Source organism: Miscanthus floridulus, unplaced genomic scaffold, assembly GCF_019320115.1.
Source record: "Miscanthus floridulus cultivar M001 unplaced genomic scaffold, ASM1932011v1 os_2653_1_2, whole genome shotgun sequence".
In the NCBI taxonomy this organism is placed as follows: Eukaryota; Viridiplantae; Streptophyta; class Magnoliopsida; order Poales; family Poaceae; genus Miscanthus; species Miscanthus floridulus.
Genome location: NW_027098433.1, coordinates 1 through 60,000, shown reverse-complemented (window position 1 = coordinate 60,000; position 60,000 = coordinate 1). Strand labels below are relative to the sequence as shown.

The 60,000-nt window shown below is 44.1% G+C and overlaps 2 protein-coding genes and 1 pseudogene across 2 annotated transcripts; 1 reads left to right on the top strand and 2 right to left on the bottom strand.

Annotated features, from left to right (window-relative positions):
* The first annotated feature begins 11,532 nt into the window (after positions 1-11,532).
* On the top strand, positions 11,533-18,838 carry LOC136535291 (aldehyde dehydrogenase family 7 member A1-like). The gene is made up of 14 exons (XM_066527589.1): positions 11,533-11,859; positions 11,984-12,070; positions 12,597-12,728; positions 13,228-13,300; positions 13,962-13,984; positions 14,074-14,137; positions 14,514-14,559; positions 15,413-15,593; positions 15,832-16,008; positions 16,090-16,254; positions 16,874-17,014; positions 17,110-17,207; positions 17,738-17,887; positions 18,445-18,838. The coding sequence occupies exons 1-14, from the start codon at positions 11,722-11,724 to the stop codon at positions 18,497-18,499; spliced, it is 1,530 nt and encodes a 509-aa protein (XP_066383686.1). The 5' UTR covers positions 11,533-11,721; the 3' UTR covers positions 18,500-18,838.
* A 106-nt stretch (positions 18,839-18,944) lies between these two features.
* On the bottom strand, positions 18,945-23,488 carry LOC136535290 (uncharacterized). The gene is made up of 10 exons (XM_066527588.1): positions 23,178-23,488; positions 22,101-22,192; positions 21,873-21,975; positions 21,510-21,772; positions 21,123-21,254; positions 20,902-21,018; positions 20,210-20,362; positions 19,580-19,797; positions 19,349-19,502; positions 18,945-19,239 (listed from the first exon to the last, which is right to left on the bottom strand). The coding sequence occupies exons 1-10, from the start codon at positions 23,407-23,409 to the stop codon at positions 19,021-19,023; spliced, it is 1,683 nt and encodes a 560-aa protein (XP_066383685.1). The 5' UTR covers positions 23,410-23,488; the 3' UTR covers positions 18,945-19,020.
* A 24,144-nt stretch (positions 23,489-47,632) lies between these two features.
* On the bottom strand, positions 47,633-48,455 carry LOC136535292 (uncharacterized; annotated as a pseudogene).
* Positions 48,456-60,000: the final 11,545 nt, after the last annotated feature.

Sequence of the window (60,000 nt, the reverse complement as noted above, 5' to 3'; positions counted from 1 at the left end):
ACAGCTGAAAGGTCCTAATATGGCTAGAGGGGGGTGAATAGCCTATTTAAAAATCTACAAATCAACTAGAGCAATTTGATTAGTATGACAAATAGCGTAATGCAAACTTGCTCTAGCTCTACAAGGGTTGCAAGCCACCTATCCAACAATTCTAGTTGCAATGATTACTTAAGCACACAAACTTGCTAAGCTAGAGAGCTCAACTAGATGAATGTAAATAATAAAGCAAGCTCTCAATTCTAATTACACTAAAGAGCTTGTATCAACTAGTTTGCAAGAATGTAAATAAGTGAGTAGGGTGATTATACCATCGTGTAAGGGATGAACCAATCATAAGATGAATATATAGCCAATCACCGGGAGAATGCCAAAAAAAAGAGACAATCGATTTTCTCCTGAGGTTCACGTGCTTGCCAACACGCTACGTCCCCGTTGTGTCGACCAACACTTGGTGGTTCAGCGGCTAAGAGGTGTTTCACAAACCTTGTCCACACGATAGGACACTGCAAGAACCGACCCACAAGTGAGGTAACTCAATGACATGAGCAATTTACTAGAGTTACCTTTTGGCACTCCGCCGGGGAAGGTACAACTCCCCTTACAATCACCGAAGATGGCCACGAACAATCATCAACTCGTGCTAATCCTCCACCGCTGCTCCAACCATCTAGGTGGTGGCAACCACCAAGAGAAACAAGTGAAATCCGCAGCGCAACACGAATACCAAGTGCCTCTAGATGCAATCACTCAAGTAATGCACTTGGATTATCTCCCAATCTCACAATGATGATGGATCAATGATGGAGATGAGTGGGAGGGCTTTGGCTAAGCTCATAAGGTTGCTATGTCAATGAAAATGTGCAAGAGTTGTTGCTTGAGCCGGCCATGGGGCTTTAAATAGAAGCCCCATCAAATAGAGCCGTTGGCTCAAAAAACAGGCTGACTACGCGTCGACTGGATGCTCCGGTCACACTGCACCGGACGCAGCACCGGATGCTCCGGTCAGGAATACCGGACATGTCTAGTAGCTTCTAGACTGCCATGTGTCCTATTCAAACCAGCCTAGCCGTTGCTGCTCATTTTGCCGATGATTGGACGCTGAAACACAAATGACCAGATGCTCAGCCGCTGCGTCTGGTCGAGTCCAGTAAGCCTCCTTGCTCGACCGGACACGTCTGGTGATACCGAACCAGATGCTGCTAGCATCCGATCGGCTGTCCTTCGTATACTGTTGTTTCTGATTCACACCAGACGCGTCCGGTGTGGCGACCAGACATGTCTTATCGCTGAGTCTGTCGCCAAAATACCAGACGTGTTCGGTCACCATACCGGACGCATCCGGTCACTCTATAACCAGCGCGACTAACTCCTCTTCGACTCTATCTTCTACACCCTTGCTCAAATGTGCCAACCACCAAGTGTATCACCTTGTGCACATGTGTTAACATATTTTCACAAACATTTTCAAGGGTGTTAGTACTCCATTAGATCCTAAATGCATATGCAATGAATTAGAGCATCTAGTGGCACTTTGATAACTGCATTTTGATACGAGTTTTACTCCTCTTAATAGTATGTCTATCTATCCTAAATGTGATCACACTCGCTAAGTGTCTTGATCACCGAAATAAAATGGCTCCTACAATTTTACCTTTGTCTTGAGCCTTTTGTTTTTCTCTTTCTTCTTTTCCAAGTTTAAGCATTTGATCATCACCATGCCCTCACCATTGTCATGATCTTCGTCATTGCTTCATCACTTGGAGTAGTGCTACCTATCTCATAATTACTTTGATAAACTAGGTTAACACTTAGGGTTTCATCAATTAACCAAAACCAAACTAGAGCTTTCAATCTCCCCCTTTTTGATAATTGATGACAACCCTTTCACAAAGATATGAATTGAGATTTAATTGAATCCATGTTGCTTGCCCAAGCATATTTACCATGTATAAAAGAATATGGACAAGTTTCATGAACTCCAAATGATAGTAATTGCTCCCCCTACATATGTGCTAAGAGTTTGGATTGTAGCTTACACATATGCTTAGATAGGAAATATAAGAGTCAATTTCTACCAAATGATGCTAAGGTATAAGAGATGGACCTTTGAAGCGTGATACCAATCAGAGTGCACCAATATACCATCCTTAGCATCATTAGTGACTAGACATAAACAAAAACTAGAGTACCCTAGGAGATCAACATTACATGCAAGGGTCTAGTTTCCATAGAATGAGCATAAGTCTAGTTACTTAGCTTATGCATACTAGTTTTTCATTTCATCATTCAAACCTATAACTAGCATACACCACACAAGCATGGATATTGAAATTAAGAACTTGTACCATGCAAGCAAATATATGAAATGTTCATTCAAATGCATCATATATGAAATGTCTCTCATACCATGCTCTAGGTGCTTGTTTCAATCCATACAAAGCCTTTCTCAACTTGAACACATGGTTGGGTTTCTTTTCATCTTCAAAACCAGGAGGTTGCTCAACATACACAAGCTCATTGATGTACCCATTGAGAAATGCACTTTTCACATCCATTTAGTACAATTTGATGTTGTGGGCACAAGCATAAGCTAGCAAGATTCTAATTGCTTCTAATCTTGCAACCGGGGCATATGTTTCTCCAAAGTCAAGACCTTCAACTTGAGTGTAACCTTGAGCCACTAATCTTGCTTTGTTCCTTATCACTATCCCATCTTGATCTTGCTTGTTCCAAAAGACCCACTTAGTTCCAATCACATTATGATTCTTAGGCCTCTCAACTAAATCCCATACATGGTTTCTTGTGAAGTTGTTTAGCTCTTTATGCATAGCATTGATCCAATCAACATCCCTCAAAGCTTCATCTATCTTCTTAAGTTCAATGGATGACACAAATGAGAAATGCTCACAAAATGAGGCCAATCTTGATCTTGTTTGCACACCTCTTAAAATATCCCAATGATAGTGTCTAATGGATGATCTCTTGCAACATTGGTTGGTTGAAGTACTTGCACTTGATTGCTAGTATTTGATTGATCACTTGGTTGAGATGATGAACTAGCCATTTGTTGATCTTACACATTGCCATCACTAGTGCTTGCTTGGATTTGATCATGAGAACCACTAGCTTGTACATTTGAGTTAGAGAGTACTTGATTCTTGTCATCTTCAATATCAATCACCACTCTAGGCCTTAACTCACCAATATCCATGTTCTTCATTGCATTGACCAATTGAGTGCCTCTTACATCATCTAGATTCTCATCTTTCTCTTGGGAACCATTTGTTTCATCAAACTCCACATCATGAACCTCCTCAAGAGTACCACTAGCCAAATTCCAAACTCTATAAGCCTTGCTAGTAGTGGAGTAACCAAGCAAGAAACCTTCATCACATTTCTTTTTAAACTTGCTCAATCTAGTGCCTTTTTTCAATATATATCATTTACAACCAAAGACCCAGAAGTATGCTATGTTGGGCTTTCTTCCATTCAATAGCTCATAAGGTGTTTTCTTTATCATGGGGTGACAATAGAGTCGGTTGCTATAGTAGCAAGCCATGTTGATTGCTTCGGCCCAAAATGAATGACTCACATTATACTCACTCAACATTGATCTTGCCATATCAATCAAGGTTCTATTCTTTCTTTCAACTATCCCATTTGATTAAGGAGTATACTTGGCCGAGAATTGATGTCTAATTCCAAATTTATCACATAGCTCATCAACTCTAGTGTTCTTGAATTCACTACCATTGTCACTTCTAAATTTCTTGATTGTTGTTTCAAACTCATTGTGAATGCCTTTGATAAATGATTTGAATGTTGAAAACACATCACTCTTATCACCAAGAAAGAACACCCATGTGTATCTAGTGAAATCATCCATAATGACAAATCCATATTTGTTTCCACCAATGCTAGTGTATGTGGTTGGTCCAAACAAGTCTATGTGCATCAACTCAAATGCCTTAGATGTGCTCATCATGCTCTTCTTAGGATGTGTATTACCAACTTGTTTTCCAGCTTGACATGCACTACATAGCTTATCCTTCTCAAATGTGACATCTTTCAAGCCTCTAAGTCATGCTTGATCAATTTATTCAATTGTTTCATTCCAACATGAACAAGCCTTCTATGCCATAACCAACCCATGCTAGACTTAGTGATCAAACATGTTGACAATTGAGCTTCTCTAGCATTGAAATCAACTAAGTATAGATTCTCATATCTAAATCCTTTGAATATCAAGTTAGAGCCATCTACACTTATGATCTCTACATCATCCACACCAAATATGCACTTGAAACCAAGATCACACAATTGAGCTACCGATAATAGGTTGAAGTTCAAGCTCTCTACTAGTAGCACATTGGAAATGCTCAAGTCATTGGATATTGCAATCTTACTAGGCCCTTTGACTTTGCCTTTGCCATTGTCACCAAATGTGATACTATCAATCCCATTGCTCTTGCTTTCATTGATTAAACTGAACATTCTTGGATCACCGGTCATGTGTTGTGTGCACCCACTATCAAGCACCCAATGCCTTCCTCTGGTTTTATAATTTACCTACAAAAGAAGATCAATTCTTTTTAGGTACTCAAACTTGCTTGGATCCTTGTAGGTTAGTCACCAAGGTCTTTGGTACCCAAATGGCCTTCTTCTTTGGGCCCATAATTGGTGTACCAATGAACTTAGCCTTCACACCATTGGCACCCTTATAAAGCATGTAACAAGAATCAAATTTGATTGAAGATACATTAGGTAGCTTATTCTTGTTAGTCTTGCAATTTTGCTCTATATGCCCAACTTGTTTGCATCTATTGCAAAACTGACCATTATCCTTCACAAAGCTAGCTTTGTGAGTGACAAAGGCTGCCTTGCCTTTCGTGGGGGTATAGCCTAATCCCTCTTTGTTGAGAGAAAACCTTTGGCTACCCAAGCACTTTAGCAAGCGAGCATCTCCACCATAGGCATTGCCTAAAGCATGAGTGAGCTCATTAACCTCCTTCTTGAGGGTTTCATTTTCCACCATTAGTGATGTATCATTCATAGGTGGAGTAGAAGTGATAGTGCTACAAAAAGAGTTAGTGGGAGCAACTATAGTGGGCATAAAAGAATTATCAATAATATCACATGTTAGTCCCACATCACATGTATTTATCACTTGCTCCTTCTTGGCCTCCTCCTTCTTGACTTGCTCAATGAGAGAGAAGTGAGCTTTTTCAAGCTTAGAGTGAGTTTTGCCAAGCTTTTCATGGGCTTCCATTAGCCTATTATGAGTGGCATTTAGCTCATCAAAGGATTACTCAAGAGATTTTAATTTCTTGTGCAATTCTTTGCACTCCTTTCTCTTCATCTCATTGCAAGTGTGCACTTGCTCACACATGTCCAAGAGCTCCTCCTTGGAGTACTCCTCCTCATCATCATCATCATTCCTACAAGAGTCACTTTCACATTCATCATCATCACTCTCATCATATTTTACCTTGGTAGGCTTTGCCATGAAGCATATTGATGGAGTGTCGAAGATGGAGGGCTTGTCGTTGATGGCCATAGCCTTATCATCAATATCACTTATATCTTCATCATCACTTGATTCTTTCTTGAACTTGCCCTTGTTTTTGTATGATGATGAACTAGCCTTGAATGCTATGCTTTTCTTCTTCTTATCCTCTTCTTCCTTCTTGTCCTTCTTGTCATCCCCCTCCCTTTCCACACGGTATGTCTCTTGTGTCATGACATCACCTAGTACTTGGTTGGGGGTAATGTCCTTCAATCCTCCTCTTATGATGAGCAATCTTAACATCTCAAATCTTGGAGGTAAGCACATCAAGAATCGATGGGAGACATCATCATCCTTGATCTTCTCTCCCAATACCTTCAAGTCATTGACAATGACTTACAATCGATGGAACATCTCCAGAATGCTTTCATCTTCCTTCATCTTGAAGCTTGTTAATTTATCCTTGAGGATATACAACTTGGCACTCTTCACCGCTGGTGTGCCCTCATATGTTTCCTCCAATCTCTTCCACACCTCATTTGCTCTATCACAATCCTTGATTTGCTCAAATACCTTGGAATCAATGGCATTATATATGGTGTTGAGAGCCATTGTGTTGCATTGCTTATTGATCTTATCTTGATTGGTTGGATCATCGGGATCAATGATAGCATAGTCATTCTTGATCACTTCCCATACTTGATCATTGATTAAACCAAGATACATCCTCATCTTTCTTTTCCAATAACCATAGCATGTGCCATCAAAGATGGTGGTTTGCCCCCCACATGGTTGAACACAACTTGAGCCATAATTTGACACCGAGATTGTTAAGCCTTTAATCAAACGGTGACCACGGCTCTGATACCACTTGAAAGGTCCTAATATGGCTAGAGGAGGGGTGAATAGCCTATTTAAAAATCTATAAATCAACTAGAGCAATTTGATTAGTATGACAAATAGCGTAATGCAAACTTGCTCTAGCTCTACAAAGGTTACAAGCCACCTATCCAATAATTCTAGTTGCAATGATTAATTAGGCACCTAAACTTGCTATGTAACTACTCACTAAGAGCTCTCAAACTTGCTACTCTAAATAGCTCAACTAGATGAAAGTAAAAAAGTAAAGCAAGCTCTCAATTCTAATTACACTAAAGAGCTTGTATCAATTAGTTTGCAAGAATGTAAATAAGTGAGTAGGGTGATTATACCACCGTGTAGGGGATGAACGAATCACAAGATGATGATTAAGCCAATCATTGGGAGAATGCAAATGACAAGAGACAATCGATTTTTCTCCCGAGGTTCACGTGCTTGCCAGCATGTTAGTCCCTATTGTGTCGACCACCACTCGGTGGTTCGGCGGCTAAGAAGTGTTTCACAAACCTCATCCACACTATTGGACACCGCAAGAACCGACTCACAAGTGAGGTAACTCAATGACATGAGCAATTTACTAGAGTTACCTTTCGACACTCCACCGGGGAAGGTACAACTCCCCTTACAATCACCGAAGGCGGCCACGAATAATCACCAACTCATGCCGATCCTCCACCGCTGCTCCAACCGTCTAGGTGGTGGCAACCACTAAGAATAACAAGCGAAATCCTCAGCACAACTCGAATATCAAGTGCCTTTAGATGTAATCACTCAAGCAATGCACTTGGATTCTCTCTTAATCTCACAATGATGATGGATCAATGATGGAGATGAGTGGGAGGGCTTTGGCTAAGCTCACAAGGTTGCTATGTCAATGAAAATGTGCAAGAGTTGTTCCTTGAGCCGACCATGAGGCTATAAATAGAGCCCCCATCAAATAGAGCCGTTATACTCCTTCACTGGGCAAAACGCGCTCTGACCGGACGCTCCGGTCAGACTGACTGGACCTTGGACACAGCGTCCGGTCCACTGACTTTTGCCACATGTCATTCTGAGTTAAAACTAAACCATTAGATCACAACGGCTACGAAGCTGACCGAATGCTCTGGCAAAACTGACCGGACGCTGAAGCCCCAGCGTTCGGTCGTTTCCAGTAAGCTCCCCGACGCGTATTTCTTTGACCAGACGCGTCCGGTCCACCTCGACCGAACACAGCCCAGCGTCCAGTGGTATACCCTAGCTACTGTACCGCCAGGTCAGCGCGACCGGACGCAGATAGTCAGCGTCCGGTGCATTTAGATTCAGCGTCCGGTCACTTGATCGACGTTGGCATCTCCTCTATCTTCTTCACCCTTGCTCAAATGTGCTACTCATCAAGTGTATCACCTTGTGCACATGTGTTAGCATATTTTCACAAATGTTTTCATGGGTGTTAGCACTCTACTAGATCCTAAATGCACATGTAATGAATTATAGCATCTAGTGGCACTTTGATAACCACATTTTGATATGAGTTTCACACCTCTTAATAGTACAGCTATCTATCCTAAATGTGATCACACTCACTAAGTGTCTTGATCACTAAAATAAAATGGCTCCTATATTTTATACCTTTGCCTTGAGCCTTTTGTTTTTCTCTTTCTTCTTTTCCAAGTTTAAGCATTTGACCATCACCATGCCATTACCATTGTCATGATCTTCGCCATTGCTTCATCACTTGGAGTAGTGCTACCTATCTCATAATCATCTTGATAAACTAGGTTAGCACTTAGGGTTTCATCAATTATCCAAAACCAAACTAGAGCTTTCACCAACTCCGTTTGCTTCTCCCATAGTATAGGTGTCCCAGTGGTTATCCTCGCCAATGGTAGCCCCGCATTTCACACCACTTCAGATGGGCTTCACACTGGATCAGTCATCCTCGCTATTTATGCCTGACACATCAGTCTCTAAGAGTCTTGGAGCATCTTTTAGCGAGTTGACAGGGATGCCTATACTGCCACATATGCATGCCCCAGGTCCTTCTACAGCAGCTCCCGTCACCGTGACTACTCAGAGGCTCACTTCTTCTATCGCATCTTTAGATCCTACGATAGACATACCAGTAGCATCACAGGCTATACCTGCCCCAGCTCAAACCCAGACCGCTTCAGCGACGCTTTCAGCCACAGAGGGTCAGTCAGTACAGAGCTCAGGGTCAGATGATGATGGCGCCTAGTTCTAGCTTGCTCCTCATACCTCAGCGCCCGGCTCGTCCACTACAGCCCCACAGATCGACCCTTAGGTTTTGGTGTTTGACGCCAAAGGGAGAGAGTGTTCGAGTATGTAGACTCAGGGGGAGCGACTTTTAGGGGGAGCCATTTTAGCTATTAGTCTATTATATACATTTAGAGTTTTATTTGTGTGATACACTATTACTATTATGCATTCATGTGTTTACCTTCATGCATTAAACTATATTTATATGATAGTGATATCTACGTGACCGTGATATATGACATATGTGCTCTCTACTTTAAATTATTTATGTCATATCACTTATATTATGTTCATTTGCCTTTGCTTCTGCGCTTAACTCTGATGCAAATGAGCTTTATTACTTGTACTCATGCTTATTTCATATTCTTTGAGTACATTATGTTGGCTTGGATCAATAAGCTTGACTAACTCCTTTGTTCTTATTGACAAAAGCTTATATAAACCAAGCATGTCAAAAACCTCACTCTTTCACATACTCGAGGTGGTATTATCATCAATCACCAAAAAGTGGGAGATTGAAAGCATCTAGGCCTCTAGTTGGATTTCGGTGATTAATGACAATACAAGATTACTATGACTAACATGTGTTTTGCAGAGGCAATTAAGTTAGGTCATGGTAATAGAGATCAATTAGACAATCGAGGTGGTTATGCCCCTACGATGGAAATCATTTTGGTTTTCAAAGGATGGACGATAAGGTTAAAGATGACTAGTTCTAAGTGTCGATTGGAGTTAAAGAGATACTTAGAGTAGTTTAGGACTTTATTTTTCCTTTGGCCATACTATTAAGGGGGTATGGACGGGTAGCTTGACCTAGATGAGTCTAGTGAGTTAGGTGTGGTGCACACTTATTCAAACTAGCACTAGGTAGCTCCTACATATGCCTAAGATCCTTTGGAGCAAACTTCATTCACATATGATCGAGAGTTGGAAGTGAATGGAGGGTCAAATGCTGACCGAACGCTGGCTCCGGTGAGACCGGACGCTGGCCACAGGGTCCGGTCAGTTCATTTAATCAAGGAGATTGCGTTTGGCGTGACCGGACGCTGAGTGGTCAAGTGACCGGACGCTGAGGTCCAGCGTCCGGTCGACTCCAGTAAGGTTCTAGAAGAGAAAATCTACGACCGGACGTGTCCGGTCAGTACTGATCGGGCCTTGAGGGTTCAGTGTCCGGTCGAGTACAGTAAGGTTCCTGTGAGGGTTAAATGCGACCGGACGCGTCCGGTCAGTGATGATCGGACGTTGCGAGCGTCCGGTCAACACTTAATCACTGGTGTGCGGGCTGAACTGACCGGAGCATCCGGTCACCCCGCAGAGGCACATAACTATTTGTTTTTCAGCCCTTGTTATAAATAAAAGCTTCACTCGTGTGTGGAGTTACTTTTACTTATTCCAACAGCTGAGAAACACGTTTGTGAATGCCAAGAAGAGCAAAGTCCTAGTGAGATGATTGAGATTTGAGAATCCAAGAGAGTAGCCTCATTAGTGAATCAAGAGTAGTAAAGTGTGCATCCACCGTTCTCATTAGGCTTCGCGTGGTCAAGTGAGAGTTCATGCTTGTTACTCTTGGTGATCGCCATCACCTAGACGGCTTGGTGGTGATTGAGAGCTTGGTGATCACCCGGCGGAGCTTGCGGGTGACCCAACTCAAGTTGTGAGCGGTTGTGGGTGATTCACCGCGATGGAGTGTCGAAGAATCAACCCGTAGAGAGCACTTGATCCTTGCGCGGATTAAGGGGGAGCTACACCCTTGCGCGGGTGCTCCAACGAGGACTAGTGGAGAGTGGCGACTCTCCGATACCTCGGCAAAACATCGTCGCGTTCCTCTCTCTATTTACTTTGAGCAATTCAATATTTATTTTTATATTCATAGAATTGCCATGCTAGAGTAAGTTTGGAACATAGGTTGTAAGTCCTTTGTGCGTTAGATTAATAAAAACATTTTTCTAGGCACAAGAGGTTAATTGGGCTAACCGTATGATTTAATTATTACAAGAAAATTTAGAATTAGCCCAATTCACTCCCCTCTTGGGCATCTTGATCCTTTCAGTGCCGTGCCGACCTATTGGCTATCGAGCCGTGCTGGCACGGGTCCGTGTCGTGCCGGACCGGGCCGGGCCGTTGGCCATCTATGAACACGCCCACGACCGCTTTCATCTCGTCCCGTCCCAGTTAAGGATGGCAACGGGGATGTACCTGTCGGGTATCGCTGAAACGTTCTCTTCCCCGCTACGGAAAATTCATCCCGTCTCCGTTCCCGTCAATTGTCTCGGGTATAAATTCTCGCTCATCTCCATACCTGTCGGGCATCGGTCGGGTACACAGATATCTGACGGGTACTGCATACCCGATAAATAAGGACACTTGGGGTCGCAGCTTTGCAATCAGAGACGTTTTTTCTTCACCCGGGTATAAGTGTCGGAGTCTTAGAGATGCCGAGGAGAAAAAGCGAGGTTGCGAGGAGGACGAGCAAAGATGGCAGAGAGACCGAACTGAGGAAGCGAGGGACACGAGCGCTCGTGAGGTAGGCCTGCTTGTGCTTCTGGCGGAGATGGTGTGGAAAAATTGAACTAGAGTTTCTAGAACACACAAACTATATATATGATTGTTCATATTTGACAAAAATATCTACGTTGAGCTTCTTTGGCCCTAATACTCGCATGACAGCTCAAATAGTCAGGTTCCCCAACGGGTAATAGGGACAGCTAAACAGGGAACGTTTCCGTACCCGCTATACCCATCGGAGATGGATTCTTTTCCATTTAAATATCCACAAGTAAAAATATAATCCTATTCCTATCCCTTAACAGATTAAATACCCGTCGGGTATCGGTACCGGGGCCGTTGACATCTTTAGTCGCAGTCCCGTGAACAAACAACAACAGTACAGCAGCACAGCCCATCGCACCACCATTCCTCCGCGCCCGGCCTCCGTCGTCTCCTTCCCGGAGCAGTTCACAGTCCCCACTCCACCTCCTTCAACAATTAGTACACCTCAGTACCTCACCACGCCTCCGCTCCCCTGCATTCCGCTTCCCTACCCCCCGCATCGTACGGAACCTGCCAACGCCGGCGCCATGGGGGCCTTCGCGAAGAAGGAGCACCAGTTCCTCGCCGAGCTCGGCCTCGCGCAGCGCAACCCGGGCGCGTTCGCATGCGGCGCGTGGGGCGGCTCAGGCCCCGTCGTCACCTCCACCAGCCCGACCAACAACCAGGTGCGTCGGTCCCCGCCCGGTCCGATCTGCTCGATTTCGCCGCTTCGCCTGTTTCGTGTTTGTTTTTTTTTTGGTGGATTTTGATTGAGTGCATTTTTTGGGTGCGTGGCTGTTTGTGTACTAGGTCATCGCGGAGGTTGTGAAGGCGTCCGTGCAGGACTATGAGGAGGGCATGCGCGCCTGCTTCGATGCCGCCAAGACATGGATGGCGGTGAGTTCCACTGACTTGCAGTGCTCATAGAATCATAGTCATGGCAGTCCGCACGGATGGTGGAATGCTAGCATTTCTGGTTTAGTAGTTGCTACTGCCTGTGGATTTTAACTGCGTGGAAATGGAATTTTTCACTCCCGTTGGGTTGGAATTTGGAGACGTTACTTTAAACATCTGCAATTGTTGGTCCTTTATGTGTCTGATGAGTTTCCGGTGAAGTTTGCGTTGATGAGGTGGTATGGGTTCTCGATTTGACCCAGGAACACGGATCTCTAGTGTACAGTCTGCATATGTGAACTAGAATTTATACTGCAATTTCAGAATTCATTCATGCATGTTTGGGGTTATCAGGTTTTGGAATCTATATGTTCTTTTTATGTCTACAACGTACATGACACCGCAAGTTCATTGCTGGGACTGGGTAGCATTCCAAAAAAACTTATTTCGTCCATCAAGTGATTTGTTTCGAAAATTTTACTCCTATCAATGTGCTCATAAATCATAATGCCATTGCCAATGTGTCCAGATTCCTGCTCCAAAGCGCGGAGAGATTGTTAGGCAGATCGGTGATGCACTGAGAGCAAAGCTACATCACCTTGGCAGGCTTGTGTCACTTGAGATGGGGAAAATTCTTCCAGAAGGGATCGGTGAGGTTCAGGTAGGATCATAGTTGCTTGATTGCTTCTATTGCATTGTCTGCAAACTGCGCATTATTTATTGTGCTCACGAAAAGTACCACCATTGAGTTCACACTTCACAGCGCATCTTTGCGTTTCTGTTTTATAAGATGTTAATTTATATATACTACATTATCATCTATGAGGTTTTGTTACTGTTTCCTTATCTGTTAGAACTGCAACTTCTCCTAAAACATGTCATTCTCGTATGTACAGCATTATTGAATAGGTCAGTTGGTACTGTATTACCAGAACATATGTCGATGTTGAATGACAATAATTTTAGTTGGATGATTTGATAACTTTGCTGAATCAGCCTGATTAATCATGTCTAAATCGTGACTTACTGTAGTGCATAAGCCCCCGAATCATGTTTAATCGGATGACTTGATAACCTTGCTGAATGATCATATGAGTTCAAGTGAAATCGGGTTTTGATTCCTATGTGCATGATGCATTGCTCTGTCCTCTTTTTTGTAGGAAATCATCGACATGTGTGATTATGCTGTGGGGCTAAGTCGCCAACTAAATGGATCCATTATACCATCTGAACGTAAGACCTTTCTTCCTTTAGTTATATCATGCCAGTTGAAAACTACATCTGCAGTGAAACTGCAGATTTTCACTGCAGATTTGAATATTTGATCATTCTGGTTGCAACTTGCAACTGATTCAGATTATCTATCACTGTTTAGGAGCCAGAAAGGGCATTGTAAATGCTGGAAAATATATTTGAATAAAATTCTGATGGTCTAGCTTTGTAGGTTTGTGTATTGTATCGGATATGCTGAAATTGAGATCAGCCAAGATTTTGCACTTTCTTTTGCTATTAGATCTGCTAATCTGCAACACCATCGTTCATGTTAAATTATTTCCTTATCACTACTTTAGTGCTGTACAATAACACATCATTCCAGTTTTCTGTTTTGTACGAAGTTCAGTTTTCCCAATTCCCTGAAATGTTGCGTTATTACAATTATCACAATAAAGGAGCATAATAAGTAACAGATCCCGTAGAAAACAAGGTTTTAGAGTGTTAGCTTTCTGATCGGTTGCAGAAGGTAGAGTCCCAGTTGTCAGAGCCTTTTGCATTAGTCTTGGGTGGCTTCATATCATCTTTTCTTCCTAACTCCTGGTCCTGGATATAAAGCATATGTGCTGCTTGATGATGATATTCAGTGGTCTGAAACAGTGCACTTTGTGTTTTTTTGCAGGACCAAACCATATGATGATGGAGGTATTTTTTAACAATTAGTTTCCCATGTCGTATATCCTACTCTTAGATATCAGCATGTAACATGCTAATGACTATGCTTATCTGAGTAGGTATGGAATCCCCTTGGAGTTGTGGGTGTTATAACGGCATTTAATTTTCCTTGCGCTGTGCTTGGTAAGCCTCTGACAGCTCATATATTTGGTGCATTGCATTTCTACGGTGGCCTGCATTTCTAGAATTTCTATTGCCACAAAAATCAACATAGTGCATCAGCTCTCTCTTTACTTTGCATTTTAAGACTCCTCGTTTAGGGAATGTTTAGCCAAAAAAAGTTTTAACAACTCTTTGGTGCAGGAAGTTTTTAGCTGAAAAGTTTAGCAGTTGACAGTTAATGGTGTTTAGCTGCACCCATAGGATGCCTTTTAATCTAACTTTCATGAGTTCTTACTCCTTGCTCATTTCTAGTGCTATGAAATTGCTGTCAACATTTACCATATAATCCTGTAATCTTAATAGCCATGATACCTCAATAATCTCTCATGTCATGTAGGTTGGAATGCGTGCATTGCTTTGGTCTGTGGAAATAGCGTTGTCTGGTAAGAATGGTTTACTTTTCTGATAAACTTGTAGTGCTGATATATATGTGTATAGAAAATGTTGCCATTAAATTCCGAAATATTGAGTTTGGCTCCCTGATTATTCATCTATTAGTCTGTCCCTGCTCATACTGGTCCTGCCCTTCCAACAGAGTAAATTTAACTTTCTATGACTGTGACTGCATATGACATGTTACCTTCTATGAACTGTTGTGGGTTGTGATGTGACTTGTCCTGTTCATCTCATCATTTGTAGTTCAAGCAATTCGCACTCAGGAAGAACTTAGACAATGTGTGCTGCAACTTGTGTCATCCTTGTAGGCTTTTAGTAAATATATGTTGCAGAGTTGGCTGGAAAAAAATGTGGTGATGCAACTAAAAATTTAGTTTTAATAGGTAGACTGGGGAGACAATCTTGGTTCTCAAGTCTGAAAAGTGAAAACAATGTCCATCTTCTTACACAAAAAATATTCATATATGAATATTATCTGTGTGGAATCCTAAGTCAGGATAGTAACGTGAAGAGAGGCAGAGGAAGACCGAAGTTGACTTGGGTAGAGGCAATAAAAGGAGACTTGAAAGGATGGAATATACCCAAAGACTTAGCCTTAGATAGGAGTGCTTGGAAGACAGCTATTCACGTGCCTAAACCTTGATTGCTTCTGTTGGGTTTCAACTCTAGCCTACCCCAACTTGTTTGGGACTTAAAGGCTTTGTTGTTGTTGTTGTTGTTGTTGTTGTTGTTGAATATTATCTGTACAACAAACTCACCAGTTCTGTTTTAGTGGCAACAAACTTGGTCAGCACCGCAGGGAGGCTGTTACTTTGTGTAATGTTGTTGTTATTCTTACAGGAAAGGTGCTCCAACGACTCCACTGATCACTATTGCATTGACAAAAATAGTGGCTAGTGTATTGGAGAAGAACAACTTGCCAGGCGCAATTTTCACATCTTTTTGTGGGGGCACTGAAATTGGTCAAGCAATTGCCCTTGACACTAGGATACCTTTGGTTTCATTCACTGGAAGTACAAGGGTAAAACTCTTTGTTCTGATATTGTGTAGATCCTGTAACAACACCATGTTTTTTCCCTAGATGTATTTTCTGGTACGAACAGTTTTTTTTCCATAGATCTACTTTCTTGTAAGGACAGTACTATAAGACTGCCTTTTTTGGGGGGTGTGTGGGGGGTGTTGGGGGGTGCTTAACATTGTGTATGTCCATCGTACTGTGCTGATCTTTTTAAATATGCAACACTGGTTTCTTAATGCAGGCTGGTCTGATGGTTCAGCAACAAGTTAACGCAAGATTTGGTAAATGCCTTCTTGAACTTAGCGGAAACAATGCCATCATTGTTATGGATGACGCAGATATCCAGCTAGCTGTGCGTTCTGTCTTGTTCGCTGCTGTTGGTACAGCAGGACAACGCTGCACTACATGCCGTAGGCTGGTATGGTGTTTTTTTTATTTATCTTTTTCGTATTGTGGTTCATTTTCAATTTGTTTAATTGCCTTTCCCATCTTATTACAGATTCTTCATGAAAGCATATATCAAACTTTCCTTGATCAACTTGTTGAGGTATACAAACAAGTCCGAATTGGGGATCCGTTGGAGAAAGGCACCTTACTGGGACCACTGCACACTCCTGCTTCAAAAGAGAACTTTTTGAAAGGCGTCCAGACCATCAAATCTCAGGTGAAGGTTAAAAGTAGTGCTACATTATTCGTTCCTACAATTATTTCAATCTCCATTACAATCTCATCAATCAATATAAATAGCTATGAGAATCATGTGATTTGGAGTTTACTTCCTTATTGGTGTTGAAAGTTAAATGTACCCCTCTGGTCACAAAAAAATTGTTTTCAACAAGATTTGGTTAAACCGTAAAAACTACAAACATCAATAACTTTTAAATTATTTAGTTCTGAAGCATGAAGGGCGGGCCTGGTGCAAGCGGCAGAGTCTTACCGCCTGTGACTGGAAGGTCCCGGGTTCGAGTCGCGGTCTCCTCGCATTGCACAGGCGAGGGTAAGGCTTGCCACTAACACCCTTCCCCAGACCCCGCACAGAGCGGGAGCTCTCTGCACTGGGTACGCCCTTTTTAGTTCTGAAGCATGTAAGTTATCTGTGTCGATATGTATTCGAAATATTTGCAACTATAAATTTGAAGGATTTTAAGAATATATTCTAGAAGAAATTAATGGTCAAAAGATGCGCATTGAAGTCAAATGTGACAATTATTTTTGCACGGAGGAAGTATTACTTTATGTAAGCCATAAAATTCTAACAATATAATTTGACCTGTTTTATTCAGGGAGGTAAAATCCTTTTGGGAGGATCTGCCATTGAATCAGTAGGAAACTTTGTGCAACCAACGATTGTGGAAATTACACCTTCTGCACCAGTTGTGAAAGAAGAACTCTTTGGTCCTGTCCTTTATGTTATGAAATTTCAGGTAGCATATAATTTTTTTGTATTTTCTTGCCTGTTCTAATTTCTGTAATTGGAAACCACTGTGTCTAATATTCACGAGGTTTGTGTTTCGTACAGACCTTGAAGGAAGCAATTGAAATCAATAACTCTGTTCCTCAAGGATTGAGCAGTTCTATATTTACAAAGAGGACAGATATAATTTTTAAGTGGCTCGGGTAAGTAGCTCAACAACACGGAGAATTTAATTGCTATTTGAAGAAAGGATGTCTCTGTATTGTGGAAAGCAAATGAGAATTGTATTGCTCATCCCTCCTCTTTAGCATTAGATGCCCCTGTGGTGGTACAACATCGGTAGCATTCTGGTTTTTGCTTAATTTATTTTGGTTTACAAGGTATAACTTGAGAAAGTCTGGTTCACTATTTTTCTTCCTTTTGGTTGGTATCTTTACACAGCACACTATTGAGCCGCCGGTCCCCTTCTCTAGGACAAAAATTCATGTTTTTTGCATGCCAATATCATATATTCAGTCTGATAATACCCAGTAAAGCAGTAAGCTCAGCTGGAGTTCCCATACATGGCATAAGCATTTAACCATACTCCTCTGCTACAAAATATAAATCCTATATAATATATTTTGAAATTTGAATATTCTTGCAAAAAAAATCCATCTTTTGTGGGGTCCTTCCAGTTATATTTTTTGATTGCCAATAAGACAGTCTCACTGTTCGTTCTCTTATTATGCAGGCCCCATGGTAGTGATTGTGGTATAGTGAATGTGAACATACCTACAAATGGTGCTGAAATAGGTGGAGCATTTGGTGGAGAAAAGGCAACTGGTGGTGGTCGAGAAGCAGGGAGTGATTCCTGGAAGCAGTACATGAGGAGGGCGACTTGGTAAGAGTATACACATTTTAGCTGTGATTGGATTTGAAATGGTACTATAGGCAATCATTATTAGAGCAGTGCATAATAAGGGTCGCTGCGAAATAGTTGCATAATTTGATATTATAATATACTGGCACCAGTTGCCGCATGTCACACTGAGTCTAAGATTGTAGAGTAGGTACTGTGATGATGGTTATTTAGATGTCATTATTATACTCAGCTATCTTCAGCCAGGTTAGTTTCTTGCTTATAGGGCAGGCTGGAGACCCAGCCCTAGTCTACGGTTTGGTTGTTTGGGTCCAGCCTTTTACTGTGCACTTCGCCAACTGCAAGTCTGCAACACATCTTTACTGGATATTCTTCTTAGCATAGTGGAATAACGAATCTACGCAGAGAGACATGAGTTACAAGTTACCCTTTGTTCTGATTGCCCCACTCATTTGTGGATTGGTATTTGTAACAATCCATTACTGCACAAAATTACCTTTTCTAAGTATGCTCAAGATTCTTCACGTGCTGGCTCTGCCTTCACCCCGGCTTTACTAACCCATTCCACACATTTGCAGTACAATCAACTATGGGAGCGAGCTACCTCTAGCTCAGGGAATCAATTTTGGTTAATCCTGCAAGAGGGTTGCGCTGGATCTCGGTGTTTTCTGCAGACGTGGATGACGTATGGGGGAACTGATGCAACCGCGTTTGAGATATCTGCATAGACTTGAGCAGCGTCTATCGGCGTCAGTTGTCAAACCTAAATTGCAGGACACCAGTAATAGCATGTGTACATAAAATAAGATGCTTGTTGCTCGTGGTCCGTGGTCCGTGGTCCGTGGTCCGTGGCACGTTTAGGTGCCGGTGCCCCAGTCTATCTACTAATAAACCGGCTCTCCTAAAAGAGTAAATCTTCCCATGTAACCTTCAAAATGGACCATTTAATAAGTAAACATTCTCATTCAGGCTCATTGGTATACTATGCAGTATATTTTTTTCAGCCTTTTGATCTGGAACTGAAGTCTGTATTATTCGTTTTCAGTAACGAACACATCAAAGAAAAACGCTGCAAGAAGATCCGACAAAGCCATTTTCTTTCCCTTGGAAGGCAACAAATAAATTTGTCAGAAAGGCACCTGAGTGTGGTGCATTCATGCCCTAATTACAAGTTCATATACGTTGCTATTATTTTCCCTGTTGATGCGCTTTAGTGCCTCAAAACTTCTTCTGCTTCCTAAGAAGTTTTTTCTTTTAAAAGCTACAAATCCTTTCTCTGCTGATTCAGCACTTGAATACAAAGATAGAAGTCGATCGGCATGCCGGGAATCTGTATGCAAGGCCATGTCTATCTCGTTGGTTGACATGTTCTCCTACGAAAACGAGACAGTTTTTCTGCCATTAATGTTTTAGAAGATAAAAGGAGTCCAAACTGATATGCGTTTATCCTTGTGTGTGATGATGAGTGCTGAGTGGTTATACCTGGTAGAAGTTGTAGATGTGATCCAGTACTTGTATGCACGTAAAGCCACCATTGTTATAGAATGTCTTCGAGGAAGGTCCAAGCTCTCCAAAACGATCAATAGGGAAGAGTATGGTAAGGAAGTGATTCTTGAAGATCAGCTCACTTTGCTCACTGCAAGAACAAAAGAAAGCAATTAGAATAGCAGATCGGACGAGGGTTGATCAATTTCAATTCCAACTAAGGATCACCTTTCTTTCAGTGGACGGGAAAAATTATCAGTTGGTTGATCTGGATCCCTCACATCCCCATTTGCATCAAAGTAAGTGGTGCTTTGCTGCTCATTGGCATCATCGGACCATGAAGAATCCATATAAATTGACGCAGATGAAGTTGGCTCAGAGATTGTCCAGCAGATTGAATCCAGAAGCGTGGCCGGTGTGATCGGGTGAATGGGTACTTCACATGACTGGATTAAAACCAAAAGTTGGTCATTTTCATTTGACGAAATGAAATCAAGAATAGCTAAATAAATGTGCTGTATTTTATTAAGAACCAGAGAATGTTCAGCGTTCACTGTATAGTGTATCCTATGATCTTTTCTGGGTGATAAATCAACTTAAACTTTAACAGCTGACCACTAAACTGCCTGGGCAGCTGACAATGCACAAAAATAAGACACAGATTAATCCACACAAAAAAGGAGAGAAACAAGGATTAATTAGGCATGAAACGAAAGGCATTGCCTCAATATAACCATGATATAAATGACTAGACCCATATTATATGCATATTAATGACTGATAAATTGTTTCTTATTTACTTATCAGTTTTGTGGGTGCATGCCAACGAAATCTTCAACTTGTAAAAATAACTTTTACCTGCATACGACGAGCACGGCGGTCTCGGACTTCTTTCTTTGCCACTTCAACAAACTTTTGCCTCTCTTGATGGACTTCATCGATCTCCTCTTGGGTTGATGGACGACCACACGAGCTTATGTTTATAGAAAGAACACTTCCAAGTTTCCTATTCTAAACGAACAGAAGATCTAATGTCACTTCAGTTGTAATCAAGCAATAGAAACTTACCGCAAACAACAAACAAAGCATAAAATTTCAAATGCAAAGGATCGTGAAAACATAGGATCAATACATCACAGAATTCATTGGAAGAAAATTTAATGTTGTTCATCATGCAAAATAAGGAAACAATGTCAGGTCCATTACTGCCCTTCTACATGGACCACAATACTGCAGTATCTTGTCCCTTCTCACTAAACATGTCGCAGAAGGGTAGCTGCCCATTATCAAACATACTCTACTCTGTACTCTGTACTATCCATTATGAAGATAGGTACAGTAGGGTTTGATCATGTAATACTCCAGAAATCAATTCGGTATTTCTCAGATCCAATACAAAGAGGACCAAGAGGGGAAATGTCACAACAAAATAAGCATATAAATGAAAACTCCTTGTTGGTCATGATTTTTTTTTCTAGCTGATCAGAGCACAAAAAGGCATTTTTTGGATAATTGGCTCAAGAGTACAATTGTACAACATAGTAACTTACCTCTTCTGATGTTCGGACATTTTCCAGAACCATGGCAACATGCCTAGCTAGGTCAGAAGACAAATGGACAAGGCGCTGCAAGTTTTTTTCCTTCACTGTTTTCAAGATCCAAAGCGGCTGATAGATGGAAGGAGTAAAGGTAAAGACAAAGCAACCCCTGGTAACTTAGCACCTAAGAAACAAATTCAAGGACAGACTGATAGTAATGCACTATTGCTTACAGTTACAATGTTGTCTGAGTGGCCTACATATCTCTTAACACAAGCATCCTCACAGACAATATACGTGGCAGGGCAACCAATAAACCAGTGCTCCAGCAACTTTGCACCTTCTCTAGTAGCAGCATCAGAAATCTGCAGTGAAGGGGGTTTGGTAATCCTCGTAAGCTAAAGAAATTCAGATTAGTCATTGCATCACTTGAGCTGATTAGCAATTTTGTTTGCATGAAGTATTAACAGATTCATCAATCCAAATGGTGTTGCAAATGCAACATTCCATCAAAAGAAACAATAGAAATTACTCTTTTCCTGCCTAAAAGTTACAGTTCGGTAGCTTCGATTAATTGAGCAACCTTCAGGAAAGGTGGGAAGAAATTAGTTGGACAATACCTTTTTCCTCATCTCATCAGATATCCCAGGGTCAATGTAGATCGTGTCTTTCATAAAAACCAACCCATCATGACCGCCTTCTTTCCCAGGAATCTGGAGCAAATCCTTCCGGGTCATATCTGAGCACGCCTTGTCCTGAAATATCAGTGGTGGAAGGCAAGACTCCTCGTTAACAGGAACTCCAACAAGGCGGTTGAACTCCCCGAGCGGCACACCATTCTCCCCAATGCTCTTGATGGCATACAAGGATTCATCCAACCTCACTACAGTCAAAACATCGCAGGATACAATGAAGCGTTAGACCGTCAGTAACTTCAGCCAAAATCGAAGGTCACAAGGTTGGTTCATGGAGCTTGAGCTTACTGTTTCTCCGCACGCAGTCCACAAACCAACCCAGGGTAACGAGGAATAGCCCGTTCCTCGGACCATGCTTCAGTGCATGCTCGAACTTGCGTCCGGCAAAGCTGTGCTGCAGGTTAAGGAGCCACAGCATCCATCCTGAATTGGGGAAGCAAATACTACTATACTAGTGCTATAGTGGACAGAGAAGAGTTTTAACAGCACGCGACGTTCATGTCGTGCAAAGGATATCTGAACCACGAGGTGCGTGCACTTGGGGTGCAAGCTCCCGCTGTACTCGCCCCCCAGCCGCTCCGTCGCCTCCTTCACCTGAACCCTCGCCTCTGCAACTAAGGATGAAAACGGACGGAATCGAACGGAGAACTCCTCAACCGTTTTCTACTTTTACATTTGAATACGAAAACGAAAACGAAAGCGGACAAACCGAACACGAAAACGAACACGAACTTACGGAATATCGAGAATTTCGAAAACGAAACAATTCGAGCGGAATTATATCGAACACGGTCGGTATACGAAAACTCAATACGGAATACCGACCCGTAGACCAAGTGCATGACTAAGTGCATACATAATCAAGTTCAAGTGCATATAATAATTAACAAGTGCATATTATAGAAACATGAACTCGAACTGAGTCAGAATAATTTTATTAATCTTTTTAGAATAGATGTAGTATTTTATTTTAAAAATTTATTCAGATTTTTCTTTTGAGTAACAAAGATTTATTCGGCTGATGCAAAAACTATCAAATGATTGACTTTGCAGGTGGGGGTTAAACCGATGAGCTTGATGGGCTATGGCCCAGGTGGGCTTTCGTGTAGATGCTGCCGGTTTCCTGACATTTAGCACCATCTCATGAGGTGAAGAGAGACGAGGCTGAGCGCCGTCTATAAGTGAGGGCAGCTGGCCACCAGTAGAAAGAACACAGCTGCGTGGTGAACAATCTGTAATTGGGCTGTATGACCTGTACGGCCAAATTCGGTTTAAACCGAATTTTCAATTCGGAATATTTCAAATTAAAAGTAGAAAAGTAGAAAACCATCGGAAAAATGTCTAAACCGTTTTCTACTTTTACATTTGAAATACGAAACATCTGAAATGCGAAAGCGAAAACGGTAAAGTCGGACAAGAAAATGCGGATTCGATCAGATTAAATATAAAAAAACGATGCGGTTCGGTTCGGGATATTTCCGTTCCGTTTTCATCCTTATCTGCAACCAACCAGCCGAGAACACCAAAAACCCATCAAACAGGCAACCTTTTTCAACCTTCACCAGAAAAATCACAAGCAATTAAACCGCGCACCTTTGGACAGCCCAGTGACGCAGATGACGAGGCCTGCGAATGGCCCATCGGCGCGCGCCGCCGCCGGGCCTGCGAACGGCCCATCGGCGCGTGCGGCGGCCCCGCGCGAGGCCGCGGAGGAGGAGACGGATGCGGCGGATGATGAGGGGTTGTGATGCATCCCGGGGATCACCAGCCGCGCGCACCCCCTACTGGCGACCACCTCCACCCCGCTACGGCTACGCATCGACATCGCGGCCGCGTCGGAAGGCGGCGGCGGCTCTCGCGCCACGCATGTGCGGCGAAACTATTAAAAAGGGCGGGCGGGGTTCCGTGAGGTGGGGAGAAAGGGTGAGCGAGGAGGAGCCGGATCCGGTGCCGCTTTCGAGGGAGTTAATGGCGGCGATCGCGCGGAGACCTTCTCCGTCGGCAGTGGAGGCTGGGGGGGGGGGGGGGGGGGGGGGATGACGATGAGGGCCGAGGGAGGCTGGAGGCGATCTGGCTGCGAGGTGAGGTGACCGTTGGGAGGGTCTGGTTGCCTTGGCTTTCCTTTTCTTTTCCTTTTTTTTTATTGGTGTTTTGGGTGCTGGAGGCCGGAGCAGCAGATGAGAGGCGGATGGAAGAACAGCGGTGGAGGCGAATGTTCAGTCTGGGCATTAACTGCCTGCAACGACGAACGTGCACCCAAATCCAAAATAGATAATAAGATATATAAAATTAGCCTCTAACATGGTATTGGGTTGTCTGATGAGCATCTTCTCTCTTAAAAACCTATTTACATAAAAGATTCTCTTTTAGCTTGTTGTTAGAGAAGATATCGAATATGTATTAAACCTTTTGCCTGTAGCGCTATCCAAAGAACGAATGGATCTTGTATTTTAAATGGTGTTATTGGAGATAGACTTAGATGTGGACACTGGACACATGTGGTGAGATGTGATGGCGATAGTAGGTATGCCAATCTGTGGTTGTTTACTGGAGTAGGCAGTGCGTTTTATTGTTAGAAATAGTTGGGCATATCGGTTGCTCTTGTTGAATATGCAAGTGGGTAGACGATGCTGTGGTGTTGATGTAGATTTTTTTTTGCTAGTGTCTCTTTCCGGAGAGATTTGAAGATATTAGCGTGTTTAGATGTATTAGTCTCTTGATGACGAATCTTGATGTTCACTGTTCAGTCCGTTTTAAGTTCCCTTTAGCTTCGTCTTAAGTTAAGCATATTTAATTTTAACCAGATTTATTACAGAAAAATACACCAACCTCTTGATCACTAAATTTGTTTTATTAGATTTGTTCATGTAATATTTTGACAGAGGATTTATTTGGACTTGTAGCTGTGAATTTTTTTTTCTCTAAAAGCATGATTAAAGTTTTAAAAGTTTGACTTAAGACAAAGTTAGAGTGAACCATAAATTAAAATTGAGAGAGGAGCACTGCGCATATTTTATTTGTATCAATTGATTTGAGGTTCAACACGACCTCAATGATTCGTCTTCAAGAAAGCTAGGCTGATGTTTGATTTGAGGGTTTCTCTTGAAAAGCAAGTGGCCTAGAAGTCGAAATGTATAAATGCTGTTGCTTAGCCATCTTGTCTTCCTATGGCAGAATGCCATTCGTGGTAGTACCGTATACTATATCCTCCACACATGCCCAAACAATAATGTTTGGGGCACCGTTGGCAATGAATGGTAAAGGATGGTAGTTGACTGTTGTGGTCGATAAGGAGCGCTCAGAGGTAGCATGGTAATAACATCAATAGAGATGTTGTTAACAAGGAGTGCCGAGTCTGAAAGATGAAGACAAAACAGCAGTAGCAACGATAACAAAACACAAGAAGTATCGTCGTCCAATTATAATCAGCATAACAGTCTTGTTTTACGGAAGATAGAGAAACCTATTTTATTGGGCATTAAATAAAAGGTTGAACTCTAAGCATAGGCCTTTGCGTTCTCAACTGGGTCTTAAATTTTATTGCGGTTCTAGCAAATTGCTAGGATTATCATGCTTTTATCCATCGTTACTATGCGCACGTCATTGCAATATTATTTCTTGATCGTAAATATAAATCCACAGGAAAATTGGTACAATCTTCAATAGTGCACTTTGACTAACAATATTTACAAAAATACACTACTTAAAATTATAAGAGTTACTGTACTATATGTTTTATGAAGTATAATCCACGATAAATACAGTAAAATCAGCCTCATGTTGTCAACACTAAAAAAGTTTGACTTAGAACAGAGATGAACAGGTTTATATTTTGGGATCGAAAAAGTGTAAAATTTGATACTCTCGAGGGTTTCCCACGCGCTGGCAATTTCCCGCTGTCGCTTTTCGCGTGGTTATGTCCAATCCACAGTCACTCACATGGCCCACGGCCCACCCAACATCTACCGTCACTCGTGCACTAAAGAACATAGGACGCTGACTCGCACAACACCATACAAGAAATAGAAATATTAATTAGTAATAGAGAAACAAAAATAACACATGGGAAGGGTTGAACACTAGATCAAAAAGTTAAAGTAATCAGTCCTCACCACTACACCATACAAGAAGGTTTGTATTGCTTATAAAATATTTATATTATTATAAACTATATTAAAGTATTTAAATATAATAAAAAATACTCCACCCTCACTAGAATAATGTTTAGATAAAAAAATACCATGTGACATCTCATGAAATATATAGAAAAGCTATGTGAGAGATAAAATAAAATAAAAATATAAAAAAATAGAATACAATCAAAAGTAATAGAGGAAACAAGGGGAAAACATAAAATCATCAAAGAACATCACATGAATACTAATTGAATAGCCTAAAAATAAATACCATAGAACATCTCATGGTTACGATATGAATACTCAAAGATAATCGTAGAACATCTTATTTATAAAATGCAAACATTCTAAAATATATCGTAGAACATCGTAGGTGTACTACGTGAACATCACAAAAATACATCATATATAGAACATCACATGTATACCACGTGAACATAACAAAATACATCATTTTACATCATATTTATACTACATGAACATCACAAAAATATATCATAGAACACCGTGTGTATACCATGTGAACATCATAAAGTACATCACAGAAACAACACAAAATATATAATAGAACATCACAAAATACACTATAGAACATCACATTTATACTACGTAAACATCACAAAAAATATCATAGAACATTATTGTATACTACGTGAATATTACAAAATAAATAATAGAACATCTCATGAAATAAAAAAATAAAAAGTATACATGAACAAAATAATTAATAAGGATAAAATAGAAAAAGAAAAAATAAAAAACTCTACAGCAAACATAAAGACAAAAAGGAAAAAGAAATAAAAATAAAAAAAAAGAATAAAACATAAGAAAAAATAAAATAAAACAAACAAAATAATTAATTATAGTAAAAACAAAAAAAGAAAGATAAAAATATAAGAATAAAAATAATAATAATAATTCGCATAAGACAAAAATAAAAAGAAAACAAATTATAAATTGAAGCATGAGAAGAAAAATAATAAGAAAAAGAAAGAAAAAGAACAAGGAAAAAGAAGGAAAAGAAAAAAGAAAAGGATTTTTTTAAAAAAATATAAGAAAAATAAAAGGCATGAATCAAAGAAAAACATAATTAGAAAAGAAACAAGAAATAAACAGAAAGATAAATAAAAAGAGAAAAAAAACATATGAAAAGAAAATGAAAAAGAAAAAAGGGAAAAGGAATATATAATAATAAAAAAAGAAACCAAGAGAAACACGTACCTTCCTACCACAGGCTGGATCCCGTGCCGTCCCGAGCGAGCCCGAGGCCGCGAGACGCGTGCCAGCCCACGCGTGGTTTTGGCGCGCTTACCCGATGGCGCTGTTCGGCGAAAAGATCAGGTCCGGCCGTTCGGACCGGATGAATCCCGTTATTTATCCGATAGAACATGCAAATAAATATGAGATCTCAATAAATATACAATGCCCATCGCCAAACCTACTGAATAAATGACAAAGAATGAATTAAGAAGCCATAAATTCCTGGCCAAACCTGTCGATTCATCCTTCCCTTTGCCACCGGACACGACGTACGGTGTACACTGTACAGCACAGCGCCTCAACAGAGAAACCCTTCCAATCCAACCGTCCACTTTCTCGCGCACTTTTTGTACCGGCGCACAGTGAAGCCGCAGCCCGGATCACGTGCCCTTCTCGTTGCCCGCCGAGAAAGCCTGCGCCTGCGGTTGACCAACAAACCCCTTCACGAGCGGTGTCCGGTGCGCCCCTTTCCCTCGTCTGGTCCACGGGATTGAGCGCGGAAGACGCAGAGCCATTGGAGTCTGGCAGTGCAATGATTAGCACGGCGCTGCCCCGGCTCGGGTCTCCATCACCGACCTGCGATCTCTCCGTCCGTTGATGCGATGCGAAGTGTCCTTGGAAAGCAGTCGCTGCGCGCATCAACATTCTGTTAGACTCGGAACGCACACCCGGGCGCTGGTTTAGCTCAATCAAGCGTGATGCATCATGCATCCAAACATCTTTACGTACGCCGTCTTCGAATGTTCCTGGACCACTGGAAGTCTAGAACATACCTATGTGCTGCCTGAATCTATCACCTGGCAAAACTTTCAGAAATTGGGAAACGCGCTCACTGTTCACGGATACTTCGTTCTATTGTATTCTCTCACGGGGATCAATGACGCTTTGTGTAGCACGAGATTACAAGAGCTTGGTTGGATTATTATCCATCTGATTTCAGGCCCACTATGTGGTCCTGCTGCTCGTGGACGACGCCACGTTGCAAACTGCCAGAAGGCCATGGCCAGCTGCTGTTGATTCGGCCCGTTCGTTTGTGGAAGTCGTCCAACCAAGTAAGCTACGGGTGGCCCATCCCATGCGTTGGCCCACGTAACATCATACGGCCGCGGATGAGCCGGGACAGAGAAGGCGGAGCAGTGATCAAACGCAGCATGGGCATGCCGCTCTGGTCCCGCCTCCCTGGCACGGGCCGGCACAGGCCGCGTAGAAAATCGCCCCGCGTCCGTGTGAAAATCTGGGCAGAAACGTGGCCCACTTAGACCTTCTCTAAGGCCTCGTTCGTTTGCTCAGGATCCAATCCTGGAGCTAATTTGTTCCACCCCAGGAATGAGTGGATTCCTGCCTATCACTCCTTCCCTGACTGTAACCATTCCTGCCTGTAACCGTTCCCTGCCTGCTGTTCAGTTAGACTGTGCCGTCGCTAACAGTCCAGGAACAGGAACATGACTGATCTCTCTAGGCCACGTTCGTTTGCTTATGGTACTGAACGAGTGTTGGAGTACTACAAATACATCTCATGAAATACATTGCAGCAAAAACAGGCTCTCATACATTGCAGCAAAATAAAATAGATAAAATCTCCCATGTTTTGGAGTTCTTTTATCTGCAAGTCTATCATCATGCTCTCATACATGTAGAGACAATGGGCAGCAACAATAGCATAGTACCACAGATAATGTGCAGCCATATATAAAGGACATGCTAGCTACTGCCAAAAGTGACAAAAAGGTGCACCAAAAGGCTACCATGATCCACTCATAGAATTACAATCTTCATAATTTAAACCAGTAGATAACTTATCTAAGCATACTCAAGTGTTCAGGCACTTTGTCTAATCCAATGTTTCTTGATGATTGTATCCTCCCTAAAAATGACAGCAAGCTTTCTTTTACAAATAATTGAATGAAAACGACTCACGATGTAGTCAATCAAAGCATAATTGAATCAATATGTCAGTTTAAAAGCTTTGATTAGTTATGAAAGTAGTCAGTGCCTTCACAGGCTCTATCCTATCTCTTGCAAAAAAAAACATGTTGAGTGGGCCTCTGTCAGTGCTGCTGCCATTACAGAAACATTAACAGAAGCAATTAATGAAACATGCTTTGAAGGTACAATATGTCCTTCACTTTGATGGTATTTGTTGTTCTGGTATTTCTGCCTACTAGAAAGACTACTGCTAGATGTCAAGAGAAGGATTTCACCAAATACAAGAACTAGGATGCTATTAAAAGTTTGACATCCTTTTAAACTTGCAGTATCCTTCGGCAACTTATAAAAAATCCTTTGGCAAAAAAAGAGAAAAAGAAAATTGTACAAGCACTATTATCAATCTACTGAATGGTCTGCATAGTCACTAACTCACTATCTTCAAAAGGAAAATGTACAGCTCCAGTTACAAGACTGAAACAGATTCATTTTAGGAAAGTAAGACATGAACCATGATAGCCATAAATCAAGCAACAAAGTAGATAGCAAGATTGATAAGTAAGCAAGCAGCTCCTAAACAAATAGTGCAGTGAAAATTGAGCCCCTATGAAAGCTCTAGTTTGGTTTTGGTGAATTGATGAAACCCTAAGTGCTAACCTAGTTTATCAAGTGATCATGAGATAGGTAGCACACTCCAAGTGATGAAGCAAATGAAGATCATAGCATGATGATGATGATCAAGTGCTTGGACTTAAAAAGAAGAAAGAGAAAAACAAAAAGCTCAAGGCAAAGGTATAAACCATAAGAGCCATTTTGTTTTGGTGATCAAGACACTTAGAGAGTGTGATCACATTTAGGTTTGATAGCCGTACTATTAAGAGGGGTGAAACTCGTATCGGAATGCGGTTATCAAAGTGCCACTAGATGCTCTAACTCATTGCATATGCATTTAGGATCTAGTGGAATGCTAACACCCTTGAAAATGTTTGTGAAAATATGCTAACATATGTGCACAAGGTGATACACTTGGTGGTTGGCACATTTGAGCAATGGTGGAGAAGTTAGAAGTGAAATAGAGTTGGTCGCAATGATGCTGGCGTTGGTCAACTAACCAGACGCTAGGTCGCTCTACGACCGAACGCTGAAGGGCTATGTCTGGTCGTGTTGTCGGTCGGCACAGTGATTAGGGTTAAGCACCAGACATTGGGCTGTGTCCGATCAAGCATGACCGGACGCGTCCGGTCGGCAAAAACTCGTTTTGGACCCTTACTGTAAACGACCGGACGCTGAGGGTTCAGCGTCCGGTCAGCTCTGTCGGAGCGTCCGGTCAACTTTTCGACCGTTGAGATCAAACGTTCACAGTTGAACGTAGGAGACACGTGGCCGCCATCGGGCAACCAGACACTGATGAGCAGCGTCCGGTCAGTTGGACCGGAGCATCCGATCAGCCCGTGTTATGCCCAGTGAAGAGGTATAACGGCTCTATTTTGAGGGGGCTTCTATTTAAGCCCCATGGCCAGGCTATGGCTCATATCTTTGGCCATTTTATTGACATAGCAACCTTGTGAGCTAAGCCAAAGTCCTCCCACTCATCTCCATCATTGATTCATCATCATAGTGAGATTGGGAGAGAATCCAAGTGCATTGCTTGAGTGTTTGCATCTAGAGGCACTTGGTGTTCGTGTTTCGCTGCGGATTTCGCTTGTTACTCTTGGTGGTTGCCGCCATCTAGACGGCTTGGAGCAGTGAGGATCGTTAAGCGGAGGGTGGTGATTGTCTCCGGCTCCGATCGTGGTGATTGTGAGGGGTTCTTGACCTTTCCCCGATGGAGCAGCCAAAAGGTACTCTAGTGGATTGCTCGTGGCTTGTATGATCCTCATCTTGTGTTGGTTGTGCGGCACCCTATTGAGGGTTTGGCGTGTGAAGCCAATTAGCGTGTGAACCTCCAAGTGAGTGAATCGCCACAACGAGGACTAGCTTGCCGGCAAGCAAGTGAACCTCGGTAAAAAATCATTGTGTTCATCTTTGATTCCGAGGTGATTGGTCTTCACTGTTATTCACCCTTGTGATTAATTGGTTCATTCATCTTCACGGCTGGTATAATCTTCTTGATCATTCTCTTTACATTATCGTAAACTAGTTGACAAGCTCTTTAGTAGTAGCTAGTTGTGAGAGCTTGATTGCTTGGTTGGTGTGGCTCTTTAGTTAGCCTTTGAGAGCACACTAACATAGGGTAGTGTTATAGCTCTTGTGTGAATCGACACTATCTAAACTAGAATTGTGGTAGGTGGCTTGCACTTTGAGTAGGCTAGCGCAACACTCGCTTCGCCTCATAATTGTCTAACCATTTTGTTAAGTGTTGTTGTAGAAATTTTATTAGGCTATTCACCCCCCCTCTAGCCATTAGGACCTTTCACCCTACTTGACTGTCATGGAGTGCGCGGTTCAGTAACACAATAAAAAGTTGATCCCCTAAACTAATAGAAGGAAAAAAATCAAGTTTTTAGCAATTAAGTAGACTGAGCTGTTAGACCATCGCATTTTTGAGCCAAACCAAAGTTGCTTCTTGATCTAGTTCACAACCACTTAGGAAGGCCTCTCTATTTTCTTTGCTCTTGATGAACACTGCAAATGCCTTTGCCTTTTCTTCCTTGTCACTTCCATTGTGCTCAAAACGGATATACACCTTTTGATAGAGAAGTCATTACCTTGAGCAACCTCCTTTTCTTTGGCTAGATCTGCAGACTCATCTTGTACTTGCTTAGTCCTCATGTCTAGGTATCTCCCCATCATTTCTTCAATCCTTTCACCCTTCTTAGGTCTCTTTTCTTTCTTTTCATGTTTTTTACTTGATGTAGTAGTAGTAGTTTTTCACTGCCTGCTTCTTTCAATAGCTACGACCTCATTTTCTTCATCTCATGACAGAGAACCTCGTTGTTCATTTCTTTCAACAGCTATAACCTCACTTGCTTCCTCTTGTATCTTAGTGATTGAATCATCTTCATCTAGTACTTCATGAACCTCAATGTTGTCCAAGTCATCTACATCATGAATTTGTTGAAGTGGTGCTTCCTCTTGTGGTGGCTCAAGAGAAGTCAGATTGTAAGTACCTTCAGCCAAATGACCTACACGATAACAAGGAAATAGCTATAGAAAGTGGTCTTTCCTCATGAAATTCAAGTATAAAGAGAACCAATATAGTTATGACAACTAGAAGGAGTTAATTGGGGGCGGGGGAAATATCAGTGCAGAGCAACTAGTAGTGCATAACTGAAGAAAACTCATCACAATACAGATGAGAAGAACATGGATGTAGAGTTGTTGTTCTGACATCTATAAATTGTGACAAGTAGAAGCATATAACCTAACTCTATAAAACTAGCATATTGTTGCTTAGTCATCAGCACTAGTAGAAAAGCATTACTGTAACTAGCATATTGTTGCTTAGTCATCAGCACTATAAAAAATACTTGATCAAAGACTACTAGACAAGTCAAGTGAATCATAGGATAATATAGAGCAGCAAGATAGAAACAAACAAATACTAAAGTGAGAAGCTAAAAGAATATATTGATTGGCACTGTTTGCAACTATAGAAAGTGAACCTACCATCATAAAGCTCTCCCAAAGCATCAAATAGTGGAAATCTTGCCTTACTGTTGCAGGAACTTCCTAATTTTAGGGAATGTCTACACATTCAAAGAGAACCATTGATCAAATATGAGGTTATCACTATGAGGATATCCATAGAATTACTTCAAGAAATCAACTTACAATTTCAAGGTTATCCCACATAGATGGTGATCCTTCAACCATATGCCTATCTTCATTCCAGGTGGCCCCACTCTGCCTCCTTGCCTCTTTGAGCATCCTATAGTCTTTCTTTAGCTGTCCTTCTTTGTCTTGAATCTGACTCTTTGTGTAGTTGACATACTTGTTCCTCAGATGGAACTCCTTCACCATTTTATTCCACCCTTCAGGGGTCCATCCGTTGTCACCTCTGTAGCCACTATCTTTATACTCATGGAGAATGTCTACTAGGGACTTCTCAAGGGCCGGATTTCCAGTCCGCTCTTTGCTTTACTACTATGTAAACCATGGTCAACATCAGGTTACCAAAAATCAGCAAATATAAATAACAGTAAAGAAATACTAGTTTACTAGGTTACAGGTTTACTAAAACTACTATAATAGCACATGGTGCAATAAACTGTATAGAAGAGAATTACTTCAAGAAAGTTCTTTTTAGTAGTAAACAATTGCAAAGAAATAACAGCAATAATAGTAGAGAAATAACAACAATAATACCAGAGAATTAAACACCATACCTCTCGGAGAACCTCCAGTCTTCTTTGCCTTACTGCATTTAGGAGAAGCCTTCTTTTTAATACCACTTGTTGTACCCAAGAACCGGTGCAACTTTGGTGACACCCTTGCAATCATATTGAACTTCGAGGAGCCTTTTCCAACCATCGCTGTCAAATATGATACAAGCCTATTCACTTATTACAAGCTTATTCAATTATTACAAGCCAAGTTTATTACAAGCTTATTCATGACAAAAGCTTATTACAACCTATTCAAAGACTAATTTAAAGACTAAAAAGAAGTCTCTGCTTAATTACAATCCATGCTTATTACAAGCTTATTAACTTATTATAGCCTATTCAAAGATTAATTTAAATGTTGTTGGTACTGAACCCACATTTCTTGGGCGATGGTGTCTCTTAAAGCGTTGCCTTGTACTGAACCCACATTTAGGTCATTCATTTGATCACCACTTGGTATAGCAACAAAGTTTCTTGGAGGGATATTATCCGGCTGATGATCTAATCATTCCTCATCTCCATGAAGTAATCAGATCAGATTATGGAAGATGGAAGCAGCTATAGGTATCTTTACTTGATTTTCCAACATGTGGAATGTGGCAACTTTTAGAATGGGGAAGCGCTTCTTAAGCACCCCAAAGCCCTTTCCACATGGTTCCTGTCGATGTTTTACCACCGATAGCCTACCACGGGGGTACCCGAGGCAGTATGTTCGGGCTTCAGCGTATGCAGAACTCGATGGTGAACGCAAGAGACAAACGACTTATCCTGGTTCGGACCCTCGATCGTTGATCGAGTAACAGCCCTACGTCCAGCCGGCGTTAGCCTCTACGTTGGATTGATTATGAAGTGTCGTACAATTGTTGTTCTATTTTTTCTTCTTCCCCAGGAGCCTTGCCCTCCTTTATATAGTCAGGAGGCCAGAGTCCTAGTCGGTTTACAATGAGAGTTCCTAGTAGGATTACTGAATAGTACTACTACTAAGATTATATGGGAAGAATCCTAGTTAGACTAGATCTTCTCTCTCCCTTGTGGGGTATCCTGTGGGTCCCGCATCGACAAGCCCCCGAGCACTTCATGGTTGAGCTCTGAAAGTCTTGTTTTGCTCCTTTAGGTCTTGTTGAGTAGGAACAAACGTCATCCGAGTGCTTTCTGGAGTGAAACCTTATAGCGCTTCTTGGGATCTTCAAGTGGTGAGTGCTTTTTGAAGAAAAAGTACATCCATCTGGTTGTAGCCCCCGAGCCTCTTGCTATTTGGAACAAGGAGCTGGAGGATCTTGTCTTGAAGTTGCTCTGATTGTTCATTGAAGTTTTATCAAAAAGAACTCGAATATGGCTTGTTCCGGGTTCTTTTTGTCGTAATGTCTTGAAGTGGTCTGCGTTGAGGAAGTCTTTTGGTGACGTGCGCTTTTTCGAAGAAAAAGTGCACTCACTGAGTGTAGCCCCTGAGCCTCTTGCTATTTGGAACAAAAAGTTGGAGGGTCTTCAATCTTTATGTTGTTTGAAAATTTGTGTTCTGAAGTAGTCCCCGAGACTTGGATTATGTCATCATCCGAGTAGTTTTGCAGCATCTTTCTGAAGCAGCCCTTTAGTCTTGGATTAAACCATCATCTGAGTAGTTTCGCGGCATGCAGCCTCCGAGCTTATGTCCGGGTTCTTTTTTTTTTGGAAAGAACTCGGTTACATGGCCTTGGCATACTCTCCGCTAGTCTTCTGTTGTCGGATGTAGTTGTGTGGAGTTGGTTGGGTGTAAATGATGTTTGTTGACGGGTTGTACCATGGTGGTATATCCTTCTGAATATGCTTGTCCTTGGTCACTGTTCCTTCATGCCTGAGTCCTTTTTCATTGAGTTCTATCTTTTCATTGTTTCCTTTGTCAGGTCTTTACCTTTGGTGCTCCCGGTTCATGTGCACCGCTCTTTTGGTCTATAAATACCCTCCTGTGGTGCTTGTTTTTGAATCATTGAGCATTCTGTTGTGTGGCCTGAAGTCTTTGTAGTCATGGATATGGTAGTTTGTGAAGTTGAGCAGCCCCCAGGCGTATCTTGTAGTTGTTGTGTATCTCGTCGTAGCTGGAGGAAGTCTTGTGATAGGGGTTAGAGGTAGACTAATCCCGTAGTGGCGTTGCATCAGGAAGTTGGTGGTAGTTGGAGGAAGTCTTGTGATGTGGGCTTCGTTCCTTTATCTGGCAGTTCTGGGTTGATCCTCGTCGCCTGTCCTAAGACTGTCCGGTGCAGATCAACACCATATCCAGCATCACATCGGTCTTGGGTAGACAGATGCCCGCCAACCTTCTCTGCTCCATGTTGTCCTACCGTGCTGCTGATTTCTGCCTTGGACGCACTGCGTCCGTCCTTTGAAGAAAACAATGTAGCTGATGGCGGTTTGTCCTTCCGAGTAGCAATTTGGGACACGTAGTCGTTCCAGAGCCTAGCCGTGTCCGTGTTCCTCTTTGCTACTTTGCTTTTTGTGGTACCGAGTTCAGTTGGGTCTTGTAAGATTTATAATCTTCTATTTTTGAAGTCGCTTGTAATGGAACGAATCTTGTCTTCTGAGTTGTCCTTTACTTTTCTACTGTGATCCCTGTCGTTCATGAGATTACCGAGTTCTTTCTTAAATAACCGGGTTCTTTTGTTCCTTGTGAGGTAGCCCTTTCTTTCTTCTTGGTTGACGGGTTGTTCTTGTAGTGATCTGATAACCCTGTCGTGGTGCTGGATGGATAAGTCTAAAATCTGCCCGTTAAATTGTACCGTTGTGTGGATTTGTGCCGTCCGTTATTTTAGCGGTGTCTGTAAATAGACCGTTGCATTCCCACACCGTGCTTTAACGGGCCTTGTGGGCCGTTTTATCACTAAAAAATCTATTTAAAGACCTTTTATCTTCCTTTCCTTTGCTGCCCAGCTCTTGCTTTGAAACCCTAGCTTTCAGAAATCCACCGCCGTCATCGTTGCCGTCTCCCGAGCACCACCATTCTAGCTTCATCTTCCCCAGTACCTTTTTGCTTCCGCTAGTTCATGGGTAAGAAGAAAATCGTGAGCAAGTCCTAGGTGACCTTCGTGGACGAGGAGTCATCCCTTTCTTTGATCGAGAACCAAGAGTTTGTGGCTATGAGGGCTGCTCAGAAGGTTTGGCCGGCTCCAACAATAAGTGAAGATCAGCTGCGCAAGCTCATCAGCGACGGCTTGATCCAAAGCAAAGACATCGCTGAATGGAGAGTTCCAGGCGAGCATCGGGTTCCTGCTCTGGGTCCTGGTGAGATTGTCCTTTTCAGTTTCCTTTGTCCGCGCCAGGACTTTGCCTTCCTGCTTCCGCCTTCCTTCATCAGTTTCTTGGTTATTTCGGGGTTAGTCTGAACCATCTAACCCCTAATGTCGTTCTCATCTTTCCGTTTTCGTTCATCTCTATGAAACTTTCCATGGAATCCCTCCTTCTATATCTCTTTTTCGCTACTTCTTTCGTCTGAAAACCTCAACCCCGTCGCGAAGAGACCAATGTTCTCGGTGGCTGTGGGATCCAGTTTCAGCCAGGGTCTTAAAAGCAAGTTCTTTGACTATGACCTAGTTGATTCTATGAGGGATTGGCGTGCTGATTGGTTTTATGCCGCAAATTTAATTCCTTCTCTTTCCATACATTCTGGGTCTAGGTCCCTTGGTTAATGACCTGGTGGGATAAGAACCCTGTGTCACCCGCTGAAAGTCCAGGCAATCCAGCCACTCCTTAATAAGATTAGTATGCTGAAGCAGCAGGGTTTAACCGGTTTTGGGATTATTTCGAGTTTCCTTCGTCGCCGAGTTCAGCCTCTAAAGGAGCGTGAGCATTTTGGCTTCGAGTACTCTGGGGCTGAGGATCCTTCACGTATTGGTCCCAGCTCTTGAGCTGACCGATGAGGAGGTACTTGAGCGTCTCTAGAAGATGTTGAAGGGAGCGAGCGTCGTCCCGCTTACTGTCTCCAAGTTCTCTGCTAACAACTTCGCCTCCAGCTAGTAAGTTGTTTATCTCTTTGTCCAGGGTACTTTGTGTACTCTTGTTGTATCCATTTTTGTTTAACTTTTCTCTGTCTTGTTGTATAGGAGTTAGGGCGCAACTTTGTTGACCCGATCCCCCTAGATGTTCTCCTATTTTGGAGAAAGCTGGGGAGAAACTTGCTGGAGCTTTCAGCAACTAGTAAGTTCCTGTTCTCCATAGTGCTTCCTGGAGTTTCTTCTGGATTTATTGACAGTATATGAAGAATATGTTCCTTGTCTAGTCCCTCACGGTCCTCGTAGTGTCCCGAAGAGGGGGCGAACGGATGGGTCTTCATCTGGCCTACCTATTTAGAAGAAGTCTCGCAAGCCAAGTACTCTTCTAGGTACTCCTAGTTGTAGCTAGCATGCTCTTAGGTGAGCATATTTAATACTCTTTGTCTCTTTGTCTTCTCCTTTCTTTTTATCTTGAACCGGGTACTTTTACCTTTCCTTCAGCGGGCAGTCTGGTGGCCTTGGTTGAAACCGAGGAAGAAGATGATGAAGTTCCCCTCATCGTGCGGCGGTGAGTTGCTTTTATATTCCCTTTCTATTGCATTCCTCCTCTTTGTCTTGATTTTTAGTCTTGATCTTTTTGAAGGAAACGGGTGTCGGGTATCGAGTTCTTCTGAGGTCTCTACGCCGGCTTCTTCTGAAGCTCCGGTGTTGAGTTCCTTGGTACTGAGCTCCTCCTGCACTTCCAATGCCTAGCTCTTCTGTAGGCCTCAGCTCCGGCTTCTTCTGAAGCTCTGGTATCAGCTATACCGCTCCTGTTGCCAAGCGGTGGGAACGTTTTCGCCAGCCATAGTTCCCCCTGCGAAGCCTTCTTTGTGTTTTACGAAGAAGAAGATAGTCGGGTGAGTAACTTCTGGTTTCATCCTTTTGCTTCTATCTTCCTTCTTCTGGTTCTCATCGGTGATTTCTTTTATCAATTTTCAGTCTTTCGTCTTCTCTTGTTTCTTCATCGACTTCTTCTCAGCCTTCCACCGTGCCATTGAGTTCTAAGCCTCAGGACTCACAACATACTGTTGGTGAAGTTGCTGCGGGGGCTTCGGAGCTACCTAGTGAAGTTGCGGACTTGGCTGCCCCGGAGGTGACTGTGGCCGTCATGTCGGGTCCTTCTGAGGGATTAGCTTCGGCTTCCCAGGAGGTTGCTTTGGTCGTTCCTTCTTCGCCCCAGCCGGCCTCTCCTTCCCCTTCTCTCGCTTTTGGCGGTCCCTCTTTTACCGATGACGTGGTGCAACAGTTCAATGCCACCCATCGGCTATCAGAGCTGACCGCAGCCTGGGGGAGCTTGGCGTCCTCTGTGACTTCTTTTGGGGAGAAGCTTCACGTAAGTTTTTCTGAGATTCTTTCTTAGGCCATTTGTTTTGCCTTCGTCCTTATGCCTTATTTTTCTCTATCTTTAATTGTTTAGACTTTCTCTCGTGACCATACCGGCTTCTTCTTTTCGTCTGAAACCAAGAAGAAGTTGTCCTCCAAGGTAAGTTCTCTGAAGACTGACCTTGACCTCCTCCGGGCCAAGTTGGAGACTGAGTGTAAGTCGCATCAAAAAGAGGCAAAGGCTCGCCGTGCCCTGGGTGGTAGAGGTAGAGAAACAGAGAGACACTGTTGCCCTAGGAGTTGGAGAAACAGAAAGATGCTACCATCCGGGAGGCTTCAAAGAACTCGGAGGCCATGAAGAGCTTGGAAGCCGTGAAGAAAGAATGTAAAGGTATTTCGGGTTCTCTCTGTTTCTTTCAGTATTCAAACCTTTCCCTCCTGCTGACTTGTTGTTTGGTGTCTTGTCCAGCTCTCCGAGTTGAAGGAAAAAAGCTCTCAGAGGGCATTGATGAAATGAAGACTCTTGTTCGTACAAGTCATAACAAGGCTGAGGAGGCAATTGCTCATGCTGAAGAAGAACTTGCACTTGCTAAGTTGATCAGGCGTGGAGCTAATAAAGATCTTGTGCAGGCCCAAAAAACTATTGAAGACTTGTCTAGGGAAGCTGGCGACTGGCTACTGAAAATTGGAACATTTTGTGGAAATCCTTTCAGTTCAGTAGCTGATGTTCTTCGGACTCCAGCGGATGACGGGACAATCTTGGGCTCAGTTCATTCCTCGGATTCCGACTCAGTTTCCAAGAGTTCGCGAAGAAGTGCGCTCAAGTATGTACCAAGAATGTGCTGGCCCTAGGTCCGGGTCCTTGCTCCAGAGGCGCCTCTGTCCAAGATAGCAGAGGAAGCTGATAGCCAAGAATACCTTGATGCCGTTGAGAGGATGGAGCCTGAGGTCAAAGGTTTAGCCAGTAGGGTTGTAGACTAGTCTTAATATTGATATTTCCCTTCCTGATGACAATGCCTGATCCAATTGACCTAGCCTCTTGTAATATTACACTCCTCTTCAAATGAAGATTCTTTATTTTCGTTGATGTATTCTTTGCTCGGGTGTGGTCGGAGTTACTTGACTTGCTAAGTACTTTGTTCTGTTTTCAGTCTCTGCCCTGTAAACAACTCTGTGCGTTATCCTGACGAAAATCCCTCGATTTGTCGAGTACTTTTCTTTTCTTCCTCTTTTGTGATCCGTCGAGTGCTTTGTCCACGCTATGACTTGTTAGATGTAGATCTTTGTGTTGACAACCTTTCGTCTGCGCTATGTAAAACGACTCAGCATAGAATGTTGCCTTGACAAACTTCGGCATCCGAGTGCTTTCTTGAGTGGCGCTTGTGCTTTTCTGAGGAAAAAGTATTCCTATCTGGATGTAGCCCCCGAGCCTCTTGCTTTTTGGAACGAAGAGCTGGAGGGTCTTTTTAAGCTTAATTTCGGTCGACTAGTTTTAGGTGTTAGCTTTTAGCTACCCTCATCGGTGGGCTCAAGCGTCTTTTCAGCTATTTTGCTCTCGGTCCGGGATGCTCAGGCATGTTTTTTAGCCATTTTGTTTTTTGTTTTTGTTTTTTGTTTTGGGTGTTAGCTTTTAGCTACCCTCATCGGCGGGCTCAAGCGTCTTTTCAGCTATTTTGCTCTCGGCCGGGATGCTCAGGCATGTTTTTAGCCATTTTGCTTTTTGTTTCAGGTGTTAGCTTTTAGCTACCCTCATCAGCGGGCTCAAGCGTCTTTTCAGCTATTTTGCTCTCGGCCGGGATGCTCAGGCATGTTTTCAGCCATTTTGCTTTTTGTTTCGGGTGTTAGCTTTTAGCTACCCTCATCGGCGAGCTCAAGCGTCTTTTCAGCTATTTTGCTCTCGGCCGGGATGCTCAGGCATGTTTTCAGCCATTTTGCTTTTTGTTTCGGGTGTTAGCTTTTAGCTACCCTCATCGGCAGGCTCAAGCGTCTTTTCAGCTATTTTGCTCTCGGCCGGGGATGCTCAGGCATGTTTTCAGCCATTTTGCTTTTTGTTTTGGGTGTTAGCTTTTAGCTACCCTCATCGGCGGGCTCAAGCATCTTTTCAGCTATTTTGCTCTCGGCCGGGATGCTCAGGCATGTTTTCAGCCATTTTGCTTTTTGTTTCGTGAAAACAACTCATTGAAAGTCATGACAAGACATGCTGTGGATGAATATCATCTTTATTGATCATGAATATAAACTAATACATATGTTGTCGGGGAATATTGTCCTTTGTCGATTGTGAACGTTGGTCCCTTGTGGCTTGCATATCTGTTTTTTCTTGAGTTGTTTTTACGAGTAGAATCTTCTTAGCTGGCTGATGTGCCATGTATTGTTGACTTCTCTTCCATCTTCGGTTATTAACTTGTATGTGCCTGGTCTGGTGACTTTTGTGACAATGAACAGGACCTTCCCATGGACTAAGTAGCTTATGTCGTCCGTCAGTTTTTTGTATCCTTCTTAGCACTAAGTCTCCAACTTGTAATGATCGAGGATGGGTACTCTTGTTGTAGTGTCGTCTTAAACCTTGTAGGTATCTGGCTGATTGGAGGGTAGCATTTACTCTGACTTCTTCTGAGCTGTTGAGTTCTAATCTTCTTGTGTGTTCTGCTTCTCCTTCATCGTATTGTTCTATCTTTGGTGATGTCCAGATCAAATCGGCAGGCAGTACGGCTTCTGACCCGTAAACTAGGAAGAAGGGCGAGTAGCCTGTTGCTCTGCTTATTTGAGTTCGCAGCCCCCATACTACTTTAGGTAATTCTTCAATCCATTTGGACCTATAGTCCACTAGTTCTTCATATAACCTTGGTTTTAATCCAGCTAGTATGAGTCCATTAGCCCTTTCTACTTGTCCATTGGCTTCTGGATGTGCAACAGATGCGTAGTCTATACTGAAACCACAGTCTTGTGCCCAGCTTTTGAATTCTGTAGCTATGAAGGGGGAGCCTAGATCTATGATGATTCGATTGGGCATGCCGAAAGCGGTGCATAATGTCTTGGATGAACTCGACTGCTTTGGCTGCACTGTATTTCACGAGTGGTTTGTATTCAATCCACTTGGTGAACTTGTCGATTGCTACAAAGATGTACTCGAAGCCGCCTTTTGCTTTCTTTAGAGGTCCTACTTGATCCAGCCCCCAGCAGGAAAAAGGCCAAGCGGGTGGGATGCAGATAAGATTGTGAGCTGGCACATGGGCTTGTCTTGCAAACATTTGGCAACCTTTGCATTTTCTGACAAGTTCTTCTGTGTCTTTTAAAGCGGTTGGCCAGTAGAATCCGGTGTGAAATGCTTTGCCAACCAGTGTTCTTGAAGCGGCATGATTTCCACAACAACCTGAGTGTATTTCGTCTAGGATCTCTTTGCCTTCTTCAAATGAGACATATTTTAGGAGTATTCCTGATGATGCTGCTCTTCTATAAAGTCTATCTCCTACTAGAATGTAGTTTTTGCTTCTGCGAACAACTTGGGTGGCTTCTGCTTTATCTGCTAGCAATTTATTTTCTTTGATATAGTTAATGAAAACTTGGCTCCATGAAGTGTTGATTACCAAGATCTGAACACCTTTAGCCTGAATTTCATGGGTTGTTTCATCGGGTTGTTTGATAGAGGGAACTGATAGCTCTTCTATGAATACGCCGGGTGGAACCTTCGCTCTGTCTGATCCGAGCTTAGCGAGGACATCTGCTGCAATATTGGAATCGCACAGGACGTGTAGAATTTCTAATCCTTGGAAATGTTTTTCAAGTTTCCATATTTCAGCACAGTAAGCACCCATGTTTTCTTTGGTGCAATCCCAATCTTTGTTGACTTGGTTGATGACTACTGCTGAATCGCCGTATATGAGTAATCTCTTTATTCCGAGGGTAATTGCCACTCGTAGCCCGTGGATGAGGGCTTCATATTCTTCTTCGTTATTTGTAGCTTACCATAATATCTGAAGGACGTACTTGAGTTATTTTCCTTCTGGAGAAATGAGGAGAACGCCTGCACCGGCTCCGCCTAGTTTGAGTGACCCATCAAAGTACATCTTCCAGTGGTCAAGGATTGTATCTGATAAAGGCTGTTGAATCTCTGTCCACTCGGCCACAAAATTGGCAAGGGCTTGAGATTTGATTGCTTTCCGCGGGGTGAAATCGATGTTAAGAGCTCCAAGTTCAACTGCCCACTTTGATATGCAGTCCCGTCACATCTCTGTTATGTAAGATGTCTCCGAGCGGGAAGTCTGTCACCACTATGATCTGGTGGCTTTCAAAATAGTGGCGAAGCTTGAGTGAAGTGATCAATAGGGACGTAGAGTAGTTTTTGCACATGCGGGTACCGGATTTTTGATTCAGATAATACTTCGCTGATGTAGTATACGGGTCAGTTGTATTTTATATACGCGTCCTTCTTCTTCTCTTTCTATGACTATTGCCAGTGCTGACCACAGCAGTGATCGCCGAAATGTATAGCATCATATCTTCGTCTTTCCTTGGGGGTGTGAGAATTGGTGAGGATATGAGGTATGCCTTAAGTTTCTTGAAAGCTTCATTGGCTTCTTCTGTCCATTCAAACTTATCTGTCTTCTTTAGTAGTTTAAAGAAAGGTAACCCTTTTTCACCGAGCCTTGAAATGAAACGATTGAGTGCCGCCATGCAGCCCGTTAGCTTTTGCACATCTTTGATGTTTCTGGGTGGGCCCATCTCCGTTATGGCTCTAATTTGCTTGGCGCTTGCTTCGATTCCGCGATGACTGACCAAGAAACCGAGTAGTTGTCCTGAAAGAACCCCAAACACACATTTGTTTGGGTTCAATTTCCATCTCCACTTTTTTAGGTTCTCGAAGGTTTGTCTTATGTCTTCAATCAGTGTATCCAGGGTTCTTTGTTTTTACAACTACATCGTCCACGTATGCTTCTGCGTTTTCACTGATTTGATCACCAAGGCATGTTTGGATAGCTCTTTGGTAGGTGGCTCCAGCGTTTTTGAGTCCAAATGACATGGTCTTGTAGCAGTAGGCACCAAACGGGGTGATGAAAGATGTCTTGCTCTGGTCTTGCTCTTTTAATGCTATCTGGTGATACCCTGAATAGCAATCAAGAAAGGATAATAGGGCAGATCCTGCTGTTGAATCAACTATCTGATCAATGCGTGGCAGCCCGAACTGGATCTTTCGGACAGTGCTTGTTGAGATCTGTATAATCAACACACATGCGCCTATTCGTCCAGTGTTCTTTTTCTGTACTAGAACTGGGTTTGCTAGCCAGTCTGGACTGAAGGATTTCTCTAATGAATCCTGGCCGCCATTAGCTTTGTGATTTCTTTTTTAATTGCTGCCTTCTTGTCAGGATGAGAATCGTCATAGCCAGTTGCTTTATAGGCTTGGAGCTTTCATTAACATCAATTCTGTGCTCAGCCAACTCTCTTGGGACACCTGGCATGTCGGCCGGCTTCCAAGCGAAGATATCTTTGTTGTCCCGAAAGAAAGTTAGGTGAGCGCGAGTTCCTATTTTGCCTGAGAGGTGAGCACTGATGGTTGCTGTCTTGGAGGTATCGCCAGTGCCCAAGTCGATTTGCTTGACGTCGGCTTCTTTTGGTGGTGCGATGATGCTGGGCTTTTTAGCCAGGTATTTCTAATTCTTCTTGGCTCATCTCTGCAGCAATTGTGGCTATTTCTTTTCTTCCATTGTCGGCTTGTGCTTTGGCTGCAATTTGGATTGCCTGAACGTCGTAGTCAAAAGCACGCTTCAAATTACTTCGAAGAGAAAGGACACCATTGGGTCCTGGCATCTTAAGCAGTAAGTACGGATAATGTGGTATTGCCATGAATTTTGCCAGTGCTGGGCGTCCGAGGATTGCATGATATGACGAATCGAAGTCTGCGACCTCAAATTTGATAAACTCTGTTCGGTAGTTCGAAGGAGTTCCAAAAGTAATGGGTAGAGTAATTTGTCCTGAGTGGCATGGCTGCCTTGCCTGGTACTATGCCGTAAAAAGGTGTACTTGTTGGTGTAATCATCCCGGCGAGTTGTAGTCCCATCTTCCTTAGTGTTTCTGAAAAGATGATGTTGAGTCCTGGCTCCCCCGTCGATTAGTACTTTGGTGACAGTCATACCAGCAATAGTTGGATCTAGAACTAGTGGATAATGGCCTGCGTTTCCCATGCTAGTCCATTGGTCTTCTCTGGTAAATTGGATAGGATACTGTGACCAATTGAGATATCTTGGTGTAGCCGGTTCTGCTGTCATGATAGTCCAGTAGTGCTAGTTTTTCTTGATGTTTGCTTCTACAATCTGGAGCCCCTGAGAAGATCACTGCTACTGTTCCCCTAGGTTTTTGGAATCCTTTGTCCTCATGGTTATCTTCATCTTTTTTCTGATTGTCCTCTTTGGTGTTCTCCTTACTATCTTTTCTTGTGTATCGATCATTGAAAGTGTAGCAATTTCCGATGGTGTACCTCCCATTAGGGTGTAATGGGCAACAGTATGTTTTCAATGTCATCATATCTTCTGGGTTTGGAAAACTTCTTTGATTTGTCGGCCATTGCCACGGTATTGTCTGGTCTACGTTTTCTTTCTTGATGTCTGCTATTTCGATGATTTTGCTTGTCCGGGTTGTCCTGGTTGCTTCTATCCGGGAACCTCTCTCAGTGTTTTTTCTTCTGCAGTAATCATCTTTTCTACTGTTCAGTCTGAATTCTTCATTGTTTCTTCGAATTTTCTTTGCAGAAGTCTTGAAATTGCCACCTAGCCATGATTCCGTGAGAGAAAGCTTCAATTACTTCTCGTTCGGTGATGTCATGCACTTGAGCCCGTAGTTCACCGAATCGTCGATAGTAATTTCTGAGACTTTCGCCTCCCTTTTGCTTGAGTCCTTTTAGTTCTACATGAGTAATTGGGTGTGTAATGATTCCTGCGAAATTTTCACAAAAAGCTCTTTGCAGGTCTTCCCTAATTTCTGATAGATCCTGGATTTAATTTGTTGAACCATTGGAGGGGCATGGCTTCTAGTGCCATGGGAAAGAACAGGGTCTTGATATCAGTCGTCTCCTCCGGCTAGTTCAATTGATTGTGAATATATTCTGAGCCATTGCCTTGGTTTAGTTTTGCCATCATACTTGGAGTGGTTAGACGGTTTGAACTTGTGAGGTAATCGTACCGATGCAAGCCTGTTCATGAAGCAGGGGAATCTGTCGTGTGTTCCGGCTTCTTTGAATTCGGATTCGGCACCTCCTTCTGGCCAACTGTTGTTTTGATGGAAATAATTCTACGAGGCTATCTAGGGTAGGCACCCTACTCCTGGTCTTTCTTGGTTGTTCAAATTGGTGGCCTTGATTATGTTCCTTCCTACTTTCTCCGTTATGGCTTCCGCCTGGCCCAAGTCTTTCGAAAAGCGGACTTCCTTTGATTTTGATCTTCTTGCCTGTGGGTTGTTGATCTGGCGGGTAGTCTTGATTGGGCTCTCTCTTCATGCGTTCTCAGGATCAGTCGACCGAAGCAAGTCCTGGAGCTATTCATACTTCTCGCCGGGATGTGAAGTTGCTCTGAGTTCTTCTAATGCTTCTCGAATCTTATCGTAAGGCGTATTTGCCGTGCGTCTTCCTTCGACTTCTCGTTGTAATTTTCTTCTGTCGTATTAGCCAACTCCGACTCGTATCTGATCCAGGCTTCCCTACGCTACCTAGCATGGTGTTGGCGCCCTTGCTTCAACTTGTTTTTCCTTTCTCTAGCTTGTTTCTGACTCTTGGTTTCTCCATCGTAGCCCTAGGGCAAAGGGTGATATGTTGGATTCTGATTCATCTGATGACCTGACATCGGGTGCTTCTGGGGGATTTAATGGTGACCAAGGACGTTCGAACCATGAGTACTTCCCGTGCAGTGAGCCGTTCTGTTATTGGTGTTGGTTTTCATACTGTCGGAGTTGCTGATGACTTTAGTAGATGCCTCGATATCGCAGATCGAGTCTCCTTCTTGGTTGGGTAGAATAGCCGTCGTCGTCGTGTTGTCCTAGTCAGGTACTGTTATCCTCAGGAACAGAGTCCAACCAGTGAATGATGCAGTCTGGAGATGTTATAGTCAGGATGAGACCTTCCTGAGCTCCCTTCAGTGGCATTCTTAGTACTAGATCAATGACTTCTCTGAGCCATGCCTGATAAGATGTTGCCATATTTAGGAGTCCGAGTGGAGGAAGATCTAACTTCTTGAAGGGATTCTGTGCGTACTCCAAGTTGTATTCTTGATAGGTCAGGGCTGCGTTCTTAAGTCCCATCAGAAAAGAACTCGGTTTCCCGAAAGGACTCGGATAAGACTCCAACTTGGATGCGGAGCTTGAATTCGAGTCAGATGCACAAAGCTGTAGAACCTGAGTTGAATCAGACACTATGAGCTGCGTGAATCCTCCGGAGATTTGATCTGTCGTGGTCGTCGAAATAGAATCATCTTCATGGTGTTTCGAATCCTCGAGGAGACTGACTTTGGAGCTTGCCATTGTTGTCCGCCTCGTAGATCCATGAGCTGAAGATGAAAGTTGATCCCATTGAGAAGATCATGTTGTTGAGGTCCATCGAGCTCTCGGATGCAAATTCACCGAAAGCCCCTACCTAGCGCGTCAGCTGTCGATGTTTTACCACCGATAGCCTGCCACGAGGGTACTCGAGGTAGTATGTTCGGGCTTCAGCGTATGCAGAACTCGATGGTGAATGCAAGAGACAAACGACTTATCCTGGTTCAGACCCTCGATCATTGATCGAGTAACAGCCCTACGTCCAGCCGGTGTTAGCCTCTACGTTGGATTGATTATGAAGTGTCGTACAATTGTTGTTCTATTTTTTCTTCTTCCCTAGGAGCCCTGCCCTCCTTTATATAGTCAGGAGGCCAGAGTCCTAGTCGGTTTACAATGAGAGTTCCTAGTAGGATTACTAATAGTACTACTACTAAGATTACATGGGAAGAATCCTAGTTAGACTAGATCTTCTCTCTCCCTTGCGGGGTTCCTGTGGGTCCCGCATCGACAGTTCTCAGTAGTGCGTGGCGGTGGTTAAAGAGCTCCTTTGGGTTCTATGGCCTTCGATGTCTAGCCCCAAATTCTTTCAAATGGTATCGAACTCCCCGATATGGAGCAAGAAAAGATGGAGTATTTGCATACCCTCCATCAACTAGATAGAATTTGCCTGGAGGTACTTGGAAGCCCTTGCTCATAGCTGATCGTAGCACTCTAGAATCTGTAGCCGATCCCTCCCATCCACTAGAAACAAAAGTGAAGTTGAGATCGAAATCACATGCCACCATCACATTAATGCTTAGTGTGCCCTTCCTATTTCTAAAAGGAGAAGCTTTCTCAGAGGCTATGGAAATAGGAATATGAGTTCCATCAATGGCACCTAGACAATTCTTGAAAAATGGATAGAATCTAGGATTGTCTTGGATTTTTTATGCACTTGATTAGGATCAGGAGCTTGAAGGTAACGGCGAGAGAGTGCAGGGAATGACCACCTTGAAGAAGTGGTTGATTGTGATGATGGAAGGTGTCATTGCTGTGCCCAAAGAACACTTGGAGATCCTCATACGAGGCATTGTGACTTAACATGTATAGGAAGAAACCCAACTTCTCCTCCACAGTTATCCTAGTATCAACAACAAGCCTTTTGCTTCTAAGATAATTTGCCAATTCTCTAAAGATGTGTGGTTCCATCCTAAATGCAACTTGACAGTTCTTGACATGTCCCTCGAGGAGTCTTCGAACTTTAACCTCGCCTGTTTCTTCTGAAGTATGACGTTTCTTCTTTTCCCCTCCTCTAGCAGAACTCATAAGATATAAGGCGGGGAAAATAAATAGCATCATGTCATTGTCTTCTTCCTCCCTCCTCTTTCTAATATGATCTCATAGTGAGAGACGCAATGCAGGACTGAAGCATACAATTTTATAGTCATATAGAAGCTAAATATTATTAACCATGTCATATAGAAGTTATATTATTGACCATGTCATATAGAAGCTGTAATAAAGATTATAGTCATCTTATAGAAGCATATATAAACTTATAGTCATATAGAAGCTTTTGGAGTACCTTTTGGAGTTGGCACCGGATCCCAAGAAGGCAGAGGTTCACCTTCCCCAACTCTAAATGGTGCTGAAGAGATCTACAAGTAACAAGAAACCATTTGGCAAATCAAGACATCATCTAGATAATAATACAAGTAACAAAGTGAGCTAATAGGCTAGGTATGTCAACTTCAGTCTTCACTACAAACTAAAACAAAGGGACATTCTTTAATTCTGGAGGATGATATTAGCAGAAATCCTCTTTTTATAGTACAAACGAACTAGGCTAAGCTTGGTGGTCTCTCGCTGCCTTGCTATTGGAAGTAGACTTAACGATGGACTGAACGCCCAAACGAGAAAAGTATATGGCGCAACGAAAGAACTACACTTGCTCGGCTTGTGTCAACTTGCTTACTGCAATCTAAAATTACTCTAATCTGAATATACAGTAGGACATCTCTTGCTTGCCATGGACACTGATGACCTACGTTTACATACAGATCTCCTATTATTGCTTGCCATGGACACTGAATATATAGATCTCTTGCTCGGCTTGTGTCAACTTGGCCTAAGTTTATATATATGGTTCATAGAAAAATGCCAACACAATTACCACATGTCTAATGCAGCATGTTTTGAACCAGAGGAGCAACACTAATGTAGAGCTTCAGAAAACTAAAGGTACAGAAACAATGACAAGCTACAGACCCTACTGAACCCAATGAATGAACTGCAAGGCTAAAGAGGTCCTACCTTTCTTCTTAAAAACAAAGGATAATAACAACTCACAAGCCTTTAAAACAAAGAAGAAGCTCAATTTAGTCTGTAAGAAACTAAGGAAGCAGCCAACACATAAACTAGAAATTTAGTCTGCAAGACACAAAACACAACCTGCAGACTTGAACCTGATTCTTACCCACCAAACAAAAAGCCAAATAAAAAAGCTCAAACAAAGGATCATCTGGTTGGGCCATGCATTAAATGATGGATGAGAGTTTATTCCCTGAAATTAGAATCTTTTTTTTAGAATAGAAGGGTCACTCAGTTCCTAAGAAGGTGATATAATGTCAGTCCAAATTTGCAGACTAAAAATATAAGCTTTCCCTTAGCTAGAGTTTACTTAATACTGAGACACAAATAGTAAGTGAAAGTAGAGGTAATCCTCAGCAAGTGGAGAATTCCTAGTCATTATGAGTTGTGACCAAATTCATTAAACATAAAAACATTCAACAGAAGGGCAAGGAACATTCCATTGTTTCAGTATTTGAGGTACCAGGAACTAGAGTATGGAACGTTACCAGTAGTAACAGAAGGACAACCGAAGTAGTTGCATTTTTAATACTAAAAAAGAAGATAATGCATTAGTATTTCGTTTCGACTAGGGAGACACTGTCTAGGCAAGCAGATGGTCAAACCAAGAGATGATGCAAAGTGTTGTTTCTAGAAGACACTACTTGCATGTGTTTATGCCTGAATATAATCCTAGTTGATGCACTGCACCAGCAAAACCACCTTAGAACATGGCTGTCAACCTGGTAAAGCTAGCTAGATGGATCACTCTAGTACGAGTAGCGCACAATCAATCCACCCCCATAACTCAAGAAATCAAATTTAGACCCTTCAATGTGTCCTTCAAATGCCAATAAAGCTAGAGATTTACATCTAATAATATAAAATTTTTAGTATGGAGCTGATTTAAATATTAAAGAATGCAAGATCACATGGGGTGCCCTTCAATGTGTCCTTCGACAGAAATATTTTTGCTTCCACTAACAGAACTGAAAGGCCCCACAATAAGTAAATGTGAATATTTCAATATAATGAAAATTAGCACATGGCAGTACTAATTTTTAATAATACAGACTGGACTTGCATAGCACGGTTAGCACCATACACATTGCTACCTTTGACTACGAGAAATCAAACAACCATGATTTTTTCCATTTTTTAGCCATCTAGCCAAAATCAATTTTCCATTCTCCTAACATCTAAACGATGGAAGCAATTGACCAAAATGCTCCCAACTAAGCACTAAACAAGCAAGCAGCAAGCATATACCTCTATCAATTATTCCTTCTCCACTCACTTCTATGTGAGCACAGCAAGCTAGCACCTCCCTACACCTCTCTGTACCTGGGCAAATTTCTCTCTTTCTCTGTGCTACTTATTCATCACGAGCAGATCAACATTAGGCCAGAAGTAGCAACTCACACTTCTCCCTCTGCTCTCTATTTTCCCCCAAAATCAGATGAGGCATACAAGCTACAGTGGTCCAGAAGCTAGCAGCTACAACACTATGAGCTCAGATCAGGTCAACCGACCCATGATTCCATCCCTCCCCCAGCCACTCCGCTCCCCACACAAATTAAAGCCCCACCTCCGAGCATCCTCACCGGCCGGCAGGAGATTTTTTTTCCTTTTCCAAGAACCCTAGAGAACCCTAGAGGAGGGAGAGAGGACGAGGACGAAGGGGAGAGCGAGGGAATCATCAGCGAGAAGGACGAGGAAGGGGGAGGACGTAGGGTTGCCATCGCCTCAAGCTACCCCGCGGTCTCCCCGTGCCGCCCCGTGGTCACCTCGCGCCGCCCCGCCGTCGCCTCTGCTGCGTCGTCGTGTGCTCGCGTCATGGAGAGTGGAGACAGGGAGCCGGCACCTGATTCGGATGGTAGGAGGTGTGGTTCCGTTCCGGGCCATGGAGACTAGGAAAAGAGAAGCCAGTTTTGGTTTCGAGCCAGTTTTCGTTCCAAGCCGGCCCGAAAGAACGCATAGTCTAGTTCCCATCCAGATTGGAAACAGGCCACAGCAATCTACCCGGAACGGGCCAATCCGGTAGAAACGAACTAGGCCTAAAAGTGCCCAAACATCATCCTAATAGGGATGAAAATGGTACGGATATTTTCCGACCGTATTCGAAACCAAATCCGTTTAGAGGGGTTGAGATCTGTCCGTATCCGAGTCCGAATATCCAACATTTGATACCGTATCCGTATCCGAATACTCAAATCGCATATTTATGATGTCGATATCCAATCGTATCCTATCCGACATAGTTGACACTATCCATATTCGAATCCAAATCCGGACATAAATATGAAAAAATGTAATATCGGTGATATCCGTCCGTATCCGATCCGTTTTCATCCCATAACCAAAAACTTATTTTAGGTATTTGCATCCAATAGTTTTTTACGATCATCCAAAACTATTTTTTTGCCTTTTTTTTGTTAACCTTGGAGATGCTCTTAGAGCGAGAAGCCCATCATTTTGGTTGGGGCACTATTGGGCTTTCTAATCCCCAACCCGTTATAATGGAAAAAACAAACGAGAGAAAACTTCATAGTTGGTCCTATTAAAATTAAGTCTTCTCTTCTTGGTCCTGATAGAGTTCAACTTCCCTATTTGATCCATATCTATGTTTGATTCCTTTTATAGCCTTTTCGTTACTTAGAGCTTCTCTAAAGGTGTCCAAACATCATCATAACCAAAAACTGATTTTAGGTATTTGCATCCAATAGTTTTTTTTACGATCATCCAAAACTATTTTTTTGCCTTTTTGTTTTGTTAATCAACAACAATAGCAATGGACTAACTCTGCACAAAATAAGAATGCACTGTATTTCAGGATGGAGGGAGTACTCCGTATTTATTATGGGACGGAGTATATATTTTGGGAACCCTGCACCAAATAGGAATGTACACAACCATTAAGCTCTTTTTTTCCCGAGACGAAAGAAGAATTATATTAGATCATAGCTGATTACATCATCACGTTACAATCATTCTAGAATACACTATTGTCAGGGACCTAACACTGGGGTACCCCAAGAGGTGGAACCAATAACCATCGAATATTAAAAACTTCTAGATGGACAAGGGGCTGCTACGTTTCTTGCCCGAATGACGGGAGTTTGGTTCCGCCTCGCCCAACGCCTTTGGGCCAGCTCTGCCTCGCCCGAGGGCTTAGGGATAGACTCCATCTCGCCCGACACCCGAGGGCCAGGCTCGGTCTCACCCAAGGGATGCCGACAGCACTGCTTCCTGCTCCGACCCCATGACTCCGACCCCGCGACCGGGGCTCGCGGGAAGCCTACTCACCGCTCTTCTCTGACCGGTGCACTGAGGGCCGACTGGAGCCATCCGACCAGGGGCTCCCCATTTGGAGGGAACTAGAAGACATGTGGAGAAAGGCAAGGCATAGCTCATAAGTCAAAACCACTAAACCAGAGTCCATACGCTGCGCCCCGACAGGAAAAGTACTGCCAGGGAACGATGGGATGGGTGCTTTAGACCCTTCCAGGCGTAGCAGAGCCTGAATAGTGTTATGGGCACGTGCTCTTTGCCCTACAAAGTTGTGGGCGCCGCCTTTAGCCCTTGGGCACAGAACCTGACATAGACATACGAGAACCACTATGGTCCAGAAAAAGACTCGCGTCCTCCACAAATGACGGATATGCTATCACCACAATATGGTCCCAAGGGAGAGGCACCCGCTTCATGGCCCCTCGGGTCCACTAGATCGGAGTATTCGCTTTAGCCTCTGGATGCCCCCTCCGATCAAAAGGCTTTGCCCACAGCATTGCTTCCTGCTCCGACCCCACAACTCCGACCCCATGACCGGGGCTCGCGGGAAGCCTGCTCACCACTCTTCTCCGACCGGCATACTGAGGGCCGATTGGAGCCATCCGACCAAGGGCTCCCCGTTCAGAGGGAACCAGAAGACGTGTGGAGAAAGGCAAGGGATGGCTCATAAGTCAAAACCACTATATCAGAGTCCATACCCTGCGCGGGTAGTACTCTGTAGCCATCCTAATATTCTACATTGGCATCAACAGTATTATAGGTGCTTATCATCCTTTCGCACCCACCAGAATGGACAACAAGGCTTGGTAGACGTGAACAACAAGGCTAGGTAGCGTACGCATCTGAGCCCTCTCACTTGTAAAGTCAGTCCCCTTCATCTATAAAAGGGGATGTGCTTCCTTCAACGAAGGGACCGACTCTTGACGAACAACACACATCACACACAGTCAAGCTGCTATCAGGCTCTTGACATCCTTTCGACCCTTCCATCAGAGATCTGGGACCAGTCCCTCTCTCGACCATTTGTACCCCCTACTACGAACCATTTTCGGTGCTAATAACACGAGCAAGCAACAGACTGGACGTAGGGACATTCAGCCCAAACCAGTATAAATCTTGTGTCCATTAGCGCACCATCCGGGCCTAACGCGCATAACTACAAATTTACTCACCGGTGCTTATTTGAAACACTGACAGTTGGCGCGCCAGGTAGGGGCCTTTGCGCGTTCCAAATTAGGCCTCGGATGGCTAATCATGCAATCAGCTGGGTCCCGGGCGTACATGTGTGTTTCGGTGACTTGGATTTCATCATCACACTGGATGGAGAGCTGGCACTGACCCACGCGGCCGTCCAGTCTCTCCCTCCCATCAACTTCAGCTACTAGAGGCTTGAGGGCTAGCCCGGCGTCTCCCTTAGGCCCTAGTCATCCAGGGAGGCCCACGCCACATCACCCTCTCTCCGAAACGCTCCACACAGCGCGCCTCGATGGTGTTGCCGTTCGGCCTCCGCAACAACACGGCAACCGCTGGCCACCATCTAGCACTATGCATGGTTCAGCCGCCTACGGACAACGAGTTCATGGGGGCAATTGAACATGATCTGGAGACACTGCACAGGCTCCTCATGGAGGAACTAGAGTCGTCCTCCAGCTCTAACTCCAGCAGGGGGAGCCATCACCCTTCCTGGGAATGCTTCATGACGCAAACCTCCGAGGGGCATGTCCATAGCGTCTCTGGAGAGGAGGCAACCCCGACGCCAGGACCGAGGGGGAGGTGGTGGCTCCATCTCACATAAGGATGGAACAGCTAAGAGTGCGAAAGCTGGGGATCGATGATGCCAGACAACAGCTTGTCCGGGAGTACCGGAAGATCAATGAGGAAATCAAGCGTCGCGGAGACGGTGGGCACGCACGTGCCATGGCCCGTGATGTGCACCAGAGGATCCTCACCGATGATGGGACTCTCCCTCACTTCGCTCAGGCAATCCAGAACATTGCCGCCGTGACGACCTTGCTTCATGGCCTCCCGGAGGCCACGACATCTGAGGATCGCTGGGCCCACCGAGAGATTCGCACGTTGCTCAAGCGCGCGGTGGCACAGCAGGTGGAAAGATCGTTGTCTTAGTGATGCGAGTCTGACGCTAGCCAGCGCACGCCCTTGGTACGCCCTGCCAAGGACGCGTCCATTCACCAGACACCGCCAGGTGGTAGGCAGCACTCCGCTGTCCTGGTACATGAACGTCTCGGCCACAACCGCGACATGTGCAACACCATCGACGCCCGTAGGCGCACCCACGATGATGGAAGGGAAGGAGCCCACCATGACTATCATCCTTGACGTGGCGGACGCTACGACAGTAGTGAGGACCGGAGCCCGAGCCTCGGCCTGCTAGGCGCTCAGGCCTTCGGCCGACACATCCTCAATGCTGCTTTCCCACCAAGGTACCGACCACCCACCAATATCCCTAAATATTCTAGAGAAACAAACCCCAGACTTTGGCTCAAAGACTATCAGCTTGCCTATCAAGCCGGTGGTGCGAGTGATGATGATTTCATTATTCGCAATCTCCCGCTATTCTTGGCCAATTCGGCATGAGCGTGGTTGGCGCACCTACCATCCAACTGCCATTCAAAGTTGGGCGGATCTCATGGAGATCTTTGTGGGGAACTTCCAGGGCACGTACAAATGCCCTAGAAACCCATGGGACCTCAAGAACTGCCACCAGAAGGCCGATGAAACCCTCCACGGGTACATCCGGCGCTTGTCCCGGCAGTGCAACGAGCTCCCTAACGTTGCCCGACGCCGACATGATAGGAGCCTTCCTATCCGAGGCAACATGTGAATCCCTGGTCCACAAGCTAGGGCACAGGGGCCCGCGGACCACCAAGGAACTCCTAGACATCACCACCAGCCACGCCTCAGGAGAGGAGGCGGTCGGAGCCATCTTTGACCGCCCCAATGGCGAGGCGAGGCGGGACAAGGACATCGGCGAAGGCACCTTCAACCGTCCCACCAAAAGAAAGAATAAGAAGCAACGATGCGACAACTCGCTCATGGCCGCTGCCGACCACAAAGGTGGCCGGAAGCCTGCGAAGGGCACTCTGAACCACTTTGAAAAAATGCTTGAGGGGCCATGCCCAAACCACGCTTTCTCGGCCAAGCATTTATATAAGGATTGCGGCCTCATGCGCAAATACTTGTCCAGGGGCCTCAACAAAGGGGGGGGGGGGTAGGGGAAGGAAGCTGCCCCCAGCACAGACAATGCCGAGGAGGACGACACCGAGTATGACTGGTAGGACTACGGGAGACCCATGCCCCAGTGGCTACAACCTCTTTGCTCACCAGCGTGATTAGAATAAATTCACCCGCACTCCTAGTTTCTTACAACTTGGGCCATGGGAAGGGTCGGAGGGCACGGAAACCTCTTCTCCAAGAAGAGGAAGCTGAAAAGCTGTTTACCGTTACACAAAGAACCCCCCAGCCAGTTCCACTCGAACCACCCGAGGGCTCGGGGGCTACACCCGCGGGTGCGCTCATGCGCACCCACCAGCTCAAATCGCCCAAGGGCTCGGGGGCTCCTGTCGGGTTCATAAACCCGAGGTCCCTCGAGGACCGGCTTCCACGCCCAGGCTCGACCTAGGAAAACAACATATATTCCATGGGATGGCCCAAAAAACTAAAACACAGCAGGCCAGAAGGGTAGTCCAGTCATTGACCGGAAGGTCTACCCATAAGAATAGGTGCCCGCTCATCAGCTTCTTTGGCCCACCTCTCCGACCGGAGCACTCGCTTTAGGCACTAGCCGTCTCCAAGCAGTCTCTCCAATCGGAAGGCTTGGCCCAAAACACTGCTTCCTGCTCTGACCCCACGCCTAGGGCTCGTGGGAAGCCATCTCACCGCTCTTCTTCGACCGGCACACTAAGGGCCGACTGGAGCCATCCGACCAAGGGCTCCCTGTTCGGAAGGAACCAGAAGACGTGCGGAGAAAGGCAAGGGGCTGCTAGAAACTCCCATACGGCATCAGGAAGTATTTTCAGGTACCGGTGTCCATCCTTCTTGAAGAAGATATTTCGACCCCCGTGCACATCTGACATCCTATAGCGACATCAACAATACAAGTACAATCTCTGCTTAGTTTTACTACATGTACTACTACGGCCGCCGCGCCAAGCTCTCCATCGGCAACGTCTGAGCATGTACATGGGCCAGTTCGTCTATTGCGGCCACCGCACCATGCTCTCCATCGACAACATCCCACTACGCCAGGGGGATCTTCGAAGGCACCAGTCATCTACAACGTCGAAGCACCATGCTAGCGAATGCGGTGCCCCTCCAGTCGAGGCGTTCAGGGACTACACCATCATCATCAGCTCCAACCCCGACAACGGCGTTGGGACAGGAGGCGCTTCCCACCAAAGGAAGGCCGCAATGAACAACGGCAAGGTCGACGATGCTCGATGCCCTCTAGTGCCCCACCTCCATCAGTGGTGGTGGTGCAGCCCACAGCAAGGGCAGGCTCGCACCGTCTCATCTATGTGGGATGACCTCCAGCTCAACATCACGCTGCGAATTCACAAGCAGACCTGTGAGTTGTTCTCTCCCTCACATCACCCTCTCTTACTCAGGAACCGCTGCATTCGGTGAAAAGGAAGGAGAAGTGGTGGCGGCTCAGAGGCTGGCTAGGAATGGGGTGAGAACTCCTCTCCCCCTCCCTATTTAAAGAAGGGGAACAGTAGCAGAGGAAAAGCGAAAGGCCCATGGAACAACCCAATGACGGAACCTCCCTCTAGGGGGAGTCCAACGGGCCTCCTAGGTCGATTGGGCGGCCTAGGCAAAATAATGAATGAACGACCAATTGAAAGATAAATACCCCTGTTTACTTACTTTGAGTATTAAATTCTTTACTAGGCCTCTGACCCTAGCAACGGTAGGGGCATAGACATCGCTCGGGGGCTGTCGAGGGTGCATGTTTGTTTAAACACCCTCTTAGCCTGACCCCTCCTTATGTTTGGGAAACCAAAAGCACGGTGTGTGGGAATACAACGATGAGTACAACTGGATGAACCACCAGACCCTATGCCCCGACGGCTATGGTGTTTTTTTGGTTCACCAGCATAATCGCGTTCACAATTCCTCACACTACTAACCTTAGCTCCCACCTTCCCAAAAGGAGTTTGGAGGGGTCCGCCTACAGAACCCCCTTCGGGGGGAAACTGATAGATCGCTTAGAAGCCACCGAGAGACGAAAACAAAAAATCACGATACTTATGCAGGTTACGCTAGCCTCGTCGCAAACGTCGGACCCGAACCTGGCACGGACATGTCTGGTAGGAGCTTCCCATGGCTCATACCACCAAGGTAACATTACTGACCCCCACTTTTGTCTCGATTAAACTATATGTTAAATTCATGCATTCAAACATTGCATATGCAAACCCTTGGATCTCAATGCTTCGTGTCGCATCACGAAGCCTTAGCCGCCTCATTCAATATGAGCGATACCTGACCGGGGTTCGAAGGCCAGCCCATGAAGGGCTTGAGGTCGCCTCGTGTCAAACAGAGCCAGGGGAGAAAAACCAAAATGAGCCCTAGTGGCCTTGCCCGACCCTGTTCAGAAGCCGACAAGGGACATCTCGACCTTTCTCGTTTGATTCTAACCTCGAGTCAGACCCACAAAATCTCTATTGAGGAGAGGCCAACTGGGCCGCCTGAGCCCAACAAACTGGCTCAGGGCATCTGCCGTGAGGTAGGTTTAGAAGTAGTGGAATGCCACATGAGGGCTCTAGCCAACCCCGTCAGGCAAATGATGGATCTAGATTCCACACAAACATACCCATTAGTGAGCTCATTGAGTGCGAACACTCGAGCCATCGAGGCAAGTAGTCGTCAACTCAGCCCCTCTGGCCACAAAAACCGAGGACAGGGTAGCACGCAAAAACATCTCCGACCCCTAGCAGACCCTCAAGGGCTCGGGGGCTCGAGCCACTCGATCTAAGATCGAGAGACCGAGGTTCGATGGCTGACCAGCGAAGGGTCTAGGGCCTGCCTCGCGTCGAACAAGAGCTAGGGGAGAAAACATAGATAAGCCTCAACAGCCTTTGCCCGACCCACATTAAGGTGAATAGGGTCATCTCAACCTTCTTATTCAAATCCTAGCCTCTAGCCAAGCCCATAGAAACCCCATTGAGGGGGAATCTGTTGGAAGGCGGGCTAAGGAGTAGCGGAAATGCCATCCGAGGGCTTCGCCGACCCTAGTTGTGAAGCAAACAGGGATCGGATTCCATCCGAACATCCCCTGTTAGCAAGCTCATAACGCACGGTCACAGCAGCAATCATCAAAGTCCTAAGGTAAGGGGTACGAGTAAATACAAACATGTAAGTTCGCCTCCCTCACTCCGGTCTCCAGTAACATCCGACCCCAGTAACCCACTCGGGGGCTGATAAAGGTATGTGAACCTCCTTTCTTTTCTTCTCGAGAAAATATTACATTTGACCTCCTCTTCGCATCAAGACTAGGGGCAAGGTTCGGCAGAACAGACTGGTAAGACCGCAAAAGGCCCACGCCCAGACAGCTATGGTAATTTTGCTCACCTAGCACAATCAAGTTTCCCCTAAAAAACCTCGGGCCCTATGGTCTTAACAAACGGAAGGGTCGATTGTCTAAATCTTTTTCATCGCAAAAAGAGAAGGTAAGATCAAAACAAACTGAAATGAGACTTATGCAACCATTTCTAGGACACAAAAGCACCGACACTTGTTCACATATTACAAATAAGTGTTTATCAAACCAATTCCACTAACTACTTCCTGCTGAAGGGAAGAACCTCTTCTTTCAGCTTGTCCACTAGGTTAATCTCCTAAGCATAATGGGAATGGGTGACAGTGAAGGCCTATGTGATCCCGAGGCAAAAGGCACTCTCCTCAAGCTGGCCCACGCGCACCAGTGATACCAGCAGCACGGACCATGAGGGAACTAGCCCCCTCCTCTTGTGTCACCCACTAGGTCGTCATAGACCGCCAGGACAGTGGAAGACAGGCGATCATACTCATCACCTTCGACTTGAAGAAGCCCCCACGCCTCGATGAGATCAGGCGTGCAGACCAACAGAAACTTCCTCGGCATCCAGCGTCGGGCCACCTCGACTCCAAGATCCGCCTCGGCATGCCTCGGCCTCCTGACGTGCTTCGTCGCGCTCTCGGATGGCCCGATCGACCACCACTGGCATCCTGGTTCGCCTTCTCCTGCAATGTCGCGGACCTCTCCTCAGCCTTTAGCTTGAGGTCCCGCTCCGTCTACAGCTCC

Excerpts from the sequence above, each read along its gene's own strand:
- LOC136535291 (XM_066527589.1), top strand. The coding sequence starts at position 11,722 with ATGGGGGCCTTCGCGAAGAAGGAGCACCAGTTCCTCGCCGAGCTCGGC. Across the intron at positions 12,071-12,596 it reads CCGCCAAGACATGGATGGCG|ATTCCTGCTCCAAAGCGCGG; the intron begins GTGAGTTCCACT and ends CAATGTGTCCAG. Across the intron at positions 16,009-16,089 it reads GCACTACATGCCGTAGGCTG|ATTCTTCATGAAAGCATATA; the intron begins GTATGGTGTTTT and ends ATCTTATTACAG.
- LOC136535290 (XM_066527588.1), bottom strand. The coding sequence starts at position 23,409 with ATGTCGATGCGTAGCCGTAGCGGGGTGGAGGTGGTCGCCAGTAGGGGG. Across the intron at positions 21,976-22,100 it reads GCACGCACCTCGTGGTTCAG|AGCTTTGCCGGACGCAAGTT; the intron begins ATATCCTTTGCA and ends AACCTGCAGCAC. Across the intron at positions 19,798-20,209 it reads GCCGTGCTCGTCGTATGCAG|TCATGTGAAGTACCCATTCA; the intron begins GTAAAAGTTATT and ends GTTTTAATCCAG.